Raw genomic sequence first — 72,089 nt, 5'->3', positions numbered from 1 at the left:
AAGCAAGGCGAGACGAGAACTTCAGGTGAAGTGAGAGTTACCGGCAAGACAAGGTAGGGCTTCAGGCGAGGAAACAGGAGGCAGAGAAAGGGATACAAGGAGTAGGGCAAGAACAATCCAGCAGCCACGCCCTGGTCTCTGAAGGTATTTCTGCAGCCAAACCCAAAGAGCATCAGCTGACTCAATTAGAGCTCAACAAGAACAGAAACAGGGTAGACAGGAAAACCTGGAGCAAGGGTCAATGGACCGGACCGCAAACCGGCATATAGACTTCACAGACCGGAGCATGACAGAGAGAGGGAGGAGGGAAAGATATGCTTAGTGGTGGGATCCCGTTGGAGGTGGTGGAAGTTACAGAGAATTATATGTTGGACCCGGAGGCTGGTGGGGTGGTCGGTGAGGACAAGGGGAACCCTATACCCAGTGGGGTGGCGGGAGGATGGGGTGAGAGCAGATGTGCGTGAAATGGGAGAGATGCGTTTGAGAGCAGAATTGATGCTGGAGGAAGGGAAGCCCCTTTCTTTAAAAAAGGAGGACATCTCCTTCGTCCTGGAATGAAAAGCCTCATCCTGAGAGGAGATGCGATGGAGACGGAGGAATTGTGAGAAGGGGGTGGCATTTTTGCAAGAGACAGGGTGAGAAGAGGAATAGTCCAGGTAGCTCTGAGAGTCCGTTGGCTTATAGTAGACATCAGTAGGTAAGCTGTCTGCAGAGATAGAGACAGAAAGATCTAGAAAGGGGAGGGAGGTGTCGGAAATGGACCAGGTAAACTTGAGGGCAGGGTGAAAGTTGGAGGCAAAGTTAATAAAGTCAACAAGCTCAGCATGCGTGCAGGAAGCAGCACCAATGCAGTCGTCGATGTAGCGAAGGAAAAGTTGGCGACAGATACCAGTATAGACTTGGAACATGGATTGTTCCACAAAGCCAACAAAAAGGCAGGCATAGCTAGGACCTACACGGGTGCCCATGTCTACACCTTTAGTTTGGAGGAGGTGAGAGGAGCCAAAGGAGAAATTATTAATAGTAAGGACTAATTCCGCTAGACGGAGGAGAGTGGTGGTGGAGGGGAACTGGTTAGGTCTGGAATCCAAAAAGAAGCAAGGAGCTTTGAGGCTTTCCTGCTGGGGGATGGAAGTATATAGGGACTGAACATCCATGGTGAAAAAAAGCGGTGGGGGCCAGGGAACTTAAAATCATCGAAAAATTTCAGAGCGTGAGAAGTGTCATGAACATAGGGAGGAAGAGATTGAACAAGGGGGGTAAAACAGCGGCGAAGTATGTAGTTCAGTGGGAAAGGAGCAAGCTGAGACAATGGGTCTACCTAGACAGGCAGGTTTGTGGATCTAATAAGGAATTGCATTTTTACAGGAGACAGGATGGGTAGAGGTTTAGTTAAGATAACTGCGGGAATCTGTAGGTTTATAAAAGAAGTTGATCAACAGGTGGTCTCCAGAAATGGAGAAAGAGAGATCGAGAACGGGGATGGAGAACTCCCAAATGGAGCAAGCGAATTGAAAGACAGGGTGGAAGTTAGAGGCAAAGTTGATTAAATTGGCAGGTCAGCATGGGCATTTGACGCTGCACCAATGCAACCATTGATGTGCCGGAGGAAGAGTTGGGGAGCGTTACTGGGGAAGGGTTGGAATATGGACTGCTCTACATAACCAATCAAGAGGCAGACATAGCTGGGAGCAATGCGGCTGCCCATGGCTATCCTTCATGTCTGGAGAAATAGGAGGAGACAAAGGAAACACTGTTGAAGGTCAGGACCAGTTCTCCCAGATGGAGGAGGGTGGTGGTGGAGAGGAACTGATTGGCTCTTCTTAAGCCCTTCTTGATGGGGTTGGAAGTATACTGGGAATGGACATCCATGGTGAAAATGAGGTACTTATGGCCAGGAAAAATACCAAGAAGATTGAGAATATAGGAAGTGTTGTGGAAGTTGGTGGGAAGGGGCTGAACCAAGGTGGATAGAACAGCTATTAGGACAGGAGTTCCGTGGGATAGGAGCAGGTGGAGACAGACATTCCCAGAAAGTCTGGTTTGTGGATTTTCTGTGGGAAGTAGAAGTGAGCAATGCGGGGTCTGAGAATTATGAGTTTGGTGGCAGTGGGTGAGGTCAGTGATTGTATAGCAGTTTTCTGATAGTCTGCAGTGAGGTCGTCTTCAAGGAGTAGGTATAAGGAGGTGTCAGGGAGCTGCCGCCTTGCCTCAGCAAAGGAGAGATCAGTTTCCCACAGCACCTAATTTGTCTGCGGGTGTGATGGTAAGGATGGGATTGGTGCGGAGAGGGAGGAGAGTCTGTTGGTCTTCATTAGTCAAGGGACTGAATTCTAAGGACATGATGTTGCAGCTCTATAAAACTCTTGTTAGACAACACTTTAGATTATTGTCTTCAGTTCTAGTCGCTTCATTATAGGAAGCACATGGAAGGACTAGAGAGGGTGCAGAGCAGATTTTCAAGGATGCTGCCTGGATTAGAGAGCATGTCAAATGATGAAAAATTGAGTGAGTTTGGGCTTTTGTCTTTGAGGAAGGGTGAATGAGATTAGACTTGATATAGGTGGTGTTGTTCCTTTTCACACCTTCTGGTACATTGGGCGGCATTTTACTATTTCCATAGCATATGACTGCTTTTTTACAAGGCTAGGTCATTGGTGTAAACTAAAATCAGCAGTGTTCCCAAGACCAATCCCTGTTGAACCCCATTTTGATATCTTACAGGTGTGAAAGTTATTCTCTCACCATAACTCAGTGTTTTCTGTTTTGAGCTAATTCTGCACCCATTTGCACACCTGACTTTTGATTATTAACCTCTTGTGGGTACCTTGTCAAAAGCCTTCTGAAAGTAAATAATATTAACCATTCTATTGTTATCATAAATTTTAGTTGCCTCTTTATCGAACTCCAGCATATTACTAAACCATGATTTTCCCTTTCTGAACCCATGCTGACTTTTGGCTAACATTCATGTTCTCATCAGCTGCTTTTCCAGATCCTTCTTGTATACCAGGGCAACATTAGCCCATTTCCAGTCCTTAGGGATTCACCAGTCTTAAATGACTTTTGAAAAATACATGTTATTGCTTTGTATATATAATCACAGATCTCTTTAAGTACCCTTGCATATATGTTGTTAGGCCCTGGAGATCTATTAACTTTCAGCTTTGTCAGCTAAAACAGGACTTCACCTCCTAAGAACTCCAAGTAATTTAAAACGACCTTATTTTTCTATACAATTACTGGCATATTGGTAACATCTTGGACCAGATTGAAAGGTTGGCACAACACAAGAGTCAGGGCATGTACTCTGCTCTTCTGTTCTATGTTGTCAATTAGTGTGTAAAGTTGGCTTGAAGTAGGAGACTAGGGGTGGCAGAGGATTGTTTTTCAGAGGGGAGGCTAGTAACAAGTAGTGTACCACAGGGGTCAGTGCTGTGCCCTCTTTCATTCATTACTTTGGAAGAGAATCCAGATGATAGTAAGTTTGCAGATGATACTGAAATTGGTGATACACTGGACAGTGAAGGTTATCTGAGATTACGATGGGATCTTGATCAATTGGACTTTACAGGCCAAGGAGTGACAAGTAAAGTTTACATGAAATAAAGTTAAATTCAATGTCCAATTTTGTTAAAGACAACCTGGAGCAGGACATCCACAGTAGATGATTGAGCTCTTGAGAAATGCTGTAGAATAGAAAGAACTAGGGATGCAGGTACTCAGTTCCTTGAAGTGGAAAACGGGTAGCCCGGATGGAAAGAAACGATGTCATGTGTCGGATCTCGGTAACTTTCAATCCTTGGCTTCTTTTAGTTCAGGATGAGCAAGAAACATTGATTCTTCACAATCGTTTACTTTAAAGTTTAAACCAAGATATAGAGAATTTGAAAGTAGATGAGGAGCCGAGAAGCAAGCAGAGATTAAAGAGATACAATAGATTCCATGAAAAGATGGCGCCTTTGAAAAATCTATTACCACAAAACTTGAGTTAATGGAAATTTCTTAAACAAGTACCATCTAATCAGTGGTTGCACAATGACAGATGCATGGGTAATGAGCCCAACACTTGGCCAATTGCAAAATGAAAAGGTATTGTGTAAGTGCTATATCGTCTTCTGCCAGTAAGTGGGGATGAATACCAGATATTGTGAAAAATACACAAGTTTCCTGAAGATACAAATTATGTCCATAAAAAACTACAATTAACACTTAGTCTTGCATTAATTCAACTGATATCTTATAAAACTGATTCCAACAGTCTTCCCTTTGATTCAATGAGGTAGTACGTTACAATCACTGTATCTGAAAATTCAGACAGAAAATCTTAGAAGTTTCTATGTTACAGAGTAATTAAAAACTACTGTGATCGTACAGTAACAAAAGGAATAGGAGTTCTTAAAAGCATTTATACTATTATGTCATGATTGGATACATTAGGAATACTTACACAAGTTTGAACTTGTTAAGAGTGATTTTTGGGTTTTGCACATTTACAGTTCACAAATTACTTGTGCTTAAAGTCTTCCCACAGCACGTGTCTTAATCTGGAGTCACTTTATCTCACTTGCAGTGGCTGGTGTTTATCCACCTACTTTCACCCTCTACCTTGACTGCTGAATTGGTAATTAACAGTACTTGCTCAGGACCTTCCACCGAGCTCCAAGTGGTTCCTTTTTTTTTGACCAGGATCCAGTCACCAGGAATCAAGGTGTGTCCTCCTTCCGAGAGACCACTTCAAACAGCAGAAACCTGTTGAGAAACAGACTGAACAACTTGGGTTAGTTTTACACAACAATCAACTAAACTTCTGAGATTATGCATATATCAGCGACTATGAGATCGAGAGCTTCTAGTAGTCATGTAGGTTGCCCTGTTACCACAAGAACAGTGGAATACTTGGACCACCAAGCAGCTGTCACTTCACAGAATCATAGAAATCGACAGCACATTACAGGTCTTCAGTGAACAATTTGTGCCCAACTTGTACCCTACTGCCTGAAATTGTCCTAAGTGCCCTCTACTTTTCTAAGCTCCATGTACCTACCTAAGAGTATCTTCAAAGACCCTTTTGTATCTGCCTCTACCACTGTCACCGGCAGTGCATTCCACCCACCCAACACTCTCTTTATAAAAAACTTACCTCTGACATCCCCCTTGTACCTACTTTTAAGCACCTTCAAACTATGCCTCCTCGTGTTAGCCATTTCAGCCCTGGGAAAAAGCTTCTGCCTTTTCACATGATCAATGCATCTTATCATCTTATACACCTCTATCAGGTCACTTCTTGTCATCTGTAGCTCCAAGGCGAAAAGGCCAAGTTCACTCAACCTATTCTCCTAAGGCATGCTCTCCAATCCAGGCAACATCCTTGTAAATCTCCTCTGCACTCTCTCTATAGTATCAACATCCTGACGGTAGTGAGGTGACCAGATCTGAACACAGTACACCAAGTAAGGCCTAAGTAAAGTTTTATATAGATTTATCATTTCCTCATGGCTCTTGAACAACAACCCCCCCACCCCGCCATGAAGGCTCATCTCTTAGCCCATTAGAGTTGCAACTCGTACTTTCTCAGTAGTGATCCACAACAAAGTAAAATACAGTTTTGTTCTCACTCATATACTCCCTTTAAATGGTGTGCTGAAGCAGAATCAGATGATCTCTCTGACAATTCAAGAACGGAGGAAGCTCTTTTACCTCCTGGATGTGCATCAAAAATTCCTTTCTTTGATGAATGAATTCTCCGAATTCTGTTTCTTTCAAGTAACCGGTCCCACAATGTGTGGCAAAAACTATCTCGGTATGTCGGAAATTATTGATCTTTTACGAGTTTAGAATGAGCAAGTTGAACAACTACAGAGATAGCGCAGTGCAGTGCAGTTAAACAATAAGATGCAAAATCATAATAAGGTAAATTATGAGGTCAAGAATCCATCAATAGAATATAGAATATTACAGCACAGTATAGACCATTCAACCCATGTTGTAATGACAACATTTTAAATGGCTCTAAGATCCATCTAAATCTTCCCCCCATATAGCCCTCATATTCTTGATATTTATTGCTTATTTATTATATGTAATTATATAATTATTTTATCTTATTTTTGTATTTGCAGTTTGTGGTCATTTGTACAGTTTCTTCATTGTCCCCACTGTATCTGTCCTATTGTCAAGGACAGATGGAGTACAAGCTGTCCTTCAGCATGGTGGAAGGTGCTTTTGGGCTTTTGTATACTCTGTTGGATGGGGGAGGCTACAAGAAAGAATGTGGAGGTGTTGTTGATTATGCTGGCTGCTTTACTGAGGCAGTGAGAAGTGTAGAAAGAGTTCATGGAGGGAGATTGATTTCTGTGATGTGTTCAGTAGTATCCATAATCCTCTGCATTTTCTTGTAGTCACGGGCAAGATCATAATGAGGGAGATTGTGAAGTGATGAGTCCATCTGGTTGTACTGTGGGATGGTTCAAATGACTATTCTTCTTTTGTGCGAATGGTGGCTTGCACCTATCAGGAAGGTGCATTTCCACCACCTACTGTAATGGAGTATGAAGGGAGCCATGATGGGGATCAGATCCTCTCTCACAAGCCCCTTTTCATTAAAAAGTTCACCAGGGTCCTGTACGATTTAACCGTCCCTGCCTCAGGTCCCAGAATATCCTGCACATTAGGAACCCCAGATCTACCCAATAATTGGCTCAGTTGCCTGTATATTACCGACAATCCCATTCTGCCTTCGTTCACTGGTATCCCCGTTTTCTTAAGCTGGACAGATAGGTAAACTCCAATCCCGGCACAGTTGTAGTTTGAAGATGGTTTTACTGTTCACCAATGTGTTACAGTACACAAAGAGCTGAGTAAAGGCAGTACATCTTGGCGTTCTCATGAAAGGTAGATTCAAATACTGATTAAGATTCCTTCGACTTCTGACAGAGTGCTTCTAACTAATAGCGGCTAAATGGAATGTACAAATGATATAAAATAGCTGGACTGATGAATGAAACCTAATCGCTTAACAATGTGATAATAAGTAATCAACAACAGCTGTGAACTTACAAGTAAGTAATGAGATCTAGTAATCATAAATAAATTAACAAACCAAGTCAGGGAGGACATAAAGCTTTCTGTCTGGCATCTGTAAAAGATATCAGCAACTGAACTCAGGGCCTTCACAAAAAAATTAAACAGATTAGAGTCAGTGCTCCTGATCAATTGAATTGCACAGTCAAATTCTAAAGAATAATAAGATTGCAATCAAGTTTCTTGTATAGAAATATCACTTAAGGGAACACCAAAATGTGACACATATGCTTTAAATTCCAGTCCACTGGCTAACAGACTTTTTGCATTCCAATGAAGAACTGTAAAGATCAGTCTGTAGCACCCCATATACAATCACCCTCAACCACCAGGCCATTCCCTCTACTGTCATTCCCAAATCTTCTCCCCAAAGTACTTCATGTCCCTGTTCTGCAGTAATTCCACTAATCGCAAATATTTTAATGCTGCATCCGCCACGATTCTAAGTTTATCAGATTTCTCTCACACTGGTGCAGTTCAATGAACCACGGCACATAGAAACACAAGAAAATATATATTTTTAAAAATGAATACCTCACTAGATGCCTCACCTCCCAGACTCCCTGCCTACATAGCCTCACTCCATGCTCTTCCTCCATCCAAATCCTTGCAGGTGTATGTTTTAACTCGATGTCCAACAGATGTACAGGAATCAAATCTTCTCACAGCGTCAACATAATAAATATTATTCGCTACCTTCACCTCTGAATTTCCCAAACCTTTTGTAAAATAGGGCAAACTAAATAATTTGCACTATGAACATCCCGACAGTTGCAGAATCTTCCCTCAGCACCAGCTTCACAATTCCCATATTCACGTTCACGAACCCGATGAAGCTGTTTATCACAATTAGAAATGAAAATAATCATTACTTTAAGTCGACATGATCAGTTAGCCCAGTCCTAATGCCCTGCACTGGGTGACCTTTCTGATCCGAACCCGCCCTTCCTCGTCTCATTTTCCTTTCACTCCTTGCCAAAATCCATCCCAGACCATCACTTTTTTCCCATTTGAATTCCCCGCCATCGGCTCCCCTCAGTCACATTCCCGGTGCTGCGAACCGCCAGCCCCGTCACTGTGGCGCCAACACTCTCGGGTTGTCTCCGCTCCCCGTCAGCCGCTCTCCCGGCCCAATCCTCCCCCCACACTCTCTCAACCTCCGTGTCGGTCCGCCACACTCCGTTCAATAGTCTGATAACTGCAAGATCGAAGCTGACCGTCCCCACACATTGGCCCCGCGTCCGACCCATGCCAGTCCGCACACTCACCGCGCTGGGGGCTGCGACTGTCGGCCGGCGGGGCCGCCTTCGTCTTCGGCTCTTAGGCCCGCCGGGTGTTCGATAGGAAGGGTCGCCGAGCCGGGGTCTGAGCGGGAGAAGGGAATCGGTGGCCAAGAGGTCAGGAATTGAGGGAATTGTGCCCGTGGGGGAGAGGAAGCGACCGGGGAGCCCCAAGCTGGGGCGGCACGGCCCGGTCGGAAGGTCGGGGAGCGGAGCCCCAAGCTGAGGGAGCGAAGCCGGGAGACTGGAGAACCAAACGTGAGAATCAGGAGGCTGGAAGCCTGGATCCAGGGGAGAGGGAATCAGATCAGGAAGTAGGGAACCTGCATGTGGGTGAGGGGAGACTGATCCTGAGGAGCCCGATGGAGGCAGAGGACCTGGATCTGGAGCCTGGATGCCACAATTTACAGGCGGGAATATGGAGCCAGGGTCTGAGGAAAGGGGCAGGGAGTCGACCCTCAGGAACTGGCAGTTGGCCCAAAGTTCTGGTAACAACGTAGTATTCCGAAAATTCACCAACTGGAACCTATACATCTTTGGAATGTGGGAGGAAACCGGAGCGCCCAGAGGATTTCTATGCAGTCATACAAAGTCCTTACAGGCACGGGTGGGAATTGAGCCCCAGTGTGATCGCTGGCATTGGAAAGTGATTGCACTATTGACTACGCAATAGTGATACCCCAGAGGGAGTTCTGAACTGTTGTTTGTTTGGAACATGTCCTGGCAAACAGGTTCAAATGAGTTGAAGGAAGGCCTCAATAAGGATGTACCAGTTTCTTCTAGTGCCCTGCTTTGTACTGTTCAAGGAATTTCTAAATGGGGAGAATATACAGAAATCAGAGTTGCAAGGGGAATCCTGCTCCTCATGAAGGATTCCATAAAGGGTAACTTGCAGTTTGAATCAGTGGTAAGGAAGTTCATCCTCACAGTGTGTTAGTTATTGACATAGAAATGATACAAAAACTGTATTTTTGATATATTTGTGAGAAATAAAGGAAATCTTTTTTCTTTAATAATGTTAAGCTGGCACTATCTGATCTAGTACACCACTGATATCAGTGAAGGGAAAGTGGTTGAGGTTCACTCTGTACAATTTGCATTCTGGTTTATGTGACGGAAACAATGAAATTGCTTTCTCAATAATTCCAGCAATAAATACAGTGAGTACAAAACATCAGAGTTCAACCAAGAGTGCTGAATCACCGTGAAGACAGATGTAAATATAAGCTTAGATCTTGAGTTTTGGTCAGCTGAGGGCTTTATTCATTGGAGACTAAGGGACTCAGGGTGATCTTATAGAGGTGTAAAATGTCATGGTGGGTACAGATAGGGTGAATGTACTCAGTCTTTTTCCCAGCTCTGGTGAATCAAGAACCAGGGGTTAAGGTAAGAGAGGAGAGAGTTATGATTAACTTTGTGTCACAATTTCACCGAAACATACTGTACAGGGTCTTTCTTTTGTTACATTTAAAATGGCGTGTTTTACACTGCAGAGAGTTTGCGCTAACAGTTTGTTTTACTTTAAGATGATGATAACAAAGTTCTATTAGCCAATAAGTAGTTATGTATCGTTTTGTTTTCGGATGCCATGCTGTATGATATGACTGTGGACTGGGTTTTGGCGGGGAGTCGGAGGAGAGACGAGGAGGACGGCGGACGTGCGGAGAGGCTCCGGTCGATCACTCAGGGTGGTCCCGAGCCGTGAGTCGACGGAATTCGGGTGGTCGTCTGACGTCGAATTGAGCTCCAACGGTAGCGCGCGAAGAACTTGGACTTTGATAAGTGTTGGCGTCTTTTTTTCCCATTACTTTCCTCTCTGTATCAAATGCATATTAATGTCATAGAATTAGTAATATCTATAAAGTGTATTTGTTAAAATTTACTGGGTGTGCTGGCTGATGATTGATGTTTGTGATTGATTCGGGCGGCGACTGACCCTGAGGGGAGTGTTGATGCAGGTGCTGGGCGGGATTTCCCCTAGACATACACGAGCCAATATAACGGAACGTTACAAGTGGGGCTACCGTACTGGATTTGGACTTTTTCGGGAAAGTTGTACTTGTTGTTGCGGTAAGTGGTGTGAAGATGGATCGAGATAAGATTGTAAATTACATACATCAAAGTTGCTGGTGAACGCAGCAGGCCAAGCAGCATCTATAGGAAGAGGCGCAGTCGACGTTTCAGGCCGAGACCCTTCGTCAGGACTAACTGAAGGAAGAGTGAGTAAGGGATTTGAAAGCTGGAGGAGGAGGGGGAGATGCAAAATGATAGGAGAAGACAGGAGGGGGAGGGATAGAGCCGAGAGCTGGACAGGTGATAGGCAAAAGGGGATACGAGAGGATCATGGGACAGGAGGTCTGGGAAGAAAGACAAGGGGGGGTGACCCAGAGGATGGGCAAGAGGTATATTCAGAGGGACAGAGGGAGAAAAAGGAGAGTGAGAGAAAGAATGTGTGCATAAAAATGAGTAACAGATGGGGTACGAGGGGGAGGTGGGGCCTAGCGGAAGTTAGAGAAGTCAATGTTCATGCCATCACGTTGGAGGCTACCCATACGGAATATAAGGTGTTGTTCCTCCAACCTGAGTGTGGCTTCATCTTTACAGTAGAGGAGGCCGTGGATAGACATGTCAGAATGGGAATGGGATGTGGAATTAAAATGTGTGGCCACTGGGAGATCCTGCTTTCTCTGGCGGACAGAGCGTAGATGTTCAGCAAAGCGGTCTCCCAGTCTGAGTCGGGTCTCACCAATATATAAAAGGCCACATCGGGAGCACCGGACGCAGTATATCATCCCAGTCGGCTCACAGGTGAAGTGATGCCTCACCTGGAAGGACTGTTTGGGGCCCTGAATGGTGGTAAGGGAGGAAGTGTAAGGGCATGTGTAGCACTTGTTCCACTTACACGGATAAGTGCCAGGAGGGAGATCAGTGGGGAGGGATGAGGGGGGGAACGAATGGACAAGGGAGTTGTGTAGGGAGCGATCCCTGCGGAATGCAGAGGGGTGGGGAGGGAAAGATGTGCTTAGTGGTGGGATCCCGTTGGAGGTGGCGGAAGTTACGGAGAATAATTTGTTGGACCCGGAGGCTGGTGGGGTGGTAGGTGAGGACCAGGGGAACCCTATTCCTAGTGGGTTGGTGGGAGGATGGAGTGAGAGCAGATGTACGTGAAATGGGGGAGATGCGTTTAAGAGCAGAGTTGATAGTGGAGGAAGGGAAGCCCCTTTCTTTAAAAAATGAAGACATCTCCCTCGTCCTAGAATGAAAAGCCTCATCCTGAGAGCAGATGCGGCGGAGACGGAGGAATTGCGAGAAGGGGATGGCGTTTTTGCAAGAGACAGGGTGAGAAGAGGAATAGTCCAGATAGCTGTGAGAGTCAGTAGGCTTATAGTAGACATCAGTGGATAAGCTGTCTCCAGAGACAGAGACAGAAAGATCTAGAAAGGGGAGGGAGGTGTCGGAAATGGACTAGGTAAACTTGAGGGCAGGGTAATTTTACAAGATTGTAAATTGGTGTGAATTGGAGGAGGTACCGGTGAATTATGCGTGTGTGGTAAGCGGGGTCGATTATCGCATTTCGGCAGAGGTACTGGTGCGAGGGTTGAGTTTGATTAAAGGTATCGGGCAGGTAGAACTTGTAGCTAGAAGGGGTGGGAAAGAACTGGAGGCTAGCTGGATGTTGGTGCGGACGAGTGCCGACGTCATGACTTTAGAATTACCAGCGACAGTCCATGCCCCGGGGGAGGCGGGGCCGTGGGGTCTCCACACTCTCCCCGAGGACGCAAGTGAGGAGGTGCCGGAGGAGGAGGAGCTAGATGAGGCCCCCGGCCGGGTGCCCGTAGCAAGAGGTAGGGGTGTGGAGTGGGAAGGTTTGGCCAGGCCCGGCCCCCATGGGCTTGAGGAGACTGCCGAGTTAACGGCTGCCATTACCTCCCTGGCGAGAAGGGTTGAGGGGCCCCGCCCGAAGCTGAGAATTTTCTCGGGAGCCAAGCCCAGCCCAGAAGGGGAGGATGACTATGATACCTGGGTTGAAGATACATCCCAATTGTTAGAGGTGTGGCCAGTTTCGGATGAGGAAAAGAGACAGCGATTGGTGGAAAGCTTAAGGGGCGGGGCGGCCCGGTGGTCCGCGATCTGAGAGCGACATGCCCCTTGGCTTCCCTATTGGAGTGTTTGGACTGTCAGGGGATCCCTGGCGGCATTTAGCAGAGTTTCAACGGATGGGGCAGAGAAGAGGGGAAAAGCTCTCAGACTATACTTTCAGGCTGGAAGGAAAGCTTACGGGGTTGCTGCGACGAGGGATAGTGAGGGAGGACGAAGTGGCGGAGTTAAAGATGAGCCAGATATGTAGCGGTTCCCGGGAGGATGACAGGGTGGCTTAGAGTGTACGGCAGTCATTTAAGCAGAGCCCCCCTCCATCATTTGGACAGCTGATCCGAGAGGTACGGGCCGAGGAGTGTGCTTTGGGCCGACCAGGGGGCTCGGACCCTCAGGGACGATCTTCAGCGGTTCAGGAGGTGGTAGCCGGGGTGAGACCAGAGAAATCCAAGGGGTCCCCGGGGGCCGTATCGGGAGGAGAGAGGCGGCGAGTAGTGGGTGCTATAACTGTGGGAGAGAGGGGCATTTCCGCCGGGAATGTGAGTGGCCGGGGGCGTGCTACCGCTGTGGGGAAGCTGGCCACTTCCGGAAGGATTGTGAGAGACGAGATGCGCCGAGGGGGGAGGGCCCCCGGGCCACCAAGAAGGGAGAGGTGTCGGGAAACTTAGGAGAGGCTCAGTGAGGGGACGGACTGGAGTCTCAGGAGGAACACGTTCCCAGAAAACCGCTATGGAACCCTGGAAAGAACAAGCCCAAGTTCCTGATGGACTGGTGGGACCCCGTTCCAGCGTGTCCCTACGGATAGAGGGAATCTTTGCGAAAGCCATCCTTGACACCGGGTCGCAGGTTACCTTACTGTACCGGTCGTTCTACAACAAATATCTGAAACATTTGGCAGTCACTCCGTTTAACGCATTGGAGGTTTGGGGCATAAGTGATGGTGATTACCCGTACGATGGATACTTGTCAGTGAGATTGGAATTTTCGGAGGGAGATGTGGGAGTATCGGAAGCCTTTGAGACGCTGGTGTTGGTTTGTCCGGACCCGGTGGAGACCGGCGGTGCTGCCCTGTTGGTGGGGACTAACTCCCCTCTGGTGGGACGGCTCTTGGGAGCCTGTAAGAAGAAGGGGGGGGGAGAACTTTCTGGAGACCCTCTCGGTCCACCCCGTGTTCCGAGCGGTGTACGAAGGAGTGGGTGACCCCCAGGGGCTGGATCCTGAGTGCAAACGAGGGACGGTGTGGTGCACTCAGGCGAGGCCTAAGGTGATACGGCCAGGGGAGGCGGCATTAGTGATGGGGACCCCCAGATTCCCAGGTTTACCGCCGGGAGAGGCCCTGCTAGTAGACGCCCCCGACGACCTGGAAAGGGAGTCCCGGTTCTCGGCTGGGGCGCTGGTGAGACCTGAATTGCAGAGGCCCTCAGCTCTACAGGCACGGCGGATGGAGATGATGGTAAGGAACATAACGGAGAGGGAGATCACCTTTAAGCGCGGGATGCCCCTCGCGCACTTGTTCCCGGTGACGGTGATGTCCAGCGCCCCCGTGAAGCCCACTGGAAGAGAACTATTGGGAAACGGGGGGCGGTTGACCGAGGAGGCCTTTAATTGTGAAAACTCCCCTGTACCGCCGGCGTATATGAGCAGGCTGGTGGAGAACATGCTGAAGTTAGGGGATGTCTTTTCTCAGGACGAGTTTGATGTAGGGTGTTCCAAGAGCACTCGGCACACCATTCGGGTAACAAATGACACCCCGTTTAGGGAGAGGTCGCGGCGGTTGGCCCCAGCAGATGTGGAAGATGTGCGGCAGCACTTGCAGTTGTTGAAGGATGCAGGGATTATTGCGGAGTCCCGAAGCCCCTATGCGTCCCCCATAGTGGTGGCAAGGAAGAAAAATGGGAAGGTACGCATGTGCGTGGACTATAGGACCCTGAACCGCCGCACTGTTCCCGACCAATATACGGTCCCGAGGGTGGAAGATGCCTTGGCCTGTCTGAGTGGTGCACAGTGGTTCAGTGTATTGGATTTGCGGAGTGGGTATTACCAGATTCCGATGAGCGAGACTGATAAGGAGAAGACCGCCTTTATCTGTCCCCTGGGGTTTTTCCAGTTCGAACGAATGCCCCAAGGTATCTCGGGGGCCCCAGCCACCTTCCAGTGACTCATGGAGCGGACAGTGGGGGACATGAACCTGCTAGAGGTATTGGTGTACCTGGACGACCTGATAGTGTTTGGATCTACGTTGGAGGAACATGAGGAGCGGCTGCTGAAGGTGCTGAGTCGGCTGAAGGAGGAAGGGTTAAAACTTTCCCTGGATAAATGCCAGTTCTGTAAGACGTCGGTCAGCTATGTCGGGCACATAATCTCGCGAAATGGAGTGGTCACCGATCCGGGTAAGATAGCCGCAGTCACCACCTGGCCGAGACCTCAGAAGGTGAGCGCCTTACGCTCGTTTTTGGGGTTTTGCGGATATTACCGGCGATTCGTGAAAGGATATGCCAAAATGAGTCATCCATTGAACCAGCTGCTGTGTGGCTAGCCACCTGTGGGGGGAGGAGGAAGGGAGACCGAGGGTCGGAGGTAGGAGGATACTTGAACCCGGGGGAGCCTTTTGGATTGAGGTGGGATGCTCAATGTGAGGAGGCGTTCCAATCTCTAAAAAGGGCGCTGACGCAGGCCCCAGTGTTGGCTTTTGCTGATCCCCGGAAGCCGTATGTTCTACACACTGATGCCAGTCACGACGGTCTGGGGGCTGTTCTGTACCAGGAACAGGGAAACGGATTGAGGCCGGTGGCATTTGTCAGTCGGAGCTTGTCGCCATCTGAGAGAAACTATCCCACTCACAAGCTGGAGTTCTTGGCGTTGAAATGGGCGGTGGTGGAAAAGTTGAGTGACTACCTATACGGGGCCCAGTTTGAGGTGAGAACTGATAACAACCCCCTCACTTATATCCTGACCTTGGCGAAGCTGGACGCTACTGGGCACCGGTGGTTAGCAGCCTTGTCTGCCTATGAGTTCAGCCTGAAGTACCGCCCGGGGAGTCGGAACATCGATGCAGATGCCCTGTCTCGTCGGGTGCACGACGAATCGGGCACGGCCGAGGAGTGGAAGAGTCTTCCTGCCCAGGGAGTAAAGGCCATGTGTCAGGTTGGAAGCGACGCGGAAGTAGGAGCACAGATGGGAACGGATCGGGCAGTAGATCAACTGGGGGCTGACGATGACGCGCTACCCACTGTTTACCGTAATGTGACTGCTCTGAGGAACAGGCAGCTGCCGGAGTTGAGTCCCCAGGAAGTAGAGGCGGCTCAGCGTGATGACCCGAGCATTGGCACTATCTGGTACGCGGTTAGCCAGGGTGATATGGGGCAGGTGGAGAAGGCAAAACATGCCTCCGTTCCCCTACTACTGAAGGAGTGGCCCCGGTTGAAGCTGAAGAACCACGTCCTGTACCGAGTCACGTCGCCTCTGGACCACCCCCGGCGCTGGCAGCTGGTCATGCCTGAGAAGTATCGGAAGGTTGTGCTCCAGGCTCTACATGATGATTCCGGGCACTAAAGGGTAGAGAAGACCTATGGATTAGTCAAGGACCGGTTTTACTGGCCCCGGATGAGGGGGGAGGTGGAAGAATACTGTAAGACCTGTAGCTGTTGCGTCAGGAGGAAGACCCTGCCTGTGCAGGCGGCTCTGTTATCCCACTTGCAGAGTGCGGGACCCATGGACCTGGTGTGTATGGATTTCCTGTCTATTGAGCCGGACACCAGCAATACCGCGAATGTCTTGGTCCTCACGGATCACTACACTAGATATGCGCAGGCTTTTCCTACTAAGGATCAGAAAGCGACTACAGTGGCGAAGGTGTTATGGGAGAAGTACTTTGTTCATTATGGCCTTCCCCGGCGGATCCACAGTGATCAGGGACGGGACTTCGAGAGCAGGCTTATCCATGAATTGCTGGATATGCTTGGGGTTGAAAAGTCCAGAACCACCCCCTATCACCCACAGGGTGATCCTCAACCCGAGAGGTTTAACCGGACCCTGATGGACATGCTCGGCACTTTGGAGATTGGACAGAAGAGTAAGTGGAGTCAGCACATTGCCCATTTGGTTCATTGTTACAATTGTACTCGCAATGATGCTACGGGGTACTCGCCCTACTATCTGATGTTCGGACGGGAAGCGAGGTTGCCCATTGATCTGTGTTTTGGGACTGAAGCGGGGGAAATACCTTCGAAGCCGTGTCTGAAGTACGTGTCCGATATGAGGAGAGAGTTGAAAAGGGCGTACGAGTTGGCTGAGGCGGCAGCCATCAAGCAGAACCAGCGGAATAAAAGGAGGTATGATCAGAAGGTAAAGTTCGTCCAGCTATTGCCGGGAGACCGAGTCCTTATCCGGAATTTAGGACTACCGGGTAAGCACAAGTTGGCGGACCGTTGGGCAGCCACCCCATATGTGGTAGAGAGTCAGATGCCGAATCTCCCGGTTTACCGGGTGAGACCTGAGGGTGGGCAGGGGCCTGTCAAGGTACTCCATCGGAACCAGCTGTTGCCTCTGGGTCGAGAGGTGAAGATGGACCCAGAGCCCGAATGCGAGTTTACTCCTATTACGAGGACTTTGCGAGGGCGCGGGGCGTGGTAAGAGCCCTCTGCGAAGGAGACGGGGCCGGTCCCCACCTCAAGAAGGGATACGTCATTGGAAGATGATGATTCGGATGTGCGGTACCTGCTTCCGTTCGCTGATACCCCGGTGCCGGGAGAAGAGACTCTTGGCCCTTCCATCACTGAGTCAGGGGAACCGAGGGAGGGTGTTGCAGAGCCGCCTGCATTACAGCCGGCATTGGGGGAGGAGAGGGTGGAGGCAGAACCCGAGCCAGTGGGCTCACCGGGGCAGAGGGATCCTGGTGAAGGGGAAGGTCCGTCAGATCGGCTCAAGGGGTCAACTGGGGTGTCTGAACAGGGAGAGTCAGCAGAGGAAGTACAGAGGCCTCAGAGGAGTAGGCATCCCCCAGGAAGACTCACTTATATAGCGCTGGGAGAGCAGGGTGTGATCTCTACTGCCCTGCAAAGTTATGTCACTGCTTTATGCACTTGGGTTGGGTTTTGTGTTTTACAAGGAGTACTGGTGAACTCTGTTAACGTCATGAGGGCATGACTTTTTGAGGTGGGGGGAGAGTGTACGGGGTCTTTCTTTTGTTACATTTAAAATGGTGATTTTGTTATGTTAATCTGGGGAATGCGGCTTTGTTGTGTTTAACGCTGCAGAGAGTTTGCGCTAACAGTTTGTTTTACTTTAAATGAGATAACCAGGTTCTATTAGCCAATGGGTGGTTATGTATCGTTTTGTTTTCGGATGCCATGCTGTATGACATGACTGTGGACTGGGTTTTGGCGGGAAGTCGGAGGGGAGACGAGGAGGACGGCGGACGTGCGGAGAGGCTCCGGTCGATCACTCAGGGTGGTCCCGAGCCGTGAGTCGACGGAATTCGGGTGGTCGTCTGACGTCGAATTGAGCTCCAACGGTAGCGCGCGAAGAACTTGGACTTTGATAAGTGTTGGCGCCTTTTTTTTCCCATTACTTTCCTCTCTGTATCAAATACATATTAATGTCATAGAATTAGTAATATCTATAAAGTGTATTTGTTAAAATTTACTGGGTGTGCTGGCTGATGATTGATGTTTGTGATTGATTCGGGCAGCGACTGACCCTGAGGGGAGTGTTGATGCAGGTGCTGGGCGGGATTTCCCCTAGACATACACGAGCCAATATAACGGAACGTTACAATACGGTGAAATATGTTGTTTGTGTCAATGATAAGTACAGTGCGAAGACTCTGCTGGGGACAGCGTACAAGAGTCTCCATGCGTCCAGCACCAACATGGCAGTCCCACATTGTATTAACCATAATCTGTATGATTTTGAAATGTGGGAGGAAATGGGAGCACTCGGAGGAAACACACACAGTCATGGGGAGAATGTACAAACTCCTACAGACAGCAGTGGGAATTGAACCCCATTTCGTGAATGCTGGCACTGTGAAGTGTTGCACTAACTAACAGCTACTGAACGAGATGGGAGGCTGCCCCTAGTCAAAGCATCTGTCAGGCCATGAAGTGTCATAGAGCTCCACAACAGGGAAAAGGGCTCTTTGGCCCACAATCTCCATGCTGACCCATCAAGACTATCCCAGTTCTGAGCATCATATTTGTTGCCTTCAACAGGGGCCCCCATGCTACTTTGGGATGATACTGATTCTGGCTCCAAGAGATGTGGTGTGAGACAGATGTGGTTCAGGTGAGAATGCAAAAGCACAAACTTGGTTTTAGATAAGCATTTACTGCACAAGGGACACCTGCCAAAGAGGGAATGTCTGTTGTGCCAAAGAACACTGTTGATATTAGTTCCAGAATGGAGTTGTATACTCAGACTGGATAATGGACTATAGGACATGCATTTCAAATGAGAAAGGGAAAATTCAAATTCAAAGGAGATGTGCAGGGCAAGTTGTTTTTCACACAGAGAGTGGTGACTGCCAGGGATGGTACTGGAGAAAAGTATAATAGAGGTGTTTTGAAAGGCTCTTAGATAGGTACATGAATGTGTATGGAATGGAAAGGTATGGACATTGTGTAGGCAGAAGAGAGTAGGTTAGTTAGGAATTAATTACTATTGTAATTATTTTGTCAAGGCATGATGGGGCAAAGGGCCTTTTTCAGTGCTGTGCTGTTCCATTTTCTGGATAGTTAGCAGGTTGTTGCCTGGACTTGTTCAACCTATCCTCATATTGTCTTCTGAGGATAGGATGAGTGAGCTGAGGCTGTTCTCTTTAGGACGAAGAAGCATGAGAGGTAACTTGATAGAGGTTTACAAGATCATAACTGGCATTGATTGAGTGGATACCCAGAGGCTGTTTCCCAGGGTGGAAAGAGGTAAGAAAGGTTTTTTTTTACAGAGCCTGGTAGATGTGCTGAACCACCTCAGGGATTGAGGTAGAGATAGATAAATTGGGTACTTTGAAGAAACTCTCAAATCATATGGATGATAGAAAAATTGAGTGTTACCGTAGGAGGGAAGGGTAAGATTAATCTTAGAACAGCTTAAGTGGTTTGCACAATATTGTTGGCTGAAAGGCCCATACTGTGCTGTGGTGTTCAGTCTGATTCACTGCAATTTCTTGACCTTCCCGTACATTAATAAATTCCCCTTCTCTCCGTTGCTCACCCCTGCCTTCCTAATTCCCAACTCCCTATGTCTATTTCTCCAGTTCCTCACTCTCGACTTGCTCGCTCCATCTGAACCCCCACTGGTCTTCCTCTTCACTACCCTGCATCCCACCCTCCCCTTCCCTGACAACATCTCTTTGACTGACACTTCCTCTCTGTTCTCCTCATCAAGGATGAAGATATTAAGCCATGCTGAGGGGTAACCATATGCAGAAGATCAGATCTGGATCATGGATGAAGTCCCACATTTACAAACACCGTGGTAGAATTCCGAAAAGATCCTGATGTTGGCTAGGAATCAATCTGTGAGTATTGACAAGTTTTGGAGGGATGATAGGAGAGGGAGCATGTTTAAAGAAAGTTTACAAATATATTTGTCCAGAGCAACAACTGTGCCTGTGCTTAGTCCCTGATTCCTGATATGGTTCCATGCTGAAGCCAGTGGAGTTTCTACATCAAGGCACCAGTATACATTTTACTTATTTCATTTGGAGAGCAGCGTGGAACAGGCCCTTCTGGCCCATTGAGCCGTGCTGCCCAGCAACCCATCTATTTAACACTAGCTTAATCACAGCACAATTTACAAACACCAACTAACCTCCCAACAAATACATCTTTGGACTGTGGATGGAAACCGGAGCACCCGGAGGAAACCCACGCACTGATGGGGAGAATGTAAAAACTCTTTACAGATGGGTTACCGGTCCAAGCACCCATGTCCCAAGCTGTAATTGTGTTGCACGAACCACTACACCCCTTGACCTTTGATACTGTCTGTGTGGAGTTTGCAGGTTCTCCCTGTCGCCGTAGGGTTTACCCTGGGAGCTTCCACCTATTAATAATTGGTGTATTATTCTCACACATGATGAGATAGAGTGTACAAGTGTGTTTTGCATAAATCACTTTGCACTGAAACGGGCCTTGTTTTTTTGTAATTATATTCTTTCTTCAATACATTGCATATAATTTTATTTTCTAGTGAATGTTGCTGATCTGATGCTATGAGACTGTGCTGCTGTTGCAAGTAAGTTTTTCATTGCCCCTGTTCACACATGTACTTTACATATGACAATAAATACGACTGACAGCTGCACAGATTATTTTAAAATGTAAGTAGATTGAGATGGTACAAGGGAAAAACAATACCAAAATGCGTAATATATACGCAATGGCCATTTTATTAGGCACACCTGTACACCTCATTAATGCAGATAACTGATCGGCCAATCATGTGGCGGCAACTCAATGCATAAAAGCATGCAGACATGGTCAAGAGGTTCGGTTGTTCAGACCAAACATCCGTGTGGGAAAGAAATGTGATTTAGTGAATTTGAATGTTGGTGATGGTTGGTGCCAGATGAGGTGGTATGAGTATCTCAGAAACTGCTGATCTCCTGGATGTTCATGCACAGCAGTCTCTAAACTTTACAGAGAATGATGTGAAAAGCTAAAAACATGCAGTGAGCAGCAGTCCTGTGGGAGGAAATGCCCGTTAATGAGAGAGGTCAGAGAAGAATGGTCGGACTGCTTGAAGGTGACAGGAAGGTGACAGTAACTCAATTAAGCACAAGTTGCAACAGTGGTATGAGAAGAGTATCAGTCATTGGACCACACAGTGAATATTGAGGTGGATAGGCTGCCGTAGTAGAAGACCACGGTTGTCTACTTGGTGACCACTTTATTAGGGTACAGGAACAATTAAAGTGGCAATGGAGTGTATTTGTTACATGTGCATTGAGACACAGTGAAATGTCATTTTGCATCAGTTCAAGTCATGTGGATTATGAGATCTAAAGTACATTTTTATTGCGTGAGAGGACATTTCAAGGGTCTTATAACAGTGGGCTGTAGGTGTGCTTGTATTCTTGAGCTGTTATATCTTCTGCCCAACAGGAACAGGGAGAACAGAGAATGAGCCATGTAGTAGGATTCCCTGGTTATGTTGGTGGCTTTAAAGGCCTTTAGGTTAATTGGCCACTGTCAATAGCCATTAGTGGGTAGGTGAGTGGTGGAATCTAGGGGGAGTTAAGGTGAAACTGTGGAGCATCACAGGCTCATAGCAAAATACTGGAGGAATTTAAAAGGTCAGGCAGCATCTATGGACTAGAATAAACAGTTGACATTTTGGGTCAAGACACTTCATTAGGATGGCATAGGAAGGAAGTGAAAGCCAGAGAAGGAGGTGAGAAGAGAGGGAAGAGTAAAAACCGATAGGTGAGAGGTGAACATGATCGGGGAAAGGTGGGAAGATGTGAGAAGGGGGATAAACTGAGAAGTTTGGTGACATGTGGACGAGATCTCTTCAATGTACCGAATGTACCTGCCTTCACCACCACTGCTGGCAGTGTGTTCCACACACTCATTGTTCTGTATAGTTTTAAAAAGAAACTACCTCTGTCATGCACCCTGTACTTCCTCCAATCACCTTAAAATTGTCCCTTCGCATTAGCCATTTTTGCTCTGAGAAGAAGTCTCTTGCTAGCAACTTGATCAATGCCTCTTATCAACTTGTACACTTCGATTAAGTCTCCTCTCATTCTCCTTCGATCCAAAGAGAACACCCTACTTGCTTAACCTATCCTCATAACATAAGTACACTAGTCCAGATACCATCGTTGTATATTTCTCCTGCACACTCTCTATTGTTTCCATATTCCTCCTATAATGAGGCGATGGTGTGAGCTGCTTCACCATGAGGTGGGAGAGGGCATGAGCTGAAAATAGGTAAACACAGGAGAACTATGGATGTGAGTTGGTTGTATTCCAAACTTGGAAGCAGATCCTATATTATAACAAGGGAGCTTTGATAAAATGGCACTTACATCTTCTCTTGAGACTTTGATCTGGTTTTCCCAGGTCATCAGCATGGACAAAAATCGTCACATTATATTTTGAAATGGATGAGATATTTCTAAATGCCTCACTGGGTACCAATTTCTCCCTTTGTTAATCTGCTGAGTACCCTATCTTTTGTTCTGAGGATACTACTTGTCCTTCTGCAACTGGATGTCCGACTCCCTAACCAGAACACCACAGTCTGTGCGGTTTGGTAACAACGTCTCCACCTCGCTCACAGTCAACACTGGGGCACCTCAGGGATGCGTGCTTAGCCCACTTCTTTACTGTCTGTATAGCTCTGACTGGGTGGCTGGGCACAGCTCAAATGTCATCTGTACGTGTGCTAATGAAACAACCATTGCTGGCAGAATCTCAAGATGGTGACGAAAAGTTGTGCAGGAGTGAGATATACCAGCTGGTTGAGTGATGTCACAGCAACATCCTTGCAATCAAAGTTGGTAAGTCCAAAGAGCTGATTGTGGTCTTCAGAGAGGATAAAATGAGGGAACACTCAGCAATCCTTATGGAGGGATCAGAAGTGGAGAGAAAGTGAACAATTTCAAGTTCCTTGCTGTTAATATCTCTGAGGACCTAACCTGGTCCCAGCATATCAATGCAGCTATAAAGAAGGCAAAACAATGGCTATATTTCAGAAGGGAATTTGAGGAGATTTGGAATGTTACCTGAAACATTTAAATATTTCTGATTGGCTTCATCAGTAATTGGTATGGGGAGTGTCTACTGCACAGGATTGAAGTAAGCTGCAGAGAGTTTTAAAATTAGCCAGCTCCATCATGGGTACTAGCCTTGGTAGTATTCAAGATACCTTCAAGAAGTGGTGCCTTGGAAAGACGGTGTCCATCATTGAGGACCTCCACCACCCAGGAGATGTCCCCTTCTCATGTTACCATCAGACACAAGGTACAGAAACCTGAAGGCACACACTCAGCCATTCAGGAACAGAATATTTCTCTCTGCCATCCAATTTCTGAATGGACATTGAAACTATGAACACTATCTCACTACTTTTTTAATTTCTGTTTTTGCACTACTTGTTTAATTTAACTATTTGGTATACATATTTAAACTTTGTGTAATAAGCAGTTTGCTTTCTATATTATCAATATTGTACTACTACAACAAAGTTAACAAATTTCACGGCATATGCCAGTGATATTAAACCTGATTCTTATTCTGGGTATTGTGAGAATTTTTGGGGCCTCTCCGTAATAAAGGATTTGCTAGCATTGGAGGCTTTGGACAGGCTCCAGAGGAGCATGGGAGTAAACCCAAGAATGAAAGGGTTAACATATCAGAAGTGGCTGATGGCTCTGGGCCTTTACTCACTATACTTCAGAAAAATGAGGGGGATCTCCTTGAAACCTATCAAATCTTGAAAGGCAAGATGGAGTGGTTTGAACAGCATGGTACCTATAGTCGGGGCGTCTACGAGCAAAGGACACAGTCGCAGAATATAAAGACATCCCTTCTGTTCTGAGAAGGGAAAAAATTTCTTTAGCCATAGGGTGGGTAATCTGTGAATGTCATTGCTGCAGACAGCTCTGGAGGCTAAGTCATTGGGTATCTTTAAAGTGGAGGTTGATAAGTGCTTGATTAGTCAGGCATCAAATGTTATTGGGAGAATGCAGGAGAGCTGTGGATGAAAGAGTGAAATAAATGAGCCATGAACGAATGGTGGAACAGGCACAATGAGCCAAATGACCTAATTTTGCTCCTCTGTCTTATGGTCTTTCAGGAGAAAGTGACAGCACTTTAAGTGTTGGATTATGTCAAAGTTGAAGTCAATTTGATTGTCATCTGCACAAGTCATATATGCAGAGGTATAATGAAAAACTTACTTGTAGCAGCGTCGCAGGCACATCACATCAGATAAGCAACATTCACAGGAAAAAAAATTAAAAATAATTTATACACAATTCTTACAAGAAAGAAGAATTTGAACAAAATACGATAAATTTTAGTACAAAGTTGCTAAAGTGGCCTGAGTATTATACCAAGGGTTGTAATGATTTGTTCAAGAACAAAGAGAAAGGGTTGAAGGGAGGTAGCTGTTTGTGAACCTGGTGGTGTGGTACTTCAGGCTTTTGGACCTCCTGCCCAGTGGTCTCAGTGACTTGATGGTGGGATCTTTGATGATGGAATTTGCATTCTTGAGGCAGCACCTCCTGTACTTACTCCTGCAGGTGGGGGAGGGATGTGTTTGTGTTGTCTCGGGCAGGGTCCACTACTCCCTGCAGCTTCTTGCATTCCTTCTCATTTGAATTGTTGTACCAGACTATGATGGTAGGAGTCAGGATAATTTCATTAGTACATCTAGAATATTGTTTGATGACAATCCACACCTCCTTAATCTCCCGATAAAATTAAAGACACTGGGATGCTTTCCTTGTTATTGCATCTATATGCAGGGCTCAGGACAGGTCACAGTGAAGGAGCTAACAGTTCAGATTTGCTAGAAAAGATATGATACTGATAATATACTATTTGTGGTGGCGTGTTGAAGGCTTTCAGGAAAACAAATAATCTTGTTTCTAAATGGTGAAGTTTTGATGACAGGTTGACTATTTTCTTAGTGCATTCACTGGCACATCAGAAAGTTGGAGTATAAGCAGTCCATTCAACCCAATGATCCCAGCTACTACTTGTGCTCCATATGAGCCTTCTTGCATCTTACCTGCATGCCCTCCAATTGATTTCTCCAGCCTCCCAATTCTTCCACGTACAGATTGTTGATCAGAGTCAATAGGGAAATGGCCTGATTCTCCTCCTATGTGTTATGGTATTATGAAGAGGTTTCTAAATGGTTGCATCACTGCCTTGCTATGGATGAGCCACTGCACAGGATTGCAGAGGGTTTTAAATTTAGCCAGCTTTATCGTGGACACCAACCTCCCAAGCGTCGAGGACATCTTCAATGCAGGATGCCTCAGAAAGGCTGCATCTATCATTAAAGATCCCCACCACCCAAGACATGTCTTGTTTCCATTATTACAATCAGCGAGGAGGTGCAGGAGTCTGAAGACTCACACTCAAATTTTTAGGTTTAAAACGATGAACAACACTTCAATATTTTTGCTCTGTTTTGCACTTTATTAATTTATTTTTGTAATCTGTTCTGTGATTGACACCTTGGTTCCAGTGGAACATTGTTTGATTTCTCTGCATACACGTGCACAGTTGAATGACAATAAACTGATACTTCAACTGGATCATTTCAAAACATAATTATATTGAGATAGAATAAATGGAAAAGCAATAACGTAATGTAGAATATGGTTACAGAGCAAACACAGTGCAGGTAGAAAATGAGGTGTAAGGTCACGACAAATTAGATTGTGATGTCAAAATTCATCTTCTATCATACAAGCACCATTCAAGTGTCCTATAAGTTAGCAGAGACTGACAGAAAAAGAGCATTATGGGCGACACCAAGGCGCCAGAAGGTTTCCCAGTGCCCAAAGAATGGTCAGATCTCGCAAAAAAAAGATGAAAGGGTCGAATCCCAGCTCTTAAGGAGTAGATGAAGGTAAAAATAAATCGGGGGTTGTGTGTGTGTGTGTGTGTGTGTGTGAGAGAGAGAGAGAGAGAGAGAGAGATGAGTGAGTGTTTGGGGGATTAAATGACTCAGCACAATTGTTGCATCGAGTTTTTTTAAAATATGAAATTCACGTAGTGGTCTCCCGTATCGCAGGAAGTGGTCACTGAATGTCTGTTCGCGGCCCTCTGCTGTAGCCCAACCACTTCAATGTTTGTCATATTTTGCATTCAGAGATGCTGTTCTACACACCACGGTTATAATGTGTGATCATCTGAGTTACAGTTACCCTTCTGTCAGCTGGAACCAGTCTGGCCATACACATGACTGCTCTCATTTTACAAGGCATTTTTGCCCACAGAACTGCCACTCTGGATGGTTTTTTTTGTTGTTTACCTTTCCATTCTCTAAGCTGTAGGTAATATTATGTACAAAAAGCCCAAGTGATTTGCTGTTTCTGAAATACTCAAACCACCTCATCTGGCATCAACAATCATTCCACGCTTTTGTTCCCAGTTTTGGTCTGAACAACTGAACCTCTTTAACATATCTGCATGCTATTATGAATTGAGTTGCTGGCAAATGATTGGCTGAATAGATATTTACATTAATAAACAGGTATAGAAATGTACCTAATAAAGTGGCCACTGTGTGTACTTTTGAGTATCTTTTGCATTTCTGTAAGGTTTAGGTAGTATTAATAAGGAGAAAGGGGACCCTGACTCAAATACTGACGCTGACTTGCCTGTTCCTGGGGAATGCTGAGTTCATCTTTCTCTACGCATCTCACTCTCGACCTCTTCTCTTTTTACCTCTCTCAAAAAAGTAATCAAGGCCAGCCCTTTAAGGATTAGCTTTATTTATCACATGGACATTAAAGCATTTAGTGAAATGTGTCATTTTGCAACAGCAGACAGCACAGTCCGAGGATGTGCTGGTGGGCAGCCCACAGATGTCACTACACTTCTGGTAACAACCTAGTATTCCCAAAATTCATCGATCTGAACCCATACATCTTTGGAATCCAGGAGGAAACCGGAACACCCAGAGGAAATCCATGCAGTCATAGAAACTCCTGACAGACATGGGTGGGAATCGAGTCCCATTTGCGATCATTGGCATTGCAAAGCGATTGCACTAATGACTACGCAATAGTGATACCCAAGCCATTAACTATAAGAGGGAGTTCTGAACTGTTGCTTGTTTGGAATATGTTTTGATAACCAAGTTCAAATGAGCTTAAGGCATGATTCAATGAGGATGTACCGGTTTCTTCTAGTGTCCTACCTTGTACTCTTCAAGGAATTTCGAAGTGGGGGGACTATTCAAAAATCAGTGTTGGAAAGGGACTTTGCATCCTCGTGCAGGATTCCCTAAAGTTGTGGTCACCAACCTTTTTAAGCCCAAGATCCCCTATCTCGACCTCAGTGAAAGGCAAGATCTACCTACTAAATGGTTTAGAGAAAAAACAGCTCAGATTGTACTTCCAATTTGAGGCCTTTTATTTGGGCGAATTGTATTTGAATTACACAAAATACTTCTGTCAAACTTTCAAATTAATTCAAACAAGAAAACGGTGTAACTAGTATATCAAACAGGCCATAGCTGTCTTTCTTTAAGAATATTACAATACTTCACACCTTTAATTCTAAGTTTCATTATTTAATTTTATTTCAACACGAAAAATAAATGAATAAAAATTGACTGTTGCACTCAGTGTGATGACTGGGGCTGAATATTTTCTGCTAGTTCCCATAAATTTGGTTCATAACTACAGACAGCCAGTCTGAGACAGTCTGTGAGGTGTAGGGTTGCCAACTGTCCTGTATTTCCCCCGTTGAGGTAGAGCGTTCCTATGAAACCTTTCGTGCCGAAATGCTTTACGCCGAAGAAGCAATTACCATTAATTTATATAGAAAAAAATTTGAGCGTTCCCAGACCCAAAAAAATAACCTACCAAATCATACCAAATAACACATTAAACCTAAATTAACACTAATATATAGTAAAAGCAGGAATGATATGATAAATACACAGCCTATATAAAGTAGAAATAATGAAAATTAAGCCAAAACCGATTGGTGGGGTAAAGAAAAGAAATTGGCACGTACGCGCATGCGCACACAGGTGCCCACGCAAGGCTTCATGGTCATGGTAGTCTTTCTCGGGGTAAACACAAATGTCCCAGGATTTGACTGCTACTTTTGTCCATTATTTGGGAGTGAGAAAGTTGGCAACCCTAGTGAGGTGTCTGTCAATAAGTCAGCTCCTGTACTTAGATTTAATAATTTTCATCTGTGAAAATGCAATTTCACATAGATAAGTTGACCCAAAGCAGGCACTGACTTTTAGTGGTATAAAACCAATGCACACACCGCGCGTTGCTCGGCCCCATCAGTAGTAATTGCCACCAGTTTATGAATGGGGATGTCATTTTCACGGACATTTTTTTAAACTCATTGTAAATATCCACACCTCTGGTTCTTTCCTTTAATTGCAAAAGAGTGAGGAAGTCCTCCTTTGTTGTAAAGTCCTGGAAAGCCATTCTGACAAATACAACAAGCTGAGCTGTTTGCATTACATCCAGGGATTCATCAAGCTGTAGTGAAAAATATTCACATCCTCTGACGGTGACTCTGCCCTCCTTGTCACTTGCAGGGCCAAGCAGTATATTATGTAATGCGGTTGTGATGCCGTTTTTGTTTTTAAAGTCATTAAAAACAGTCTCTGCGGTAATGACCATTGCTTCCTTGAATAAATCGCCATCTGTAAAAGGCTTCGTGTTCAGCCAAAAGGTGACTTACACGAAATGATGCTTCAATAGCAGCCTTATTTTGGCAGCATGTTTTGTGAAAAACGATTGCTGGGCCTTCAACCCCGATTTCAGCTCAACTTTCCAGGCACGAATTGCGCTCTTTGGGGGGTAGGTGTCTTTAAATTCCTGGTGGTTGGTGTTGTGGTGCCGCTCCAGATTCCCTCTTTTAGTCAGTGCTTGTGTTTGGTGGCACAACATACATACACACGCTTGTCTTTCACCAAGGTAAATAGAAATTCCTCTTCCCATTCTGGATGGAATTTGTATGTTTTCGCCTTCTTTCGTGGAGCCTCTGCCGCGCTATCAGGATATCATGAGCGAGTGCAGATTGTGTCGCCTCTGATCTGAACCGACATTCACCTAATTAATTAGCTTGTTTATTTCGGCTTTTTTTCTTAAAGATGTGCTGTGTGCAGCCTGACTACCGCTGCACCCCTGCATGCTTCACGGCCCGGAGGTTGGGGACCACTGCCGTATATTGATGTTTGCGACAGTCAGTACTCTTATCTAATCTGATTAGTCACGTTGATGCAACACAGGCTACGCTGAAAACGCGGTGCATGGCGGGGGAAATACACACATGCGCACCAGGCAGGAAGAATGGAACTAAACCCCCGCAACCCAGAAACAATCTCTCTTTACAAACAGCTTTTCAGCGAAAATATTGCTATATTACCATTATCCTAATTAGTATTACTTACTTTTATAATGCTCACATTACAATGGTATTTGTGTATTTATTTTTGATTTTTCTTTGGGATCTACTGGGAAAGTCTGAAAGATCGACCGGTTGGCAACCCCTACCCTAAAGGGTAACTTGCAGATTCAGTCAGTGGTAAGGGAGAGAAATGCAATGTTAGCATTCATTTGAAGAAGACTAGAATATAAAATTGTAGATGTAATGCTGAGGGTATACAAGGCATTGGCAGACTGCAGTTGGAGTATTGTGAGCAGCTTTGGGACCCTTAGCTGAGAAAGGATATACTGATATTGGGAGCATGCAGAGGAGGTTCAGTCGAATAATCGAAAGGATTAACATGAAAAGCATTTGATGGCCCTGGGATGTGCCTTTAAAACACAGATGAGGAGGTATTTCTTTAGCCAGAGGGTGGTGAATCTGTGGAATACATTGCCACCAATGGCTGGTGAGGTCATTGAGTATATTTGAAATAAAGGTTGATAGGTTCTTGACTAGTATGGTTATGAGGAGAAGGCAGGAGAATGGGGTTGAGAAAGATAATAAATCAGACATGATGGAACAACAGAGCATACTCAAGGAATGCTACTATGTATTGAATTGACTTCATTTTCTTGTTTGCTGAGACACTGAGTGTGAACCAGTTGTGTTCGTTTACAATGCAACCATCAAAATGCTTCAAAGCAGAACAGACAAAATGCTGAAGGTACTCAGCAGGTCAGCCATCATCAATGGAAGGGGTTAAGGAGATAATGTTTCGGGCTGAGACCTTTCATCAGGACTGGAAAGGAAGGGTGCAGAAGCTAGAATAAAAGGGTCTGTGTTTCAAAGCCTTTGGGTCACTAGAATATGCAGGTTGTAGAAGGCTGCAGGTCAAATGCTGATAACTGGGGCTAGTACTGATGGCTCAGCATTGAGATGGTGGGCTGAAGGGCCTGTTTCTGTGTTGCATGGCTCTCTGACACTTCATAGCTGACAGATCCTTTAATTACTGGCTGTCTCCGATCAGCAAAAATTACTCAGTTGCCCATTACCACGGGTACGGCACGTTAGATTAGCAGTTTTAGCAGTAACCGACCAGTGTTCAGTTCTGCTGTTCTCCGTAAGAAGTTGGTACATTTTACCCATGACTGTCTGGATTTCCCCCAGATGCTGAGATTTCCTTCCACACTCCAATGATGTACCAGTTGAGATTAGTAAACCACGGATATTCTATGTTGGCCCTCAGTCTGTCCTTGCACTGACACAAAAATGGTGCATTTCACTATATGTTTCAATGTATATGTGAGAAATGAAGGAAGTCTTTTTTTTTCTTGAATAATGTTAAGCTGGCACTATCTCATCTCGTTCCCCCACTGATATCAGTGAAGGGAAAATGCTTGGGGTTGACTATGTACAGTTTGCATCCTCGTTTATGTGACCGAAACAATGAAATTGCTTGTTCACAGAAAGGAGACAAAGTAAACAGTACAGATGTGAATATTTCCAGCAATAAGTCCAACGATGAGTACAAAACATTAGAGTTCAACCAAGAGTTCTGAATCACGGTGAAGACAGATGTAAGTATAAGCTGTACTTCTGCATCTTAGATCTTGAAATTTGGTCAGCCGAGGGCTTTATTCATGGATACTGAGGGTGATTTTATAGAGGTGTGTAATGTTATGGTGGGCACAGATAGGGTGAATGTACTCAGTCTTTTTCTTTCTTTTCTTTTCAAATCTGTTTATTGTATATATAGGAAAAATAACATGAGTACATCGAAGTAACAACACTTACAATGCCTCAAAAAAACCCATCATTTTAAAGATTGAAAACAAAATTTTGTGATAACAAAAAAAACCTACAGAGCAGAAAAGTGAGAGGGAAAAAAAGAGAACCCATTAGGTGTACAACCCCGGAGTCATGCGTCATACAAAAAGCTTCAAAAAATAAACATCAAACCGCCAGCAAGAAAAGAAAATATACTAAAAAAATTTACAATTAGATCGTGGAAAAATTATATCAATTAACTCAAATGATAATAACGAGCAAATGAGCCCCATCTTTTCTCAAAATCAAATAAAGGTTCAAAGGTTCGACTTCTAATTTTCTCCAAACTAAGACATAGCATCACTTGAGAGAACCATTGTGACAAAGTGGGAGCTGATGTATCCTTCCACTTCAACAAAATGGCCCTCCTAGCTATCAATGTAACAAATGCAATAACATGTTGGTCAGACACAGAAATATAATGAATATTTTGAGGAACTATTCCAAAAAGCACAGTTAATTTATTAGGTTGTAGATTAATTCTAAGTGCTTTAGAAATTATTGAGAAAACCGACTTCCAGAACTGTTCCAATATAGAACGACCAAAACATATATTAGTGTAGCTATCTCAGTGTTACATCTATCACAATGACTATCAACAATAGGAAAGATTTTAGAAAGTCTCTCCTTTGTCAAATGATAACGATGTACAATTTTAAATTGAATCAATGAATGGCTAGCACAAATTGAAGAAGAGTTAACCAGCTTCAATATCCGCATCCAATCCTCCGTCATAAAAGTCAAGTTAAGTTCCTTTTCCCAATCCTGTTTAATTTTAGATAAAGGACGCTTATCCCATTGTAATAATAAATTATAAATTCTTCCAGTAGAACCCTTAATCAAAGGATTCATACTCATAATAGTATCTAACAGGTCAGCCTCCAATATGTAAGGGAAATTACTTAAATACTTTTGTAAAAAATATCTAACTTGAAGGTATTGCAGAAAGTGTGAGTATGAAAGAGAATATTTATCAATCAATTGTTCAAAGGACATCAATCTATCTTCTTTAAATAAATCCAAAAAAGAATTAATACCTTTATTTTTCCAAAGTAAAAAAATTGGATCCCTCAAAGAAGGCTTAAAAAAGTAATTTCGGTAAATTAAACTACAAGGTTTAAATTTTTTAAGATTAAAAAAATTGCGGAACTGGAGCCAAATTTGTAAAGAATACTTAATTACAGGATATAGGTTTAAATTAACAACTTTACCTAATTGCATAGGTAAAGGAGCTCCCAATAACGAGGTTAAATAAAACTGTTTTACAACTTTCAGTTCCAGGTCTATCCAAATTGGCCGATCACTCTTATCAACCCAGTATAACCAAAAAAACATATATTGCACATTAACAGCCCAATAATACATTCTAAAATTAGGCAAAGCAAGATCTCCATCCTTCTTCAATTTTTGTAAATGACATTTACTAATTCTTGGTCTTTTATTATTCCAAATAAAAGATAAAATAATAGAATCAATCCGATCAAAAAACTTCCTAGTCAAAAAAACAGGAATATTCTGAAATAAATATAAAAATTTCAGTAAAATCATCATTTTAACTATATGAATATGACCAACAAGTGAAAATGTAAGTAGACTCCATCTATTGAATAAGTACTTCATAGAGTCTACTAAGGGAACAAAATTAGCTTTATAAAGATCCTTATATTATTTAGTAATTATAATACCTAAATATCTAAAAGAGTCTGAAACTTTAAAAGGAGTATTATCATATATAGAGACAGAATCATTTAGAGGAAACAATTCACTTTTACTAAAATTTATTTTATATTCTGAAAAACTTCCAAATTCATTAAATAATTTTAGCAAGGCAGGAATGGGTTCGTCAGGGTTAGATATATAAACCAATAAATCATCAGCATAAAGAGAGACCTTATGCATGGTCTCATTCACAAAGATCCCATGGATATTTTTAGCCTCACGAAGAGCAATAGCAAGGGGTTCTAATATTAAATTAAACAACAAAGGACTTAATGGACAGCCTTGCCTTGTCCCCCGTGAAAGCTGAAAAAAAGCAGACCTACGATTGTTAGTGACAACAGTAGCAATAGGGGCTTTATATATCATTTAAATCCAATTATTAAAAGTAACACCAAAGCCAAATTTCTCTAAAACATCGAATAAATATTTCCATTCGACTCGGTCGAACGCTTTTTCAGCATCCAAAGATACAACACATTGTGGAATTTTAGAAGAGGATGAATATATAATGTTAAATAGTCTTCGAACATTTGAAAAGGAATAGCGACCCTTTATAAAGCCTGTTTGATCCTTACAAATAATTTTACCCAAAATATTCTCCAACCGATTTGCCATTACCTTTGACAAAATCTTAGCGTCAACATTCAGCAATGAAATAGGTCTATATGAAACACAGTCAGTAGGATCTTTATCTTTTTTAAGAATAAAGCAATAGAGGCCTCATAAAAAGTAGAGGGTAAGTCACCTTTCACAAAAGAATCCTTAAATATTTCCAACATATACGGAGAGAACAACTTTTCAAATTTTTTATAAAATTCTACTGGATAGCCATCAAATCCTGGGGACTTACCAGATTGCATTGAAAAAATAGCTTTATGAATTTCGGCTTCAGTAATTTGAGCATCGAGAGTTTTTTGATCCTCAACCGAGATTTTAGGAAAAACAATCTTTCGTAAAAAAGCACTCATTTTAGAGGAATCCAACGGACATTGAGATTTATATAGCTCAGCATAAAAATCTTGAAAAATCTTATTAATTTCTTCATATTCCTGACCTAAGGTACCATCTTTCCTACGAATTTTCATGATTTGCCTTTTGGCTGCAGGCATTTTTAATTGAGATGCAAGCAGTTTATTATTTTTATCTCCAGACATATAAAATTGGCTCTTTAACTTAGGCAAATAACCTTCAATGGGATGAGTTAATAACAGGTTATATTGTGATTGAAGTTCCACCCTTTGTTTAAGTAAATCAGTATTGGAGGAAATTGCATAAATATTATCTAAATCTTTAATTTGTTTTGAAATTCTGCTTTAGTTCGTTTTTTAAGTTTAACTGAATAAGAAATAATCTGACCACGTAAAAATGCTTTAAATGTATCCCATATAACTAATTTAAACATACCCCCTGTATCATTAAAAAGAAAAAAATATTTTATCTGGGTTTCAATGAAAGTGACAAAGTCAGAGTTTTGCAATAATGTTAGAGACATGCGCCAAGGTGGGCGGGCAAGAATGACATCAAATACAAAAGACAAACTCAGAGGCGCATGATCAGATATAGCAATAGCGTCATATTCGCAAGTTTTAACACTAGGCAAGAAGCGGGGATCGATTATAATATAATCGATCCTCGAATATTTTTTATAAACATGTGAGAGGAAAGAATATTCTCTATTATCGGGATGAAGATACCTCCACAAATCAATCAACCCAAAATCAATCTAAGAGGAATTAATAAATGACGCGGATCGATTTGGAAGTTGCTGATTGGTTGAGCTCTTATCAATCATAGGATTTAAACAACAATTAAAATCCCCACCCATTATGAGCATATATTCATTTAAGTCAGGCAGTAAAGCAAATACCTTTTTAAAAAAAGAAGGATCATCTAAGTTAGGACCATACAAACTAACCAAAACAACTTTTCTGTTACAGATTGTTCCTTTAACAATTAAAAGTCTACTATTAGAATCTGATTCAATATCCTCTTGAATAAATATATTAGGTTTAATGAAAATAGACACGCCCTTTGTTTTACTCTGAGAAGTAGAGTGGAATTGCAAACCATTCCATCTAAAAAATCTCTTTTGATCTCCTGCCCTGATAAGTGTCTCTTGAGCAAAAATTATATCAGGTTGGAATTGGTTAATAATTTTAAAAGTCTTCTTTCATTTAATAGGATGATTCCAACCACGTACATTCCAACTTATTATATTAATCCGTTTGAACAGCATACTATAATTTCATTCTACTTTATACATGCACAGAGCACATACCAATACAGGATGATCAAAGATGGCGGTGATGAAGAATACAACCAAATAAAAAACACGCATGCTCCGGAACCACCCAATGGGAAAAAAACTCCTAACTCTGAACCCACCCACCCACACCTGGAAACCCGAAAGAGGCAAGCGATCTATGATAGAATTCAAAGCTGCTGGCTGTTCTGTCTGTGTTTTCTTTCCCTCCCCCCAGTTAGTAAAAAAGTAGAGTGACCTTGTGAAAAAGACAATAAAGTCTCAGCAAAAAAAGGTATTTTCATTCCATCGACTAATAAACAAGAAAGGACCAAAATAATATTATCTCTTAGAGAGAAAAACCAGCGCCATATTTAAGTTTAATATTAATTCCCTAAAAAAGCTTTAAATTCAATTATAAAATGTTATAATAAAACAGAAAAAAAATATAAAAAGCCCCATTAGTAGGAAAAAACTACCAATTAGCTACCAAGTATTAAATTAAAGGAACAAATCGCCTTATCTTCTTCCCTCAGTCATAGAATGTCCAGAGATCATTTGAACAGAGATACTTAAACCATAAATCTTTTCACAGGAAAACCAGTAATATGCAATAAAGAACAACACTCCGTTTTGTTTAATTAGTCTCTCGATGAAATATACAAGTGACCTTCATAAATCTTCTTTTCAAAATGCGAATAATATACAAATAGCCAAACAGTCTTTCAGATGGATCATTCAACAGCAGTGTCAGTGACAGTGGCAGGTAAAGCCTGAACAAAATCCAGTGCAGCTTTTGGATCAAAAAAAGTATGAGGAGGAGAATTAGCAGGGAAAATTTTAATTCTTGTCAGGTACCTCAGAGACGGGAAAAGATTTTTATCATATGCTTGTTTCATTACCAGGGCAAATTTTGATCTTTGTTCCATTATCTCTCTTGGATAATCTTCGTAGAAGTGGAGCTCAGATTCCATAAATCTAAAAACTCTCTGTTTTCTTGCCTGTTGCATTATTTGATCTTTAATTTTAAAGTGATGAAAGCAAACCAGAACAGATCTTGGTTTACTAGAATCCTTCGATTTCGAGATAAACGCCCTGTGTGCCCTTTCTATAGCAGGCGGCTTTGATAGAATGGTAGGAAATAAAGTGTGGAAAAGCTTACCAAAGTAAGCCGTTAGATCTCCATCTTCAGCTCCTTCCTGCAGCCCAACAATTCTTATATTCCTTCGTCGAGACCTAGTTTCCAGGTCTATAATTTTATTTTGATATCTTTCCAAACGAGTTGTAGCTTCAGACAACTTTTGCTTAGTTATCTTCAATTCCTCTTCGTGTGAAATAACTTGAGTTTCCAGGTCTTTAAGTTTTCCCAGAAATGACTTCATTTCATTACTGTTCTTTTCCAGTTGGTCTTTAATTGATCCATTCTGATCCTTAATTGAATTCAGTGTCCGAACGATATCTTCAGCCCACGATGGCATTTCATCAGATCTTTCCTTTTGCACCTTTCCTTTCCCATTACCTTTATCACTGGGTTCAGGTAAATTCTTCCCACTTCTTGTAGACATAGACATATTGATCCCCCTCAAGAATCAACAAGTAAAAATTTTAAATTCAAAGCTTAAACTAGGGGGAAAGAAAGAAAACTAAGAGCAGCAGAAAAATACTACTACTCCATTGGCAGATGGGGCGGTCCTCCTCAGTCTTTCTCCTAGTGTTGGTGAATCAAGAGCTAGAGGGTATGGGTTTAAGGGAGGGAGGAGAGACTTATGATCAGCTTTATGTGTCACAATTTCTCTGAAACATAAGGTGAGATACATCATTTGCATCAGTAATAAACACAGTCCGAGGACTGTGCCGGGGACAGCGTGCAAGAGTGGCCGTGCTTCCAGTACCAACATGGCAGGCCCACATTGTACTAACCATAACCTGTCTGTTTTTGAAATGTAGGAGGAAACTGGAGCACATGGAGGAAGCACACAAAGTCATAGGGAGAACGTCCTCACAGACAGTTGTAAAAGTTGATACCCAATGTAGAGTATTGCACTAACTGATAGCTACTGAACAAGATGAGATGCTGAAGCTAATTAAAACATCTATCAGGCCATGAAGTTTCATAGAACCCTACAGCAGGGAAAAAGGCTCTTTGGCCCACTATCTCCATGCAGACCCATCTATACTCACCTCAATTATCAGCATTTGATTTGTAGCCTTTGACAAGCGCCCCGAAGCTACTTTGGGATGACACTGATTCTGGTTCCAAGAACATTGCTGTAAGACAGATGTGGTTCAGGTGAGATTCCAACAGCACAGACTTGGTGTTAGATAAGCATTTACTGCACGAGGGACACCTGCCAAAGAAAGAGTGTCTTGTGGGCCAAAGAACACTGCTGATAATAGTTCCAGAATGGAGTTGTATACTCAGACTGGATAATGGACTTTAGGACATGCATTTCAAATGAGAAAGAGTAAATTCAAAGGAGATGTGCGGGGCAAGTTGTTTTTCAAACAGAGTGGTGGTTACCAAGGATATTAATAGAGGGAACTATAATAGAGGTGACTTGATAGACGTTTACAAGATCATAACAGACATAGATTGAGTAGATACCCAGAGACTTTTTCCCAGGGCGGAAACGGGGTTAGCAAGTGGAGTAATTTTAAGGTGCTTGGGGAGGTATAAAAGATAAGTAAGGTTTTTTTTTACAGAGATTGGTAGATGCATGTAACCACCCCACAGGTGGAGGTAGAAGCAGATACATTAGGTACTTTTAAGAAACTCTTATATAAGCACGTGGATGAAAAATGGAGTGCAGTGTAGGAGGGAAGGGTTAAATTGATCTTAGAGCAGGTTAACTAATTCACATAATATTGTGGGCCAAAAGGTCCACACTGTGCTCTGGTGTTCTATCTTACTCATTGCCCTTCCCATACCTTAACAAATTTCCCCTGATTTCTGTAGCTCACCCCTATCTTCCTAACTCTCAACCACTTATGCCGGCCTCTCCAGTTCCTCACTCTCTATTTGCACGCCCCATCTGAGCCCCCTCTGGTCTTCTTCCCCTTCACTACACTGCATCCCACTCTCCCCTTACCTTACAATATCTCTGACTGATGTGTCCTCTTTGTTTTCCTCATCATCAAGGCTTTATGCTTGGGGGTAGCCACATGCAGAAGATCAAGTCTAGCTCATGGTTGAAGTCCTACTTTTACAAGCTATGTCGCCTGTTGGACAGTGTGGTACAATCCCAAAAGATCCTGATGTTGGCCAGGAACCAAATCTGTGAGTATTGACAAGTTTTGGAGGGATGGTGGGAGAGGGCGCATGTTTAAAGAAAGTTTACAGAAGTGAAGGGAAGGCAGTGGATATTGTCTACATGGACTTCAGTAAGGCCTTTGACAAGGTCCCGCATGGGAGGTTAGTTAGGAAAATTCAGTCGCTAGGTATACATGGAGAGGTGGTAAATTGGATTAGACATTGGCTCAATGGAAGAAGCCAAAGAGTGGTAGTAGAGAATTGCTTCTCCGAGTGGAGGCCTGTGACTAGTGGTGTGCCACAGGGATCAGTGCTGGGTCCATTGTTATTTGTCATTTATATCAATGATCTGGATGATAATGTGGTAAATTGGATCAGCAGATTTGCTGATGATACAAAGATTGGAGGTGTAGTGGACAGTGAGGAAGGTTTTCAGAGCCTGCAGAGGGACTTGGACCAGCTGGAAAAATGGCAGATGGAGTTTAATACAGACAAGTGTGAGGTATTGCACGTTGGAAGGACAAACCAAGGTAGAACATACAGGGTTAATGGTAAGGCACTGAGGAGTGCAGTAGAACACAGGGATCTGGGAATACAGATACAAAATTCCCTAAAAGTGGTGTCACAGGTAGATAGGGTCGTAAAGAGAGCTTTTGGTACATTGGCCTTTATTAATCAAAGTATTGAGTATAAGAGCTGGAATGTTATGATGAGGTTGTATAAGGCATTGGTGAGGCCGAATCTGGAGTATTGTGTTCAGTTTTGGTCACCAAATTACAGGAAGGATATAAATAAGGTTGAAAGAGTGCAGAGAAGGTTTACAAGGATGTTGCCGGGACTTGAGAAACTCAGTTACAGAGAAAGGTTGAATAGGTTAGGACTTTATTCCCTGGAGCGTAGAAGAATGAGGAGAGATTTGATAGAGGTATATAAAATTATGATGAGTATAGATAGAGTGAATGCAAGCAGGCTTTTTCCACTGAGGCAAGGGGAGAAAAAAACCAGAAGACATGGGTTAAGGGTGAGGGGGGAAAAGTTTAAAGGGAACATTAGTGGGGGCTTCTTCACACACAGAGTGCTGGGAGTATGGAATGAGCTGCCAGACGAGGTGATAAATGCGGGTTCTTTTTTAACATTTAAGAATAAATTGGACAGGTACATGGATGGGAGGTGTATGGAGGGATATGGTCCATGTGCAGGTCAGTGGGACTAGGCAGAAAATGGTTTGGCATAGCCAAGAAGGGCCAAAAGGCCTGTTTCTATGCTGTAGTTTTTCTATGGTTTCTAATTCCTGGTATGGTTTCATGCTGAAGACTGTGGATTTGCAATAGTCTATTTTTTATTTCATTTGGAGATACAGTGCGGAATAGGTCCTTCTGGCCCACTGAGCCGTGACCTCTCACAGCCCACCTATTTAACTCTAGCTTAATCATAGCACAATTTACAGTGACCAATTAACCTACTAATTAGTACATCTTTGGACTGTGGGTAGAAATCGGAGCACCCAGAGGAAACCAACACGCTGATGGGAAGAACTCTTTATGAATGGGTTTGAACTCCAAACATACATGGCATAAGCTGTAATTGTGTCATACTAACCTCTATTTTACTGTGATGCTCCCTGACCTTGGATGTTGTCTGTGTTACCATATGTGTTTACACTGAGAGCTTCAGTTTCTTTCCACTTATTAATAATTGGTTTATTATGTCACATGTGAAAAGATACAGTGAACAACTTTGTTTTGCATAACTCATTTTGCACTGAAATTGAACTTGTTATTTTGTAACTATGTTCTTTCTTCAATACATTGCATATAATTTTATTTTCTAATGAATGCTGCTGATCTGAAGCTTTGAGCTTATGATGTTATTACAAGTAAGGTTTTCACTGCCCCTTTTCACACATGTACTTCAGATATGACAATAAATACGACTTTGACAGCTACACAGATTATTCAAAAATGTAACTATGGGGAAAACAATGACAAAGTGCATAATATACACTCACTGGCCATTTTATTAGGTATACCTATACACCTGCTCATCAATACAAATATCTAACCAACCAACCATGTGGCAGCAACTCAATGCATAAAAGCATGCAGACATGGTCAAGAGGTTCAGTTATTGTTCAAACCAAACATCAGTGTGGGAAAGAAATGTGATCTAAGTGACTTTGAACATGGTATGATTGTTGGTGCCAGATGGGGAAGTTTGAGTATCTCTGAAACTGCTGATCTGGATTTTCATGCACAGCAGTCTCTAAAGTTTACAGAGAATGATGTGAGAAACAAAAAAACATCCAGTGAGCAGTAGTTCTGTGGGAGAATGTGCCTTCTTAATGAGAGAGATCAGAGAAAAATAGCTGGACCTGTTGAAGCTGGCGGGAAAGGGACAGTAACTCAAATAACCACATGTTGCAACAGTGGTATGAGAAGAGTATCGCTGAATTGAATCTTGAAGTGGATGGGCTGCAGGAGCAGAAGACCATGAGCGTCTACTCAATGACTACTCTATTAGGGTACAGGAGCAACCTAATAAAGTGGATATGGAGTGTATTTGTCACATGTACATTAAGGCATACAGTGAGATCTGTCATTTTGCATCAAGTTAAGTCATGAGGATTGCATGAGAGGACATTTCAGGAGTCATATATCAGTGGGGCAGAAGCTATCCTTGTACTCTTGAGCTGTTATGTCTTCTGCCCAACAGGAAGGGGATAAGAGAGAAGGACTAGTGTGGGAGGATTCCTTGGTTGTGTTCGTGTCTTTAAAGGCCTTCAGGTTAATTGGTCACTGTCAATAGCCATTAGTGGGTAGGTGAGTGGTAGAATCTAGGGGGAGTTGAGGTAAATCTGTGGAGAGTAACACACACAAAATACTGGAGGAATTTAGCAGGTCAGGCAGCATCTATGGACATGAATAAAGAGTCAACATTTTGGGCCAAGACCCTTCATTAGGAAGGTATAGGAAGGGAACAAAAGCCAGAATAAGAAGGTGAGAAGTGGGGAGGAGTACAAACTGATAGGTGAGATGTGACATGGTCAGGGGGAAGGTGGCTGGATATGAGAAGGGGGATGAACTAAGAAGCCTGGACGAGATCTCTTCAATGTTCCTACTGTATCTGCCTTTACCACCAGTGCTGGCAGTGTGTTCCATGCACTCACTACCTGTACTTCCTCTAATCATCTTAAAATTATGCCACCTCGAGTATGCCGTTTCCCCCCTGGGAAAAATTCTCTAGATAGCCACTGGACCTATACCTCTTAGTATCTTGTACACCTTTAATAAGTCTCCTTTAATCCTTTTTCGCTCCAAAGAGAAAAACCCTACTCTCTCAATCTATCCTCATAACATATGTGCAGTAGTCCAGACAGCATCATTGTAAATTTTCTCTGCACACTCTCTTATCGCTTCCACATACCTCCTATAATAAGGCAATGGAGTCAGTACTTTCACCAGGAGGTGGGAGAGGAAATAAGCTGAAAATAGGCAAACACAGGATGATTATGGATGTGAGTTGGTTTGTTCCAAAACTACAAGTGGATCCTGTGTGATAACAAAGCAGGTTTGATAAACATGTTATTGGCATCAGTGTTCACCAGATTTGTCACATTATCCTTTGGGCGAGTAGGAGATTTCTGAATGCCTCACTGAGCGCCAATCCCCTCTTTTGTTAATCTGCTGAGTACCCGATCCTCTTGTTCTGAGGATCCTGTATCTCCCTCTAGAGCTGAATCTTTGACTTCCTAACTGCAATACCACAATCTCTGCAGACTGTTAAAAGCATCTCCACTTTGCTGACAATCAACACTGGGGCATTTCAGGGCTTTATTTGCTTTACACCCATGAATGTGTGGCTAGGCACAGCTCATATGTCATCTATAAATTTCCTGATGATACAACCACTGTTGGCAGAATCTCAGATAGTGATGAGAGGGCATACAGGAGCGAGATATACCAGTTAGTTGAGTGGTGTTGCAGTAACAACCTTATACTCCATGTCAGTAAGATCAAAGAGCTGGATGTGGTCTTCAGAAAGGGTAAAACGAGGGAATACACACCAATCCTTGTAGAGGGAGCAGAAGTGGAGAGAGTGAGCAATTTCAAGTTCCTGGGTTCCTGGGTTTTAGTATCTCTTGAGGACCTGTCCTGGACTCAACATGTTGATGCAGCTATAAAGAAGGCAAGACAGTGGCCATGTTTCATTAGGAAGTTGATGAGATTTGGAATGTCATATAAAACACACACAAATTTCTTCAGCTGTACCGTGGAGAGCATTCTGACTGGCTGCATCACCATCTGGTATGGAGCTGCTACCGCACAGGATTGAAGTAAGCTGCAGAGAGTTGTAAAATTAGCCAGCTCCATCATGGGTACTAGCCTCCATAGTACTGAGACATCTTCAAGGAGCGGTGCCTCAAAAAGGCAGCATCCATCATTAAGGACCCCCACCACCCTCGATGTGCCCTCTTCTCACTGTTCTCATCAGGAAGAAGGTACAGAACCCTGAAGGCACACACTCAGCAATTCAGGAACAGCTTATTTTTCTCTGCCATCCAATTTCTAAATGGGTATTGAACCCATGAACTGTACCTCACTATTTTTTTATGTCTGTTTTTGCCCTACTTATTTATTTTAACTATTTGATATACATATATATACTTACTATAATTCAGTTCTTTTCTATATTATGCTTTGCATTGTACTGCTGCCAAAAAATTAACAAATTTCATGACATATAATATTTAATTTAACTATTTGGTATACATCTTCATACTTACTATAATTCAGTTTATTTTTATATTATGCTTTGCATAAAGTTAACAAATTTCATGACATATGTCAATAATACGAATTCTGATTCTGAGTATTGTCAGCAGTTTTGTGGTTCTTGATTTATCAGGGCCTCAAACGTTACGGGAAGGACGCAGGAGAATGGGGTTGAAAGAGAAAATAAATTGGCCATTGTTGAATGACGGAGCAGAGACAGTGGGCCATATGGCCCAAATCTGTCTTTCAGGACAAGGTCAGGGCATTTTAAGTGTTGCATTATGTCAAAACTGAAGTCAATTTTATTGTCATCTGCACAAGTCCTACGCACAGATGCAATGAAAAACTTAACTGCAGCTGTTTCACTGCCACATCATGTCAGATAAGCAACATTCACAGGAAGGACTTAAAACATAATTTATACACAGTTCTTACAAGAAAGAAGAAATTGAACAAAATAAAGTAAATTTTAGTGCAAATTTACCAAAGTGGTCTTGGTAACACTATACCGATGGTTGTATTGATTTGTTCAAGAAACAAATGGTTGAAGGGAGGTAGCTGTTTGTGAACCTGGTGGTGTGGGACTTCAGGCTTTTGGACCTCCTGCCCAGTGGTCTTGGTGACTTGATGGTGGGATCTTTCATGGTGGAATTTGCATTCTTGACGCAGCACCTCCTGTAGATACTACTGCAGGTGGGGGAGGGATGTGTTTGTGTTGTCTCGGGCAGGGTCCACTACTCTCTGCAGCTTCTCACATTCCTGCACGTTTGAATTGTTATACCAGACTATGATGGTATGAGTCAGGGCAGTTTCATTATTACATCTACTTATTACAGAAGACTATCTGATATCAATCCAAATCTCCTTAAACCCCCAAGCAATTAAAGATACTGGCATGATTTCCTTGTTATTGCATCTATGTGCTAGGCTCAGGCAGGTCACGATGGAGGAGCTTAACAGCTCAGATTTATCGGAAGAGATAAGAGATTTAACTATCTGTGGTGGCGCAGGGAAGGTTTTGAGGAAATGAAACTATTTGTTTCTAAATAGTGAAGGTGTTGATGAAGGGTTGACTATTTTCTTCGTGCATTCAGTTGCACATCAAGAAGTTGGAGCATTTCATCATTAATCTGATTTTCTGCCAGAGCCCTTTTTCCTGTTCAATGATTGATCATTCTGCATATTACCTACATGCATTTTCACTCCTGCTGAAGCAGATATGCTAACCAAATTAACTTGCTTCACAAACTAAAGGAAGTAGCCTACTTAGGCCTACCATGGACTGCCAGGTATGGATGTCTATTTTTTGTATTTCTGCCCTTTACTTGCCATCTCCAGGAGTTTTTTGTACATGGCTGGGCACTCTTCTGAGAAGTTGTTACATATTTGGAGCTCTGCTTTGACTGAGTCCACTTGCAGACGGTTTCTCTCGTTTCTCCAAGCTGAGGTCATCATTGAAAAAAACTCGTTCTGTGTGAGCATTGCTGCATGGAATAGAGAAGATATAAGCACTCACCTTCTTCAGATTTGTAAAAGAGACCTCAGATTTACTGAACAGCTTGAGATAACGTTCTTCACTATGGCCATCTACCATCTCAGGAGTATTGATAATTGCTTCCACAATCCCATACTCTTCATATAATTCATCCATATTAGTATCTTGAAGGTTACAGGCCTTGACTGCATCACAGAATTCTCCAAAAGGTATGGCACTTGTTAGGCTCAATTTTGACACTTTGTTATGAAAGCTGTTTTCAGAGAAGTCATACCTGTCACTTTAGTACTTCATGACTCTTTCATAGAAAACAATGAAGCCTACTTCACATTTCTCAGACACATCGGGGTAAGCTGGCTAAGCTTAGTGTTCACTGTGTTACGTACCCCGTAACTGGGTTGCCAAACCAGCAGAAATGGATCACTCAGTTGGAGTCTGGAGTACTAGAACTAAGAAAGTTTTATTAAAGAAACAAGCAACACAGTAATCGAAAGGATAATAAATGCAACAGTTCAGCGATGATAAACACACATGTGCACAGAATTAAGATAACAGCATCAATCAAGCTCTATCGTTGTCTAGGGGTAAATGACCAAATTTCAAAGTGACTCAAAGTTCAGTCCAGTTTAGTAGTTCAGTTCGCAGTAATCGTTGCCATGGCGATGGACAACGTTGGGGGGGAGAGAGAGAGAGAACAGGAACAACTGATCATTCAGACACGGCTTCACTCACAGACCGGCGATATGGCTCACAAGCAGCTTTTGGGCAGGTCCTTGGTGATGTCACCTGAGGTCACCGATTGTGACCCCTCCTCCAGATGCGGTCGATCCTCTGCAGTGAACCCGGCACCCAGGCAAGGGCGGACACACACCGGGTTCCCGCTGATCGTACCTTTCCACCCTGGCCGTTGTCTGGTACTTCCCACCGACTCGTGAGAGGCGTACCGCTTCCAGAGTCTCGTTACCTCGGGTGGCGTGTGTGTGTCCTGCCTTAGCGAACCGGTCCCTTTTTATCCCCCTGCTGGGGTATCGCCTGTCCATCACTTCAAACAGTTCAGGGTTCAAAAGGGGGAGCCGCTCCAGACAGCTCTCTACACATCTCCAGGTGCTGTTTCATTGTGTCCCTTATCTCTCTCTTGAAGACAGGTGGCAGACCAACTGCTGATCACACAGGACAGCTAACATCTTATCTATGTGTATTCGTCACAACTGCAAGGCCAAAAAAACAGTCCTTTACTCTTCCCTCAAGTTTGCTTTTCAGTTCAGCCATTAGCTTAAATACTGAAATTATGCTGAATGACTTAGCTTCTAGTGTTTCAATAGTGGCTGAGAACAATTTAAGAATGTGACTGAGGAAGAAGAAATAGATCTCTGGCGATTCACAGGCATTTCCTTCATCTCCAAAACACTTCCACCTCAGCTAGATTCTGAAAATAACCTTTTTAGGACTTCCCAGCACTTAAGTATTCTGTTAATAGATGGCAAAAGCGAGAGCCATCTAGACACAACATGCTGTAACAGATTACAATTATCAACATCCACAAATTCAGAATTCCTTTAACTGTGCTGTACTTTTAGCTGAGATGCTGTAATGGTTGTACACTTTGAGCACAATATTTTCAACATCAATTTCCAGTTTTCCTGTAGCAAATCATGTTGCATTGTACAAAATATGGGCCAGACAATTTGCAGCAATAATGTTCTTTTGAGCCATTTTCAGTTTTTGATAAACACTGTTGTGTTTCCATAGTTTACACTTGCATTGTCAGCAGTGTAGGCAGACACTTCATTGAGATCCAGACCTGACATTTCTAGTTTAACCAGTAGCTGATTTGTTATGTCCTCTGATGATCCATTGTTATCGCTGTAAAAGTCAAGTAACACATGTTGCACTCCCTTCTCAAAGTGGAAGTATCTCAGAAGTATTAGGAAACACTTTGTTGCACCTTTGTTTGAAGCATCAGTTGCTACTGAAAAGGGCAAGCCATATTCTTTGATATACTCCACATGCTTTTGTACAGAATACAGTGCGAGAATATTTTCACACAGAGCTTTTGCTTTAGTTTTCCCACATGTTACACCTTTCACTATCAATGAGTCACTGTATATTTCTTTGTCAACTTTTACTCCACAATCGACATTTCTGTATGACTGATGATGCTTCACAGCCTGGTACACTTTACACAGTTCTGCAGCCAAGATTTTGTCATCTTGAGTTGATCGAGCTGGGGAGAAAAATGATAACAATGATGACGTACCAGCAGTACGAGTGTTAACTTTATGTTTATCTGTGGTAGCGTGTCGTTCAACTGCACTTTGTCCCTTACTGCCAATCTCCATATCACAACGGCATAGTGTACAAAAAACATGAAAGTTATCTTTTCTACTTTGAGCAATAAATCCAAATTCTTTGGCCCATTCATAGTCTTTCTTTTTGGCATTTCTTTAGGGGCTTGAAACAAGAACAAAAAAGTCAACCACTCTCAATTGCGGCCTTGGGCAGACTGACCTTCTCAGACGTGCTGACGTGACTCGTACACTGCGGCGCATCAGCAGTGTTGACAACAGCAACTACATATAATAAAAATACATTAACGGTTGTTATAGCTTCCAGTTCCCACTGTATATCTGAGGTAATTTAAATACGTTTTTTAGTCAGACCCTAAAAAGGAGGACAAATTAACATCCGGCTGGAGGTGACGCCGGACGGAGGACAGAGCGTTCAAAAACCGGACTGTCCGGCCTCCCTCCTCCTTCAGCATCCTGGTAAATCTCTCTGCACCATCTTGAAAGATTCCACATCCTTCCTATAATGAGGTCACCAGAAATGTGACGGCGGGATAGGAGCTGTCCTGGTAGTTTACGATTTCAAGCTTTTTTAAAATCTTGATGGGAACATGGATAAATGTGCATGTTTGGGGTGAGAGAGGTCTTTGAATATACTGTATCTTTTGAAGTATATATGAGACAAAAATCTGAATCTGAATCTGCAGGTGAGGCAGCTCTGCATGGAGAGAATAAAGGGCTGACAGTTCAGGCTGAGGTCATATATCGGGACTCCTAATAAAGGGTCTCAGCCCAAAACATTGACTCTTCATTCCTCTCCATAGATCCTGCCTGACCTGAGTCCCCCAGCATTTTAAGGCATCATGGTGGCGTAGCAGTTGGCACGACACTATTGCAACTCAGGGCATCAGTGTTTGGAGGGCAATTCCGGCACTGTCTGTAAGTAATTTGTACTTTCTTCCTATGCCAGAGGGTTTCCTCTGGGTGCTCCAGTTTCCTCCCACAATCCAAGCACATATCAATGAGTAGGTTAATTGGTCATTGTAAATATCCTGTGATTATACTGGTGTTAAATAGATGGATTGCATTGCGGAACGGTTCTTTGGGCCGGAAGGGCCTTGTCTATACTGTACTTCTTAATAAAAAAAATAAATGAATAACATATTGTGTGTTACTCCAGTATCTGCAATACGCCTTGTGTTTATGCATCTGAATCTGAATCTCTACTTATCTTTGCTTTTGTTTTACTCCCCGCCCCCCAAACCCCTTTAGTCTGGATCAGTGACATCCAGGAGTTGAGGCCAGGTCACCATTCAGTGGGCATGTAGCAGAAGGCCATGGAAATGCCCACCAACTGCTTTTTCACCATCGTCTTTAAAGGCAGGAACCTGGATCTGGTGGCCACTGACACCAAGGAGGCCTGGAACTGGATCTATGACCTCACCAAACTCAAGAAGAGTGATTCCAGCATGAACAAGAGGGAGTGACTGGATTAGTATCATTCACAGTGTGTGTCGGGGGTGCACCAAGGAGAGAGCATGTCACCGCCCATTATGTTCTCTGATAGCAGCCCCTAAGTCTGCCCCCACCCTGTGTAGAAGGTCAAGGGCAGCAGGCACATGGGAATCACCTCCCCCACCTCCCAAGTCACATTTCCTGACATAAGACCATAAGATAGTGCCTGTCAATATTTATGTACAATCAACATTTATGTTTTAACAGGTTATAGGTACTATAGTACATATTGGCATTTTATAATATTGTGTAAAATGTTCTTCAACTAGCAACAGAAAAACTCTTCATATTGTTACATTGGGTATTTAGTGAGATCCTTGTGACGGAGGTGGACTAGTGAGGTTTTGAGTACCTTGTTGCAACTTGGTTAAAAGTAATTAAAGATCACCTCTTTTCACAACATCAGGATGATTATGGGATTTTGATTGCAGGTGAAGAGATTGACTAAAAACCCATTCAACTAGATAAGTGGCGGGAAATCTAATTAAAATCAATTTTGCTTTCTCCCAGAACTGTGGAAAATTATTGTTAATATTGCTAGTTATCCAGAAATTTTGCCTGCTGTTTCAATTTCGCTTAGGTTTTGTCACTCTGCAACTTGATAAGACATTCTTGCAATGTGATATCAATATCATTCACATTCTCCCCAAATTGATCCAATTTAGTATATGCATCTCCAGCAGGTCTGTGAATTGAAATTGCATAGCAGTCTGTGATGGTTTCAAATGATCAAGAGATACAACAGATCGTCATCTTGCAATTCTATTCTGAATAGCCAGTGAAGGAAATTGCATAAACTCGCAACATCCAATATTGCTGCTGAAAATTTTAAGCTTCCCAAGGAAAGCATGATATGAGATCGAAGTTTTTTCCTTATCATTGTTTGCTTGATAAACTCAGTTTTTCAGATATATCTGAAAGATGAAGTACATCAGACTTGACAGCAACAATTTGTTCTTTGAGCTGCTTATTTAGAAATGCTACAATACTTCATGCAACAAAGCAAGGAGGACATTTATATTTTGATAACCATCAGACCACTCTGCATTAGAAGCTGTTCAAAATCTTCATTTCTTCACAAAATTGTCAAGAAAGATGATCTTGAAATGCATTTGATTTGAAGTTGACAGCCATTATAGCAGCAAGGGTGTCATGCAAATGTCTTCCCAATACTTTTGCCACCAAATGTGGATGGTGGATGACACAGAGTATGCAAAAATGTCAAGAACAGCATTTTTATATGAACAGTGAATTCTCTGTATCTTCCTCCCATTGAAGCAGCACCACCAGGTGCACAAGCCATTATAATCTCCAGTGGAATATTGTTTTTCAAGAAATAGTTCTTTTTCAAAAATTTTCACTTTTTGTATCTGTCTTGCAGTTACCCCAAAGACCACATTGTTCACCCGATAATTTAACATATTGCACGCTCTCTCCCACCTAATAAGGGAGAAAGAGGTGACTCCATTTTCCAACGAGCGGGAGAGATAACAACTTGATGGCTTACGATGTTAAAAGTCCGTTATGTCGCTTTTTCCGAGCTCTCTGTCTGGAGATCGCAAGGGTCTCGGGTCCCCAGGCACACACCAGATGTTCTGACTCCCCCAACAACACATGGGTCTCCTGTGATTCGCCCGTCTCCAGTTACTCGAGATCCCAGGCTTCTGAATCCATGCTGAAATCTTAGACTGAGATTTTGGCATGCGGAATAGCAGCTGATTGTGGAACCCTGAGAGCGGGTCCCATTCCCGTAAAGAAGCAAGTAACTCCAGGTCAGGGTCTTTGAAAGAATCCTGAAAGGGTAAAATAGATATTAAAGATGGAAATAGAACTGTTTTCGAAGATGCAAGCAAAGGAGTTGCCGTTGGGCAGTTCATAGATACATGTCAAATATTTTTTAAAATGCTACAGTATATTTCAATTCTGTGGGGTAATAAAGGGTGTGTATTTGTCAAGAAAAGTGAATTGAACTTGTTTTCAAAATATGGTAAGTATCAGGGGTAATGTAAGTTGTAGTGGTACAACTTTGCATTCCTTACTCTGCAGTTTAGCCATTACTGGCAGATGACCCCACTGCAGTTACTGCAGCCTTCATAAACAAGAGAAAATCTGCCGATGCTGGAAATTCAAGAAACACACTCAAAATGCTGGAGGAACTCAGCAGGCCAGGCAGTGTCTATGGAAAAGAGTCTTGAGGAAGGGTCTCGGCTCGAAACGTCAACTATACTCTTTTCCATGGACGCTGCCTGGTCAGCTGAGTTCCACCAGCATTTTGTGTGTGTTGATTGCAGACTTCATGTCAATTTTATAAGTATAACAAGCATGGGCTAGTGGAAAGCCATCCGAACCAACCTCCTGCTTCAGACTTGCTGCAGACAGCTCTGTGAGGTAATCATGACCCATTCGTGAATCTTATGGTGAAGTGGAAAAGCTGTTCCTAAAATGTTGAGTGTGGGTCTTCAGTCTCAAGTACCTTTTCCCTGATGGTAGCAATGCGAAGAGGACATATTCTGAGTGATGGGGGTCCTTAATGACAACTGCCGCCTTTTGATGAAGTCCTTGATGACAAGGAAGCTAGTGCCCATTATGAAGTTTACAACCCTCTGTTGCTTTACCCAATCCTGTACAATTGCACCTCCATACATGAAGTTTATGCAACCAGTCAAAATGCATGGTACATGATACATCGGTAGAAATATGCTAGAGTCTTTGGTGATATACTGTGTGCCACAGTGTAGTTAATGAGGTGGTTGATGCAGAAGAACAGGCCCTCCGGCCCACCACACCTATGCTGACCATGATGTCGACCTTATTAACAGGCAGGGAATAGACCAGCTCCCTGATCTGTTCACGTGTCTGTCTAATGCCACCGACTCTGCTTCCATCACCTACTCTGCCAGCAGCATGTTCCTCAAGCCTACTACTTGGTTTGCTAGAAAAAAATTTGCTTTGCACATATCTTTTAAATCCCCTCCACTCATCTTAAAGCTATGCCCTCTGATATTTGAAATGGGGAAAGAAAGATTCTGATTATTTGAAGAAAAGATCGGTTTTATTTGTTAGATGTGCATCAAAGCATACAATACAATGCGTACTTTGCATCAACAACGAACACAGTATGAGGGAGTATACTTTTTGCACCATTTCAAGTGTAATAACATCCTCCCATAGCAGGATGTATGCAGTACTTCAAATGTGGTCCTCCTAAAATTTTGTACAATTTGAATATGACATTCCTTCTACTGTGCTCAATATCCTGACCAATGAAGGCCAGTGTGTTAAATGGCTAGCTGTGTTGCCTTTCAAGGAACTACTGACCTGCACCTCCAGGTGCTCTGTTCTCTTAACACTCCCCAGGACCCACACTGAGTTCCTCCAGTGCCCTTTTCCCAGAGTGGCAATGGCTCATACAAGAGGATGCAATTCTAAAGTGATGTTCGAAGTAGGTTCTTTACACAGAGAGTGACCCTCCCTAGAGTGTTGGTAGAGGCAGGTACGTTAGCTATGTTTAAAATAGACACATGAAAGATAGAAAAATGGAGGGATATGTGGAAGGGAAAGGGTTAGATCCATCTTGGAGTAGGTTAAAAGGTTGGCACAACATCATCGGCCAAAGGCCTGTACTGTGCTGTGCTGTTCCATGTTGCTAGACAGTTATTTTTGTGTGATGGTAAGAGACAAGTGGCCAGAGAATTGTTTTTCAGAGTGGAAGATTTTGATGAACAGTGGACCACAGGGGTCTACTTTTATTAATCACTTTGGAGGAGAATGTAGATAGCATGATTAGAAGTTTGTGGATGACACAAAAATTGGTATTTTAGTAGACAGTGACAAAGGTTATTTAAGTTTACAAAGAGATCTTGATCAACTTGTCAAGTGTGCAAGGAATGGCATGTAAAGTTTAGTTTAGAGTTGCATTTTAGTAAGACAAACTACGGCAGGACTTCCACTGTAAATGATAGAGCCCTGGGGAGTGTTGTAGAGCTGTAAGAACTAGAGATGCAGGTGGATTGTTCCTTGAAATGGTAACACGGGTAGATGGCGTGGTGAAGAAGGCATTTGGTAGGCTGGTTTTCATCAGTCAGGATATTGAATCCAGCAGTTAGATGCCATGATACAGCATAGAAACATAGAAATCCTACAGCACAATACAGGCCCTTCGGTCCACAGTGCCGTGCCAAACATGTACTTACTTTAGAAATTACCTAGGGTTACCTGTAGCTTTCAATTTTTCTAAGCTCCATGTACTAATCGAGGAGTCTCTTAAAAGACCCTATCATATCTGCCTCCACCACTGTCGACGGCAGCCCATTCCACACACTCACCACTCTCTGCGTAAAAAACTTACTCCAGACATTTCTTCTGTACCTACTTCCAAGCACCTTAAAACTGTGCCCTCTCGTGTTAGCCATTTCAGCCCTGGGAAAAAAGCCTCTGACTATCCACACAATCCATGCCTCTCATCATCTTATACACCTCTATCAGGTCACCTCTCATCCTCCGTCGCACCAAGGAGAAAAGGCCAAGTTCACTCAGCCTATTCTCATAAGGCATGCTCCCCAATCCAGGCAACATCCTTGTAAATCTACCTGCACCATTTCTATAGTTTCCACATCCTTCCTGTAGTGAGGTGACCAGAACTGAGCACAGTACTCCAAGTCGGGTCTGGCCAGGGTCCTACACAGCTGTAATACTACCTCTCAACTCTTGAACTCAATCCTGTGGTTGATGAAGGCCAATACACTATATGCCTTCTTAACCACACAGTCAATCTGCGCAGCAGATATGGGTGTCCTATGGACACAGACCCCAATATCCCTCCGATCCATCACACTGTCAAGAGTCTAACAATTAATACTTTATTCTGCCATCATATTTGACCTACCAAAATGAACCAGCTCACACTTAGCTGGGTTGAACTTCATCTGCCACTTCTCAGCCAAGTTTTGTATCCTATCAATGTCCCACTGCAACCTCTGACAGCCCTCCACACTATCCACAACACCACCAACCTTTGTGTCATCAGCAAATTTACTGACCCATTCCTCCACTTCCTCATCCAGGTCATTTATAAAAACCATAAAGAGAAGGGGTCCCAGAGCAGATCCCTGAGGCACACCACTGGTCACTGACCACCATGCAGAACATAACTCGTCTACAACCACTCTTTGCCTTCTGTGGGCAAGCCAATTCTGTATCCACAAAGCAAGGTCCCCTTGGATCGCATGCTTCCTTACTTTCTCAATAAGCCTTGCATGGGGTGACTTATCAAGTCCCTTGCTGAAATCCATATACACTACATCTACTGCTCTACCTTCATCGATGTGTTTAGTCACATCCTCAAAAAATTCAATCAGGCTCGTAAGGCATGACTTGACTTTGACAAAGCCATGCTGACTATTCCTAATCATATTATGCCTCTCTAAATGTTCATAGATCTGGCCTCTCAGATCTTCTCCATCAACTTACCAATCACTGAGGTAAGGCTTACTGGTTTATAATTTCCTGGGCTATCCCTACTCCCTTTCTTGAATAAGGGAGCAATATCTGCAACCCTCCAATCCTCCGGAACCTCTCCCGTCACAATTGATGATGCAAAGATCATTGCCAGAGGCTCAGCAATCTCCCCCCTCGCCTCCCACAGTAGCCTGGGGTACATCTCGTCCAGTGCTGGTGACTTATCCAACTTGATGCTTTCCAAAAACTCCAGCACATCCTCTTTCTTAATGTCTATATGCTCAAGTTTTTCAGCCCGCTTTAAGTCATCCCTACAATCACCAAGATCCTTTTCCATAGTGAATACTGAAGCAAAGTATTTATTAAGTACCTCCACCATCTGATTAAATATTTGCATTAACAAGTGTGTAGGTGTACCTAATAAAGTGGCCACTGAGTGTACTTTCGAGTATCCTTTGCACTTCTGTAAGGTTTGGGCTGTACTAGTAAGGGGAAAGAGGACTGTGAGTCGAAACTACATCACTATTGCATGACAGGTCTTTCGGGGAGCCTTACACAACAGGGCCTGTCCTTGTATTCTTGAGTTGTAATGTCTTCAGCCCAACAGGAAAGGGTAGATGAGAGAATGATCAGAGTGGGAGGATTCACTGATTATGCTGGTGGCTTTAAAGGCCTTTAGTTTAATCGGCCAATGTAAATTGCCATTAGTGGGTAGCTGAGGGGTAGAATCTGGGGGGGCGGGTAACACACACAAAATACTGGAGGAAGTCAGCAGGTCAGGCAGCATCAATGGCGGGGAATAAACAGTCGATGTTTCAGGCCTTTGTTAGAATGGCATAGGAAGGGAGCAAAAGCCAAAATAAGAAGGTGAGAGGAGGGGGGAGGAGTACAAACTGATAGGTGAGAGTTGAACATGGTCAGGGGGATGGTAAGTGGATGTGTGAAGGGGAATGAACCAAGAAGCTTGGAGGTGACAGATGGATGAGAACTCTTTAATGTCCCCAATATATCTGCCTTTACCACTACTTCTGGCAGTGTGTTTCATGAACTCACTGTACTGTGTAGTAAAAAAACTTCCTCTGACATGCACTCTATACTTCCTCCAAGCACCTTAAAATTATGCCCCCTTGCATTAGCCATTTCTGCCCTGGGAAAAACTCTCTGGCTATCCACTCAATCTCAGTCTCTTATCATCTTGTACACTCTTATCAAGTCTCCTCTCATCGATAGGTTTCTCTTTGCACCAAAGTGAAAAACCCTAGCTTGTTCAACCTATCCTCATAAGATATGCTCACTAGTCCAGGCCGTGTCCTTTTGATTTCCTCTGCACATTCTCTATCATTTCCACTTCTTTCCTATAATGAGGCGATGGAGTGAGCACCTTCACCAGGAGGTGAGAGGGGAAAAGATGTGAAAATAGTTTTTGCATAGGAGGACTATTGTTGTGAGCTGGTGGTGCATCGAAATTGCAAGCCGATCCTTTATTATAACAAAAACAGCTTTGATAAACAAGGTATTGACAACTTGTCCTGAGTCTTTGATCTGCTTGTCCCAGGGCATCAGCATTCACCAGAATTGTCACATCCTTTGAGATGAGCGAGACATTTCCAAATGCCTCACTGTACACTAATCCTTCCTTTTGTTAATCTGTTGAGTACCCCATCTCTTGTTCTCAGACTACATTATGTATTGGTCTGACTACTCTTGGAGTATTGTGAGCAGTTTTGGGAACCTTATCTAATAAAGGCCTTGTTGACATTTAAAGGGTCTAGGGGAGCATACGTGATCCCAGAAATGAAAGGGTTAACATACGAAGAGCGGTTGATGGCTCTGGGCCTGTACTCACTGTAGTTCAGAAAAATGGGGGGGGGGTGGTGATCTCATTGAAACCTATTGAATATTGAAAGGATAAATAGATTGGTTGTGGACAGAATTGTTCTTACAGTTGGGGATTGTATGACCAGAGGATAAAGCCTCAGAACAGAGTTGAGGAAGAATTTCTTTAGCCAGAAGATGGTGAAACTGTGAAATTTATTGCCATAGACAGCTGTGGAGGTCAAGTCATTGGGTATCTTTAAAGTGGAGGTTGCTAGGTTCTTGATTAGTCAGGGCCTCGAAGTTATGGGGAGAATACAGGAGAACAGTGTTGAAAAATAAATCGACCATGGCCAAATGGTGGTGCAGACACAATGGGCAAAATGGCCTAATTCTGCTTCTCTATCTTATGGTCTTTCAGGAGAAAGTGAGAGCACTTTGAGTGTTGCATTGTGTCAAAGTCAAAGTCAATTCCACTGACAAGTCATGTGTGCACAGGCACAATGAAAACTTACTTGCAACAGAATCAGGGGCATATTGCATCAGATAAGTAATATTTCCAACAAAAACATACTTCTTACAATAAAGAAGAATTCGAACAAAATTATTGAAGTGGCCAGAGTTTTGTTATACTAAAGGGTTGTGCAGATTGGTTCAAGAACCAAATGGTTAAAGGGAAGTAGGTGTTTGTGAACTTGGTGTGGGACTTGAGACTTCTGTACCTCATGCCCAATGGTATCACTTAAAAGATGGCACGGCCACGATCTCCTGTAGATACTACCAGGGGAGGGAGGGACATGCTTATGGCATCTTGGGCAGAGCCCACTACTCTCTCTAGCTTCTTACATTCATGACATTCAAATTGCTGTACATGACCATGTACAAGACAATCAAAACCTCGATATCCCCACCATCTGCTGTGTTTTAAAAAAATGCCCCTCATGTCTCTTCTAATTCTTTCCATTCTTAAATTAAAGGAGATCCTTCAGCTGAGGAGTGAATAACTGTAAATGACTCACTTCTCTGCTTTTTGTTAGTTGATATCGACCACAGAGATGAACTAGGTAGGACAGTGACTATAGTGTATCAGTAAGCAGGATGTGGTAACTATGGTCAGCACAGTTGCTGCACTTCAGAGAGGGGAAATTGGGTATGGTGAAACAAACATCTGACCCCAAATCCTTCAACAGCTCATGTATTCTTCAGTCAGTAAGGGATGTTGACCAAGTTCTTGAAGTAGCACAGTTCTATTCCTCTTGGATTAAGTGTAACCCAATCCTGTTCATCATCATAAATCACTGTATTGTGTTTAATCAAATCAGAATATCCAATTGGTTTAAAATACATTTATAGTTGGGGGTACCACAGGGGTGTAGTGGTTAGTAAACATTATGTCATCTGGGAGAGTCGGATTTCGGATTTCATTTCCAAAGGCATCTGTAAGAGATTTGCATGTCCTTCCTGTGAATGCATGGGTTTCCTCCGGTTGCTCTGGTTTCCTCCCAGATTCTAAAGATGTTTCAGTTAGTATATTAATTGGTCATTGTAAATTGTCCTGTGATTGGGCTAGGATTAAATAGATGGGTCGCAGTACGCTGTGGCTCGTTGGGCTGCACTGTATCTCTAAATACAGTTCTGCACTGTATTTCTAAATGAATAAATAAACAAAGAAATAAACAAGATAAAAACTGGAGGAACTTAGCAGACCAGGCAGCATCTGTGGAGAGACATAAACAGTTGAGGTTTTGGGTCGAAACCTTCTGGACTGGAGTGGAAGGGGGCCGAACCAGAACCTGTATCTGCAGAATCTCCCGTGATAATTGGAGGCCAATAGCTATTACTTGAAATTTGTTTGAGATGTTTGGAAAAAAAGTGCTAGGTAAACAGAAGCACCCCAGATGCAACTAAAGTGCCACTGTTTTAAATGCTTATTAGTGGGAGCCAAGAGAAACCAAAAAGACTTGTTATTGTTTTAAAAATCGACATCGCTAAACAATTTAACTTTGTGGATCTTAAATCTAATTAATATCACATTGTTAGCTAACAAACATTGGGCTGGAGGTGGTCTAAAAATTACAACAGGAGATAGAAAATGCATGCCTAAAGGGCAATGTTACAATAGTCACGGGGGATTTCAATGTGCAGGTAGATTGGAAAAATCAGGTTGGTGCTGGATTCTAAGAGAGAGAATTTTTAGAGTGCCTACGAGGTGGCTTTTTAGAGCAGCTTGTGGTTGAGCCCACTAGGGGATCAACTATTCTGGATTGCGTGTTGTGCAATGAACCAGAATTGATTAGAGAGCTTAAGGTAAATGAATCCTTAGGTGTAATATGATCGAATTTACCCTGAAATTTGAGAAGGAAAGGCTTAAGTCAGATGTATCAATATTACAGTGGAGTAAGGGGAATTACAGAGACATGAGAGAGGAGTTGGCCAGAATTGATTGGAAAAGAACTCTGGCATGGATGACGGCAGAGCAGCAATAGCTGGAATTTCTGGAAGCAAATTGGAAGGGGCAGGATATATACATCCCAAAGAGGAAGAAGTATCCTAAAGGTAAGATGACACAACCATAGCTAACAAGAGAGGTCAAAGCCAGCATAAAAGCCAAAGAGAGGGCATATAATAGAGCAAAAACTAGTGGGAAGTTAGAGGATCGAAAAGCTTTTAAAAGCAATAGAAGTCAACTGAAAAGTCATTAAGAAGGTAAAGATGGAATACAAAAATAAGCTAGCCAATAATATTAAAGAGGGTACCAAAAGTTTCTTCAGATACATAAAGTGTAAAGGAGATATGAGAGTGGATATCCGACCACTGGAAAATGGTGCTGGAGAGGTAGTAAAAGGGAACAAGGTAATGGTGGATGAACTGAATTAAGAATCTTGCATCAGTCTTCACTGGAAGACACTAGCAACATGGTGGAAGTTCCAGGTGTCAGTGGTCATGAAGTGTGTGAAGTTACCATTACTAGGGAGAAGGTTCTTGGAAAACTGGAAAGTCTAAAGGTCAACTGGACCAGATGGTGTATACCCCAGGATTCTGAAAGAGGTGGCTGAAGAGATTGTGGAGGCATTAGTAATGATCTTTCAAAAATCACTAGATTATGATTATGGAATGGTTCCAGAAGACTGGAAAATTGAAAATGTCACTCCACTCTTCAGGAAGAGAGGGAGGCAGATGAAAGGAAACTACAGACCAGTTATTGGGAAGTTGTTGGAGATGATTGTTACGGATGTGGTTTTGATAAATTAGGCCCTAGTCATCATGGTTTCCTCCAGGGAAAGTCTTGCTTGACAAATCTGTTCAAATTCTTTGAAGAAATAGCAAGCAGGATAGACAAGGTAGAATCAGTTGATGTTGTGTACTTGGATTTGCAGAAGTGTTGGGAAGTGTATGGTCATGCACTTTGGAAGAAGAAATAAAAGGGTTGACTATTTTCTAAATGGAGAGAAAATACAAAAATCTGAGGCTCAAAGGTACTTGGATGTTCTTGTGTAGGATTCCCTAAAGGTTAATTTGCAAGTTGAGTCTGTGGTGAGGAACGCAAATGCGAAGTTAGCATTCATTTCAAGAGTATTAGATTATAAAGCACGGATGTAATGTTGAGGCTTTATAAAACACAGGTGAGGCCTCACTTGGAGTATTGTGAGCAGATTTGGGGTCCGTATCCTAGAAAGAATGTGCTGAAACTGGAGAGGGCTCAAAGGAGTTACACAAAAATTATTCCAGGATTGAATGACTTGTTATATAAAGAACATTTGATGGCTCTAGGCCTGTATTCATTGGAATTCAGAGGAATGAGGGGTGACCTAATTGAAACCTATTGAATGGTGAAAGGACTCGATAGAGTGGATGTGGAGAGGATGTTTGCTATGGTGGGAGAGTCTAAGACTAGAGGACACAGCCACAGAATAGAGGTGTGTCCTTTTAGAACAGAGATGGGGAGGAATTTCTTTAGCCAGAGAGTGGTGAATCTGTGGAATTCTTTACTATGGGTAGCTGAGGAAGCCAAGTATTTATGTATATTTAAGGCAGAGATTGATAATTTCTTGATTGGTCAGGGTATGAAGGAATATGGGGGGGAAGGCAGGAGATTGGGTCTGAGAGGGAAAATAGATCAGCCATGATGAAACGGCAGAGCAGATTTGATGGGCTAAATGACCTAATTCTGCTCCTGATGATCTTATGGCACGGTAGTATAGTAGTTAACACGACGCTTTACAATACCAGTGGCCCGGGTTTAATTCTCGCCGCTGCCTATAAGGAGTTTCTACATTCTCCCCCTGACTGGGTTTCTTCCAGGTACTTCAGTTTCCTCCCACAATCCAAAGATGTACCAGTTAGTAGGTTAATTGGTCAGTGCAAATTGCCCCACGATTAGGCTGGGATTAAATCGAGGTTGCTGGGCAGTGTGGCTCAAAGTGCCAGAAGGGCCTATTCTACACTGTATCTAAGAACAAATACCTACGTTTTAATGACCGGACCTCCAATGTGTATTTTAACCTGAGTGTTAGGATTGGATGTGACAGTAAGATTGGACATCACCCTAAAATGAGAATTATCAGTATACTTACTTTGATTCAATAGAGTAATGGAAATTTTAAAATGTTCCTTGCACAGTGCATGTCCAAAGCTCTTCATATAATTAAGAATTTTATTTTATAACAAGTGTGCTGATCCATGTCAGAAAAGTACAGGATGATTACTTGACTTTATGTTTAACACCACAGAGTAGAATCTGAAATTCCTTTAGCTAAACTTGATATTATTAGGAATTTTGTGAATACAACTTGGAACATGTAAAACTTCTATGCATGAGGGCACGAGTTGGGGATTCTGAAGCAATGAGGAAGTTACTTAAGAGTTAAATCCCCAATGCTTTGTTTTTGTTAGCAAAAGTTTACTTCCCTGCACTGCAGGGTGCAACAGCTGGTTTTGAAGACAATGTCAGCTCCGCGGGCAAAGCCTTTATGGAGAAATCATTAAATATTTACATCTCAAGATGGCCATTATGGAGTACTGCTGTGCGGAATTGGTAAACTTCATTGTCATGGTGATCTCTAGTGGGAGAAATAACATTTTACAGCTTTTTCTGGAGTCTCCATTGGTGATTGATTGTATCTTTTTTCTCTTCAGCTATTTTAGCTTTATTGCATTTTTTCAGTTTAAATTTGTGATACTTTAAGCAATAAATACCAGATTTTACAATTTCCTTTGGAACATTAAACAATGCAATTCCTATTGCTGCTGACCCAGGCTTTATGCATTAGTGTTTTTTATATAAGCAAACAACAGTCTTACCACATGCATGTACTGTATCAGACATACGTAGATGAGCTTCGTAAAGACTTGAAGTAGATAGCCATGTGTTTACTTATCATAAGTATCACAACATCTGTATTCGTCTCAGTGAGCAGCAGCAGTACAGAGCCTTTTCTCCAGACTGAGTAACTGATTATCTGGTCATTAAATAATGCCGACACTCCAGTACTGTCAGCCCCAATGCCTGGTTCAGCAAAGGTTCAAAGAATGGAGAATGGTCTACAATTTAAAGGGAATCTGTGGTATAACCCGTAAGAAAAAAGGATCTGGGGTAGAGGGGTGGGAGAATGGTTATTTTGTGAATGATGAGGGGGTGATCGTTACTGGGAGTATGCTGAAGAACTTGAGGAGTTGACATAAAATGAGTTAAGAGGGGTGTGAATACAGAATATTGAACAGGTCTGTAAGACCGGACTTCCGGCTAAGCATTGCATCTTGAATACAGGGCTTTCATCCATAGAACAGAGGGTGCCTGTGCACTCGATCTGGGGTCTGTGAAATAGGGTCAGTCTTTGTGAAATGGGACAACCTAGGAAGAGAAGTTCGGAGGTTAGTTCCTAACCCTAACTCTAATTAATCACAATTTTGGAATTGGATTGCCTAGCAAATTAAAAATAATTTTCTAAAATTTTAAATATTCAATTAATGATAATATGATTTAAGGATAGTCTGTTACAGAGGCTCTATTTGGCATACCTTTTCTCACACAGTACCTGTCCAGTAGCTACAACCTTGACCTCAAAATAACCCCATCAGAAATATTCCCAATGTTCTATCCACTGCTTTCTGCATTCTCTGTAACGTAAACGTAGAACATAGGACATAGAACATTATATTTGTTGATGAACCGGACGAACCGGACCTGGTGGCATTGAGATTCATCGTCACCGAGGAGGACGTTAGAAGGGCCTTCCTGAAGATAAATCCAAGGAAGGCGACAGGCCCAGATGGCGTCCTAGGACAGGTTCTCCGGGCCTGTGCAAGCGAGCTAGCTGGAGTGTTTGCTGACATCTTCAATTGCTCCTTGCTTCAGTCTAAGATCCCCTTGTGTTTTAAGAAGGCAACGATAATCCCAGTGCCGAAGAAGAGCAAGGTGGCATGCCTGAATGACTATCGACCTGTGGCTCTGACATCAATTGCTATGAAGTGCTTTGAGCGATTGGTTATGGCACACATCAGCCATAGCCTACCAGTCAACCTCGACGCTTTTTCTATTCGCCTACCGGAACAACAGGTCAACGGCAGATGCCATCTCTCTGGCCCTACATTCCTCCTTAGAACACCTGGAGAATAAAGACGCATATGTAAGGCTCCTTTTCATTGACTACAGCTCTGCCTTTAATGCCATCATTCCAAATAAACTGATTCCTAAGCTCCGGAACCTGGGCCTTAGCACTCAGATCTGCAGCTGGACTTTCAACTTCCTCACAGACAGGACCCAGGCTGTAAAAATAGGGGACAAGCTCTCCTCTACAATCACTCTGAGCACCAGTGCCCCACAAGACTGTGTACTCAGCCCCCTGCTGTACTCACTGTACACCCATGATTGTGTAGCCAAGTTTCCATCAAACTCAATATATAAGTTTGCTGATGACACAACAATTGTAGGCCGTATCTCGGGTAATGATGAGTTTGAGTACAGAGAGGAAATTAAGAACCTGATGGCATGGTGCGAAGACAATAACCTATACCTCAACGTCAGCGAGACGAAGGAATTGGTTGTTGACTTCAGAAGGAGTAGCGGTCCGCACGACCCAATTTACATCGGTGGTGCGCAAGTGGAACAGGTCAAAAGCTTTAAGTTCCTCAGGGTCAATATCACAAATGACCTGACTTGGTCCAACCAAGCAGAGTTCACTGCCAAAAAGGCCCACCAGCACCTTTACTTCCTGAGAAAACTAAATAAATTTGGCCTGACCCCTAAAACCCTCACTAATTTTTATAGATGCACCTTAGAAAGCATTCTTCTAGGGTGCATCACAACCTGGTATGGAAGTTGTCCCATCCAAGACCGAAAGAAGCTGCAGAAGATCGTGAACACGGCGCAGCACATCACACAAACCAATCTTCTGTCCGTGGACTCTCTTTACACTGCATGCTGTCAGAGCAGTGCTGCCAGGATAATCAGGGACATGACCCACCCAGCCAACAGACTTTTCGAACCTCTTCCCTCCCGGAGAAGGTTCAGGAGCTTGAAGACTTGTACGGCCAGATTTGGGAACAGCTTCTTTCCAACTGTGATAAGACTGCTGAATGGATCCTGACCCGGATCTGGGCCGTACCCTACAAATATCCGGACCTGCCTCTTGGTTTTTTTGCACTACCTTACTTCCCATTTTTCTATTTTCTATTTCTGATTTATAATTTAAATTTTTAATATTTACTAATTTTAACTATTTTTAATATTTTAATATTTGTAATCCAGGGAGTGTGAAGTGCAGAATCAAATATCGCTGTGATGATTGTACATTCTAGTATCAATTGTTTGGCGACAATAAAATATAAAGTGTGACGAGAATACACATAAAATTAAGATGTTTGCTGGCCTGGGTTAGCATCAGTGGCATCAGCAAGTGGTCTGCCACCTGTCCTCAGGGGAAGGAGAGATGAGGAACAATGGAGTAGTGTCTGGAGATGTCTAATGAAGGGACGGGAGAGAGAGCTGTCTGGAGCGGCTCCCCCTTTGAACCCTGAACTGTTTGAAGTGATGGACAGGTGATACCCCAGCAGGGGGATAAAAAGGGACAGGTTCGCTAAGGCAACACACACGACACCCGAGGTAACGAGACCCTGGAAGCGGTGCGCCTCCCACGAGTCGGTGGGAAGTACCGGACCTTAAACGCACAGGGTGGAAAGGTACGCTCAGCGGGAACCCGGTGTGTGTCCGCCCTTGCTTGGGTGCCGGGTTCACTGCAGAGGATCGACCGCATCTGGAGGAGGGGTCACAGTCGGTGACCTCAGGTGACATCATAAAGGACCCGCCCAGAAAGCTGCTTGTGAGCAATATCGCCGGTCTGTGAGTGGAAGCCGTGTCTGAATGATCAGTCGTTCCCGTTCTCTCTCTCCCTCCCCCCACGTTGTCCATCGCCATGGCAACGATTACTGCGAACTGAACTAAATTGGACTGAACTTTTGTGTCACTTTGAAATTTGGTCATTTACCCCTAGACAACGATAGAGCTTGATTGATGCTGTTATCTTAATTCTGTGCACATGTATGTTTATCATTGCTGAACTGTTGCATTTATTATCCTTTCGATTACTGTGTTGCTTGTTTCTTTAATAAAACTTTCTTAGTTCCAGTAATCCAGACTCCAACTGAGTGATCCATTTCTGCTGGTTTGGCAACCCAGTTACGGGGTACGTAACAAAAGTATAAAGTATATAACACAGTTCAGGCCCTTCAACTCACAAAGTTGTGCCAACGTTTTAACCTATTCTAAATTAATCTGACCCTTCCTTCTCATATAGCCCTCCATGTTTCTATCATCCATGTGCCCATCTAAGAGTCTCTATATCTGCATCTACCACCACTCCTATGCCTTCTTAAGAACCTTATCATCTTACACGGCAAGTTTGAGGGATCTATAGGTAAGATTCCTCCGTTCCTCCACACTGGTAAGAATCATGCCATAGACCTGTATTCTGCCTTCAAATTCAACTTTCTAAAATGAATCACTTCACACATTTCCAGGTTGAACTCTATTTACCACTTCTCAAACCAGCTCTGCACATTGTAACCATTCACAACCTTCTACACTATCCACAACACCACCAACCTTGGTGTTGTCTGCAAACTTACTAAACCGCCCTTTCACTTTCACATCCAAGACCATTATAAAAATCACAAAAGAGTAGGAGTCCCAGTACAGATCGCAATGGAACACTACTGATCACTGACCTCTCGGCAGAAAACAGGATGGCATAGTGGCATAGCGGTTAGCACAGCACTTTACAGTACCAGTGACCCGGGTTCAATTCCCGCCACTGTCTGTAAGAAATTTGTACTTTCTCTCCACGACAGTCATCTTCCTGTTCTTCAAGTACATGTAGGATACTTTGGGGTCTTAATGCTACCTACAATCCCTCTGATGCACCCTTCTACCTCTCCTAAGTCCATTCTTAGTTCTTCCTGGTTACCTTGTCACTCCTTCAGTAAGCAAAGATCAGACTGGACTCTGATCCTTGCTTACTGAACCTGAAGTAAGCTTTTTTTGTTAGTTCTTGACTAAATGTTCCATCTCCAGTCAATCATGGCTCCATCACCCTACCTTCCTTTCCCTGCCTCAACAGGACAGGATAATGTGGTTAACTGGATCAGCAAATATGTGGATGACACCAGTATTGGGGGTGTAGTGGACTATCAGAGCTTGCAGTTAGAGCTAGACCAGCTGGAAAAATGGGCTGAAAAACTGCAGATGGAATTTAATGCATACAACTGCAAGGTATTGCACTTTGGTAGGACCAACCAGAATAGGTCTTACACAGTGAATGGTAGAGCACCAAGGAGTGTGGTAGAACAAAGGGATCTGGGAGTGCAGGTCCATACTTCATTAACAGTGCCTGCACAGGTAGATAGAATCGTAAAGAAAGCCTTTGGCACACTAACTTTCATAAATCAAAGTATTGAGTACAGAAAATGAGATGTTATGTTGAAGTTGTATAAGACGTTGGTGAGGCCTAATTTGGGCTATTGTGTGCAATTTTAGTCGCTAACATACAGGAAAAATGTAGATAAGTTTGAAAGAGTACAGAGAAAATTTACAAGGATGTTGCCCTGACTGGAGGACTTGAGTTATAAGGAAAGATTGAATAGGTTAGGACTTTATTGCTTGGAACGTAGAAGATTCAGGGAAGATTTGATAGAGGTATACAAAATTGAGGGGTATAGCTAGGGGAAATGCAAGCAGGCTTTTTCCACTTTGGTTGGGTGGGACTAAAACTGGAGGTCATGGGTTAAAGGTGAAGTGTGTAATGTTTAAGGGGAACATGAGGGGAAACACAGTCACTCAGGGTTGTGAGAGTGTGGAACAAGCTACCAGTGCAAGTGGTGTATGTGAGCTCGATTTTAATGTCTAAGGGAAGTTTGGATAAATACATGGGTGGGAGGGCGCAGGTCAATGAGACTAGGCAGCTTAAATGGTTCAGCAAAGACTAGTTGAGCCGAAGAGACTAGTTGTGCTGTACTTTCCTATGACTGTGACTCTAAAACCTGTTGCCTATTTCAAATGCTATATTTTATTTCAAATTCTCTGCATATGCATGCTTTTGTAGTGTTTGAAATACTTTGGATGATCCACATAACTTCGAAATATTGTTCTTTTTTTTTACACAGTTCAGCAAGTGCTGCTTTGCATCAACTGCACGTAACCAAAATTACCATAGTGAAACACTGTGTTGAAATATAGTCACGGTAACGATGGCAGGACAAATTTGGACATGAACACTATGTCTGCCTTTTTGTAGTCCATTTGTGCAATGTTCGTCTGGTTGTCGTGCTGCTTTTGTTTTGCAGGTTTTACTATGGTAACCATATTGATGATGAATTTGATGCCCATCCAGCAAACAGTGGAAACAGCTGTGCTTTCTGCACTCTGATACAGGTACAATGATATCATTTCTGAGTATTATAAAGAAAATATTAATGATATTCATCAAACATAAAAAATGCTGGTGAACACAGCCGGCCAGGCAGCATCTATAGGAAGAGGTACAGTCGACGTTTTGGGCCGAGAACTATTCATCATCTGATTTTTCAGGCATGATGATTTTTGGGGGAACATGGTACAGTATCCTGTAAATCTTCCTCGAACTGCTGAAGAGGCTAATGCAGCTGGTGGCCAAGGTGAGGCAGAGTCAATCTCTCTCAATGAAGATAGGACAGGACAACTTGGTCCACGTTTTGCACCACACACGGCAATTAATCCGTTATTAAGCGATGTAAATGAACATGGATATGAGGCAAAAATACCTTGGGAGGTGGCAGCACCATCAAAGGAAGTGGCAGCGGGTTAGCCTGAGAAAGGCTCAGTGGTATTTAGCACACTTTACTCCAAAGCAAAAAGAAGGAAATAGGAGAAACACAGGGAATGCTGTGTGACTGGGAGCAAAGTGACAGCTGAGAGGAACTGGAAGAGGCATATTCCAGTACAGATGCACGAACAGTTAGTGAGAATAGTACCACTGCGGAGGACAGTTCTTCACTTTCCTTATCTTCAGTCACTGAAAGTAACAGCTTGTTACAATTTCCAAAGTTTCCCACCATCCCATGCTGAATCACTGATCAACATTGAAGGGTGACAAGAACTCTCTGGTTGGAATGTGCTCCAACTGGTTTTTATCTAATTGTGCTTCCTGTGTGTTGTGTTGCATCTGGAGTAACAAATATTTCATTGGAAATAGAGTTAATGCTTTAAGTTGATCTCCAAGCTTGAGAAACCTGGCTTTGTATTTCTCCTAATGCTACATAACACAAACTATTTTGTGAAGAGGGTTACTCCTTTGGAGGAAACTTGATAAAAAATTTAAGACTCTATATATTCAAATATTAAGGGTAGAATAGCAAATTAGTTTTGATACTGGATTAGTAATCTGGGGATCAGTATCTGGAAATACAAATTCCAATATCTGATTTTCAATTCAGTTAATTAAATGAATCTGATAGAGAAATACGGTAAATGTTTTAGTGAGCATGAACTTGTGGTACTGGTGTAAACACTAAGATGGAACTGAGCCATTGAGTAGCAGCTCAGATTTTGTTTTAGTTGCTTTTATTTTTTTTTCAGGTTCCATAAGATATTTTGGGGACAGAAAAGGGAATTAAGGTTTGCATTTAGGGACAGAGATGGGGGGGCGGGTGGTGGGATTAGAGAACAGGCCTGGGTCTAAATTCCTGTTCTGTGTTGGAAGGTCAATGACATAGATGTGGGACATGTGTAGTCAGATGTTGGGAAGAAAGTGATGAAGTCCCCTAGGTCAGCCAGGTGTCAACAGGTACTGAACTCAGAGTATCGTGCAGGCAGGAGGAACGAGTTCTGCAAATCCCCCAGGTTCGTAAATCATTGAGACCAGAGTCCGGGGCCCAGAGTTCAGGGTCCTGTCATTAGTGAATGCCGAGTTCAAGGCCTAGTGTTTGGTAGTCGGCGTATTGTGGGAACTTTGCCAAGGATTGAAGCCAGAGGGTTGAATCAGAAGTCTGAAAATTGAAAACCATTGGCCTAGTGTTTGGTAATCAGTGCGTTGTGGGAACTTTGCCAAGGATTGAAGCCAGAGGGTTGAATCAGAAGTCTGAAAATTGAAAACCGTTGGTTGGAAGTGACTCTGCAAATCTGCTGGGGAGTGAAGCTGAATAGCTGCAGGCCTTAATCTGAGTTCGCTGGAGGCTGGAGACCGAAGAAGATGATGTCCTGGGATTAAGGGGCTGTGTATAGTAACCATTTAACAATTACAGCACGGAAACAGGACATCTCGGCCCTTCTAGTCCGTGCCGAACTCCTAATCTCACCTAGTCCCACCGACCTGCACTCAGCCCATAACCCTTCATTCCCTTCCTGTCCATATAGCTATCCAATTTAACTTTAAACGACAACATCGAACCTGCCTCAACCACTTCTGCTGGAAGCTCGTTCCACACAGCTACCACTCTCTGAGTAAAGAAGTTCCCCCTCATGTTACCCCTAAACTTTTGCCCTTTAACTCTCAACTCATGTCCTCTTGTTTGAATCTCCCCCACTCTCAATGGAAAAAGCCTATCCACGTCAACTCTATCTATCTTCCTCATAATTTTAAACACCTCTATCAAGTCCCCCCTCAACCTTCTACACTCCAAAGAGTAAAGACCTAACTTGTTCAACCTTTCTCTGTAACTTAGGAGATGAAACCCAGACAACATTTTAGTAAACCTCCTCTGTACTCTCTCAATTTTATTAACATCTTTCCTATAATTCGGTGACCAGAAATGTACACAATACTCCAAATTTGGCCTTACCAATGCCCTGTACTATTTTAACATTACATCCCAACTCCTATACTCAATGCTCTGATTTATAAAGGCCAGCATACCAAAAGCTTTCTTTACCACCCTATCCACATGAGATTCCACCTTCAGGGAACTATGCACCATTATTCCGAGATCCCTCTGTTCTACTGCATTCTTCAATGCCCTACCATTTACCATGTATGTCCTATTTTGATTAGTCCTACCAAAATGTAGCACCTCACATTTTTCAGCATTAAACTCCATCTGCCATCTTTCAGCCCACTCTTCTAACTGGCCTAAATCTCTCTGCAAGCTTTGAAAACCTACTTCATTATCCACAACACCACCTATCTTAGTATCATCTGCATACTTACTAATCCAGTTTACCACCCCATCATCCAGATCATTAATATATATGACAAACAACATTGGACTCAGTACAGATCCCTGAGGCACACCGCTACACACCGTCCTCCAATCTGACACACAGTTATCTACCACTACTCTCTGGCGTCTCCCATCCAGCCACTGCTGAATCCATTTTACTACTTTGGTATTAATGCCTAATGATTGAAGCTTCCTAACTAACCTTCCGTGTGGAACCTTGTCAAAGGCCTTACTGAAGTCCATATAGACAACATCCACCGCTTTACCCTTGTCAACTTTCCTAGTAACCGCATCAAAAAATTCAATTAGATTTGTCAGACATGACCTTCCACGCACAAATCCATGTTGACTGTTCCTAATCAGACCCTGTCTATCCAGATAATTATATATACCATCTCTAAGAATAGTTTCCATCAATTTACCCACCACTGACGTCAAACTCGCAGGCCGATAATTGCTAAGTTTACTCTTAGAACCCTTTTTAAACAATGGAACCACATGAGCAATACGCCAATCCTCCGGCACCATCCCAGTTTCTAATGACATTTGAAATATTTCTGTCAGAGCCCCGCTATTTCCACACTAACTTCCTTCAAGGTCCTAGGGAATATTTTGTCTGGACCCGGAGACTTATCCACTTTTATATTCCTTAAAAGGGCCAGTACTTCCTCTTCTTTAATCGTCATACTTTCCATAACTACCCTTCTTGTTTCCTTTACCTTACACAATTCAATATCCTTCTCCTTAGTGAATACCGAAGAAAAGAAATTGTTCAAAATCTCCCCCATCTCTTTTGGCTCCGCACATAGCCGTCCACTCTGATTCTCTAAGGGACCAATTTTATCCCTCACTATCCTTTTGCTATTTATATAACTGTAGAAACCCTTTGGATTTATTTTCACCTAACTTGCTAAAGCAACCTCGTATCTTCTTTTAGCTTTTCTAATTTCTTTCTTAAGATTCTTTTTACATTCTTTATATTCCTCGAGTACCTCATTAACTCCAAGCTGCCTATATTTATTGTAAATCCCTCTCTTTTTCTGAACCAAGTTTCCTATATCCCTTGAAACCCATGGCTCTCTCAAACTTTTAACCTTTCCTTTCAACCTTACAGGAACATAAAGATCCTGCACCCTCAAAATTTCACCTTTAAATGACCTCCATTTCTCTATTACATCCTTCCCATAAAACAAATTGTCCCAATCCACTCCTTCTAAATCCTTTCACATCTCCTCAAAGTCAGGCTTTCTCCAATCAAAAATCTCAACCCTGGGTCCGGTCCTATCCTTCTCCATAATTATATTGAAACTAATGGTATTGTGATCAATGGACCCGAAGTGCTCCCGAACACATACCTCCGTCACCTGCCCTATCTCATTCCCTAACAGGAGATCCAACACTGCTCCTTCTCTAGTTGGTACCTCTATGTATTGCTTCAGAAAACATCCTGCACACATTATACAAACTAAAGAAATTCCTCCTCATTTCTGTTCTAAATGAATGGGCTTCCCAGTCTGTGTGTGGAAAATTAAAATCTCCCACAATCACAATCTTGTGCTTACTACAAATATCTGCTATCTCCTTACAAATTTGCTCCTCCAGTTCTTGGTGCCCATTAGGTGGTCTATAATACACCCCTATAAGCATCACAACACCTTTCCTATTCCTCAATTCGATCCCAATAGCCTCCCTAAGCGAGTCCACTAATCTATCCTGCCAGAGCACTGCTGTTATATTTTCTCTGACATGCAATGCAACACCTCCCCCTCTTGCCCCTCCTATTCTATCACACCTGAAGCAACGAAATCCTGGAATATTTAGTTGCCAATCACACCCCTCCTGCAACCACATTTCACTAATAGCTACAACATCATATTTCCAGGTATCAATCCATGCTGTAAGCTCATCCACCTTTCTTACAATGCTCCTAGCATTAAAATAGATGTATTTAAGAAAGAGATTAACCCTCCTACTGTATTTCATTGTTTTTCACAAACTATGGTGTGTTTAAATTTGGAAAAAATGAGAAGTGCGGTTTATGACCTTTCCATTAAGTTTGAAAAAACTTGGAGGCCATTCGTTCAGCATTTTCATTTGATATAATTTGACCATTTCCAAACTTGTTTTATCTCTCTGTACTGTTGGTTGAGAGGAATGGAGTCATCGACACTAACGTTTTTCTCACCTAAAGGGAGTTGTCCATTGACGAGAGCAAATGGGCTAGAAGCAGCAGGAAACCATTGCTTCAGGCACTTGACTATGTATTCTGTAGTACTATCTGTGCAGAATGTCAAATGGTAGACCTATAGATCATGTCAAGCAGGTTAAAAATGTGTCATCAGCAATAATAAACCTTTTCCTTAATTTGTCACTTTGTGACCCATCAAATCTCTAATTTTGCCATGATTAGAAATCCAATTTGAGAAAATTCCCCATACATGTCCTTAAAATCAGTTATCACTCAAG

General features: G+C 42.9%; 1 long non-coding RNA gene across 4 annotated transcripts; it reads left to right on the top strand.

The window, feature by feature from the left end:
* Positions 1-17,763: 17,763 nt before the first annotated feature.
* Positions 17,764-49,159, top strand: LOC134341288 (uncharacterized). 4 transcript variants are annotated; one of them, XR_010016748.1, is made up of 8 exons: positions 17,764-17,970; positions 18,671-18,743; positions 19,845-19,977; positions 20,652-20,696; positions 31,027-31,137; positions 38,488-38,625; positions 47,975-48,089; positions 48,423-49,159. It is a non-coding gene; the product is annotated as an uncharacterized LOC134341288 (long non-coding RNA). The 4 variants fall into 4 exon arrangements; XR_010016745.1 differs by having other exon boundaries at positions 17,764-18,002; XR_010016747.1 differs by lacking the exons at positions 47,975-48,089; positions 48,423-49,159 and adding an exon at positions 47,314-47,830 and having other exon boundaries at positions 17,764-18,002.
* Positions 49,160-72,089: the final 22,930 nt, after the last annotated feature.

The sequence above is a fragment of the Mobula hypostoma genome, assembly GCF_963921235.1.
Source record: "Mobula hypostoma chromosome 13 unlocalized genomic scaffold, sMobHyp1.1 SUPER_13_unloc_2, whole genome shotgun sequence".
Classification (NCBI taxonomy): domain Eukaryota; kingdom Metazoa; phylum Chordata; class Chondrichthyes; order Myliobatiformes; family Myliobatidae; genus Mobula; species Mobula hypostoma.
This window is presented reverse-complemented; position numbering and strand designations above follow the sequence as displayed.